General features: G+C 36.1%; 4 protein-coding genes and 1 non-coding gene across 9 annotated transcripts in view; 2 read left to right on the forward strand and 3 right to left on the reverse strand.

Moving 5' to 3' along the window:
* The window catches only part of LOC132630374 (uncharacterized mitochondrial protein AtMg00810-like), a 909-nt gene extending 791 nt beyond the window's left edge, over positions 1–118 (reverse strand). The window contains exon 1 of the mRNA XM_060345956.1: positions 14–118. Coding sequence (XP_060201939.1) covers positions 14–118 — 105 coding nt within the window. The remainder of the gene's footprint in view (positions 1–13) is intronic.
* A 10,981-nt stretch (positions 119–11,099) lies between these two features.
* On the forward strand, positions 11,100–17,159 carry LOC132630488 (uracil phosphoribosyltransferase). The gene is made up of 12 exons (XM_060346056.1): positions 11,100–11,355; positions 11,607–11,690; positions 12,315–12,393; positions 12,997–13,055; positions 13,295–13,372; positions 13,604–13,685; positions 14,029–14,077; positions 14,280–14,341; positions 16,209–16,276; positions 16,393–16,448; positions 16,547–16,594; positions 16,691–17,159. Exons 1-12 carry the CDS (start codon positions 11,248–11,250, stop codon positions 16,740–16,742), a joined length of 825 nt encoding a protein of 274 aa, XP_060202039.1. The 5' UTR covers positions 11,100–11,247; the 3' UTR covers positions 16,743–17,159.
* Positions 17,160–21,714: 4,555 nt separating this feature from the next.
* On the forward strand, positions 21,715–26,773 carry LOC132633754 (uncharacterized). The gene is made up of 2 exons (XM_060350237.1): positions 21,715–22,866; positions 26,509–26,773. The coding sequence occupies exons 1-2, from the start codon at positions 22,312–22,314 to the stop codon at positions 26,641–26,643; spliced, it is 690 nt and encodes a 229-aa protein (XP_060206220.1). The 5' UTR covers positions 21,715–22,311; the 3' UTR covers positions 26,644–26,773.
* A 13,326-nt stretch (positions 26,774–40,099) lies between these two features.
* Positions 40,100–48,073, reverse strand: LOC132630490 (PRA1 family protein A1-like). 5 transcript variants are annotated; one of them, XM_060346062.1, is made up of 8 exons: positions 47,750–48,073; positions 46,250–46,290; positions 46,069–46,147; positions 43,587–43,673; positions 43,422–43,510; positions 43,226–43,297; positions 43,008–43,133; positions 40,100–40,425 (listed from the first exon to the last, which is right to left on the reverse strand). In XM_060346062.1, the coding sequence occupies exons 1-7, from the start codon at positions 47,905–47,907 to the stop codon at positions 43,030–43,032; spliced, it is 630 nt and encodes a 209-aa protein (XP_060202045.1). In that variant the 5' UTR covers positions 47,908–48,073; the 3' UTR covers positions 40,100–40,425; positions 43,008–43,029. The 5 variants fall into 5 exon arrangements, with proteins under 5 accessions (XP_060202045.1, XP_060202046.1, XP_060202044.1 ...); XM_060346063.1 differs by having other exon boundaries at positions 40,100–40,451; XM_060346061.1 differs by having other exon boundaries at positions 42,990–43,133.
* Positions 48,074–48,132: 59 nt separating this feature from the next.
* TRNAV-CAC (transfer RNA valine (anticodon CAC)) lies at positions 48,133–48,206 on the reverse strand. The gene has a single exon. It is a non-coding gene; the product is annotated as a tRNA-Val (tRNA).
* Positions 48,207–72,089: the final 23,883 nt, after the last annotated feature.

The following is a 72,089-nucleotide window of genomic DNA, read 5'->3' on the forward strand; positions in this document are numbered from 1 at the left end:
GCTTTATGTACACCTCTTCATCTAGGTCACCATGGAGGAATGCATTATTAACATCTAATTGAAATAGGGACCACTGTTTCTTGACAGCAAAAGCTATAAGACACCTAACAGTGCACATTTTGACAACAGGTGAGAGAGTTTCATGGAAATCAATGCCCTAAATCTGTGTATCACCTCTAACAACTAATCTAGCTTTATATCTCTCTATAGACCCATCAGCCCTATGTTTGATTTTGTATACCCACTTACAACCAATATGTTTCTTCTAAAGCTTCAAACTCCTTTCTTATGGCATCCTGCTAAGCAGGGCTGGTAGCTGCCTGAGAGTAAGAGTGTGGCTCAGCTACTGAAGTAAGCAGTGTACCAGAAGCAGGAATAGTAGATGAGCAAGACAAGGAGGGAGAAAGTTGAATTATGTAATTATGAAGGTGAGGAGGATTTTGGTGTGGTCTAGTAGTTCTCCTAGGAACAGGATGTGAAGGGGAAGCTGGATGAACAGGAGCAGAACTTGGGACATGAGTAGATGCAGAAGATGGAGAGGGGTAATCAAGAGGATCTGAGGGGGCACCTGAAGAAGAAGAGGAAGAAGGGTCAGTAGGAGGTGGAATATGAGAAGGTGGATTATCAAGAGGAGAAGGTTGTAGAGAACCAAGAGGAGCAGGAGAGAAAGAGTGCTTAGAATACATGGTATAAGGGAAAATAGAGTCATGGAAAATCACATCCCTTGATATAAAAACAGACCTAGTATTTAAATTGTATAGTTTGTAACCCTTTTTACCAAATGGATATCCAATGAACACACAAGGAATAGCCCTGGGCTGAAGTTTGTCTCTATGAACCTTAGGTACAGAAGTATAACATAAGCATCCAAAAGGCTTTAAATGTATGTAAAAAGGGACAGTTCCATATAGTAGTTCATAAGGTGTTTTATTTCCTAGCACAGAAGAAGGAAATCTGTTTATTAGGTATGTAGCAGTGAGAACACAGTCCCCCCAAAATTTTGTAGGAAGTTTGGAATGAAAAAGCAAGGCCCTTGAAGTTTCTAAGAGATGCTTGTGTTTCCTCTCAACCACACCATTTTGTTGAGGTGTGTGAGGACAACTAGTTTGGTGAAGTATGCCATTGTCAGAAAAAAAATAACAGGCTATGTTGGAGGAACCAAGTTCTAGTGCATTATCACTCCTAATAGTCTTGACAGGAAGATGGAATTGAGTTTTCACCATAGTAATAAAGGTCGTAAGTAAGGAGAAAACACCACTTTTAGAGTGAAGAAGATGTTTCTAAGTAGCTCTACTATAGTCATCTACTATGGTTAAGAAATACCTAGCACCAGAGTAAGTTTGGGTGTGATAGGGTCCCCAAGTGTCAATATGTATAAGCTAAAATTGAGAGGTAGAAATAGAAGTACTATCTGGAAATGGAATCCTAGCTTGTCTAGACAAAGGGCAAATATGACACACAAAAGACTGTTTAGATGACAAATCAGAGGATATAGCAGGAATGTATTTCATTTTCGCAAAAGGAGTGTGACCCAATTAATAATGCCAAAGTACATTAGGTGTGTGAATAGTTTCCATAGAATTCATATCTGAAGGAGTAGGTAAAACAGGGGGAATAGCAACATTATAATCTAAATAATCAGGAAAAATAGAACCATGCAAATGTGAGGCAACATTATTTAAAGCAGAAATGGAAACATTATTTGCAATAGATGTTGCAGAAGTGATGTCAGGCCTGGAGGTGTGAGAATGATGGAATTGATACAGCCCTTGGTGCAATCTACCAAGAACCAGAAGCTTCTTGTTGGAAAGGTCTTGTATTAGGTAGGAAGAAGCAGTAAACAACACTACACTGTTGAATTGTTGAATTAGTCTGTAAACAGAAATGAGATTATACTTGAAAGTAGGAATGTAGAGTACCTTATGGAGTGTAAAGGTTGGAGACAGAGTGAGAGAACCTATAGAGGTCACTTTCACTCTGTATCTATTTGGTAATGTGACAAGATATGGGATAGTTAAGGGAGTTATGTCAAAAAGAATTTCCTTGTCTGAGGTCATATGGTCAGTTGCTCCTGAATCTACTAACCAAATACTTCTACCAACACTAGTTAACATACAAGCAGAGTAAGCAACACAATCAGGATTAGGCAAAGTGAAAGCATTACCAGCAAACTTAGCAGATCCCATGAAGTCTTATTGTGAACCATGATCAGCAAGATTGCATTGTCTCAAAAGCATACGAAGTTGGGACTGTTCTTGTTTGTTCAAATCAGGGATTTGATAATCTTGATCAGAATCAGTTACCTCAGAAGCAAGTGCAATACTAGACTCAACATTTGCAGTTGTACCAGATTTTCTGCCCTTAAGAGGAGGATGAGAATTGGTGAATTTGAAATTTGGAGGGTAACCATGTAGTTTGTAGCATTTGTCAATGTTGTGATTGGTTTTCTTACAATATTTACAGAAAAGAGAAGATTTGGTGGGATCATTATTCATTTTATGGTTGTTTTGATCAAAATTGACTCTTTGGTTAAACTGTCTAGGAAAAGGTGGTGGTTTAAAATTAGTATTTGCGGTAAAAGAGGCCCCGTCAGAACCAAAATGAGAGTTGGGAGTGACCTGTCTTTGTCTTTCATCTTGCAATAGTATGTTGTAAACATTGTCCAAGGAGAGCAAAGGACTCATCATAAGTATATTTCTTCGCACACCAACATAGACCTCATTCAGCCCGATGAGGAACTGATACACTTTATTTTCTTCATCATCTTGTTTTAGCCCAAACTTTGCAGCACAAGTACATTCATTAGCATGATTCTTGCACATTGTCCCCAGTTCATTCCTGTTACACCTCGGAAAAAAATAATTCGTTAATGCACAGTGAATAGGCTAACGAAGGGCAAGAAGCATACGATATTTTGATAAGTAAGAAATAACATTTGATGACCCTAATTGAGACTTTAAAGACATTCGAGGTAAGAGAAGAAAGTTTGCCAAGAGAAGGCAAGGCATACGATATGTATCGGAAAAGATTTACGAGTAACAAGTTAATGATGATTTAATGATGTTTTGGAGAAGAGTAATAACGTCCTTTAGATTGTTAATGAGGTGATAAACAAGTGTTAAGAAGGTTCCATAAGTATTGGAGATCAAACGAGTCGACGAGAATGAGTTCGGAAGAACTAGGCATTGTACGGCCCAACATATTGGCCGTATAAAATATACTGCCATATGTTTGGCCGTATAATCAGCCCAGATGGCCAGCCTCACTAGACCAAATCTACGGCCAGACATACGGTCAGTATAATTTATACGGACCATATGTTGGTCCGTAGAAATTGGTCGGGACAGATGGAGTATTATTAATAAGGGATCAAGTTCATTTCATTTTATTTCTCCTTCACTTCCCTTCTCTCTAGAACTCTCTAGAATATTTCTCCACACTTTTCCCACAAAAATTCAAGAGATATTAATGATCAACTTCATCAAACCAAGTGAATCAAGTGTAAGAAACTCATTAAAATTCATCCAAGACAAGAAATCCAAGTGGAGGTGGAACTAGGGTTTCGCTCAAGTGAAGTGTTTCCACTCAAGGTTCATTCCTACACCATCTAAGGTAAGTTTTATGGTATTTCCATGTTGTTTAAGGTATTGAGAGTTTGAAAGACTTGGATTGTAAAAGGAAATAGAAAATGGGTCATGAATGTGGGAATAGTGTCATTTTTGAGTAATAGCTTGGAAAATAGTCATGATTCTTGATATGTTATGATTATGATTACGTTATAAATGACATTAAGAACATAGGATAGACATTGTATATGAGTGAACATAATAGTGTGCTATGACCATGGATATGGATAATTTGAAGTGAATGGAGGAATATGGATGATATAGGTGAACAAAGACTATTGCTATGATGTTGTGAATGTTATTATATATGTTTGGGAGTTGATATATGATATGGAGGAAGTTGTATAAACAAAGGAGATGCTACCCAATTTTCTCTAGCTTTAGTCAAGTATGCAAAGCTATTGATTTTCTAATGTTAGTATATACTCTAATGAACGTAGAAACGTGAGCATTGAAGGAGAACGTTCAAGCGATAGAATAGTTGAACGAAAAGGTATGTAAGGCTAACCTTTCTTTCATAAGGCATGGTTCCTTGGCCAAATATCTATTCTTCTATGAGCCTATGATGTCCTCCAAATGATTCTACCTTTAAAAGCTACTAAGCTCATGATTCTCGATATGTTACGATTGTACTAAATTCCTTATATGATGAGTAACCCTCTAAGGATAGATGTAATGAACGACGATAGTAATGATGTTAAGGATGCTTATGAGCTTTTATGTATATGTGTCTATGTATGACTATTATGTAACCCCGAGCTTATATGGCTGAGTAGGATATATGTATATTACGCGCGCACCACTGCAGTTGGGTACGGATAACCCTAAGCCTTGGTAGGGCCATGTATGTGAAACACCGAACCTTCATGGTCGGGTATGCTATGTCTATGATATGAATATGAACACGAATATGCTATGAATATGTAAATGAACACGAGTATGAATGGGAATATGACTACGAATACGAATATGGATATGGAATGTAAACGAGTTCAGATACGAATATGGATATATGTACACAATCACGCATTAGAAATGGAATGTCCCCATGAAAAGCAAGTAAGTGTTTATGACGATGGTTCCTCTACCTCTCATCTTATGCTATTTCTTATGTTGTTTATTATGCTTCTATAATGATGTTGATCATGCTTTACATACTCAGTACATTCTTCGTACTGACGTCCTTTTGTTTGTGGACACTGCGTCATGCCCGCAGGTGGCCAGGGAGACAGGCTTGATCCATAGCTTTATTACTCAGGGACTATGTAGCAGAGCTCCATTTCAATCGGAGCTACAACTTTTGGTATTTATTCTTTTGTGTACATACTTATGGGCATGGCGGGGTCCTGTCCCGCCTATATGATATGACATACTCTCCTTAGAGGCTCGTAGACAAGTGTATATGGTTAGATGTATTTGGCCCTGTCGGCCCATATTTTGGATGTCATTTTGTTAGCCTCGTCGGCTTATGTACATTGATGTGGGCATAGTTATTGATAGTAGTACAAATGTATTGTTGCCCAATGGGAATAGCATGAATAATGAATGAAAGGCTCACCAGATGTAAATGTGAATATATGATAAGAGGTGCCCGGGTGGGTTAGCACCAGGTACCCGTCATGGCCCTCCGGTTGGGTCGTGACAATTCCACAATTTCTTCAGTCTATTAAAATAGGAGGCTATGTCAAGTGATCCATGACATGTAGAAGCCAATTCCTTCTTGATTTCAAAGACCTTTGTACCACTTATGGTGCCATATCTCTTGTTCAAATGCTCCCATATACTTTCTGCAGTCTCAGAGTACTGTACACTCTCAGCAATGGTGGGTGATAATGAACTATTGAGCCATGATTTCACCATATTATTACATCTATCCCAGACCCTTGCATTTGCCCAACCCTCAGTTGGTCTAGTACAGGCACCATCTAAACATAGCAACACTAAATTTGTAAAATCCAGCTAATCAGCGCATCCACATGTACACTTGTATATTTTTGTATTTTGTTGTATATCATATATATGTCATGTATATACTTGAAATATGACAGACATTGACATACGCAAGACATTCACATGGCATATACACTATTGAATGTTGTTGTATGTACTTGTGTGCCGTGTGGATGTAATTATATGTACTTTGATAAATAGAACATACAGTAAACATATGCCAAGCATATACTCAACGACATGCAATATAAATACATCAATATCTAGAAGAAGAAATCGAAGTCACTTTAGATTAAAACTTCATAAAATTAAGCTCCTCTTTATGACGTGAAATTCAAATAAGCTCAATAAGAAGTCATCTCCAGCAAACTTTCAGAAATCGAACTCTCTTCAATAAAAAAAAATCAAAGGAAATGAGGGGTGAAATGAAGATGAAGATGGGGGAGACGATGATTTAGGAGGAAATGAGACTAATGTATGGTTTGGAGGGGAAGTGAGATGAATATCAGGTATTTAAAAAATTATTTAATTTTTAAAAATTTACCCCTCATGCCGAGGGTCTCTCGGAAACAGCCATCCTACCTTGGTAGGAGTAAGGTCTGCGTACATTATACCCTCCCCAGACCCCAAGATGTGGGATTTCACTGGGTTGTTGTTGTTGTTGTTGTTGTTGTTGTTGTTGCTGCCTGTTTTACCATGTATATTTTATCGCGGACTTTGTTCAACACGTAATGCCATTGAGATGGGCCGATTTTTAGTAAGCGTTTAGCCATAGATTTCGGATATTTTTCATTTTATTTGGAATTTATGAAGCTTGATTTGAAGATGGAGTTGTGTTTGGTTATACTTTTTGATGTTCATGTTTAAATGTACTTAAATAAAACTTACAAAAGTGAAAAGTGAGTTGGAAAACAATTTCTAAGTTGTTTTCCACGTCTGTATATAATATAAAGTTAGGCATAGACAAGGTGATGTGACACCTCTCTATGGCTAGCATTTGCGTTTATCTTTTTTCTCCTTTTTTTTGGCATTTTTTATTGCATTTTTTGGTTAATTTCTGCTGCTAATGTATGGATTAATAACAGTCATTTATTGGCATTTAAGCCCATGTCTGAATCAGCCCAAACAAATCTTTTGTTGAATTAGCCCACGATCAAAAAGCAACTAAATAACCCATAAATGGGTACATTTAAAATTTCAGTTTTTTTAGCTTTGATTACATATAATCATAACTTAATTCTTATCAACCATATAATATGTAGCACAACTTTAATTTTTACCTCCGTAATCCAGCCGATTTTGCCATTCTCTGACGCCAGTGACTCAGTGAGTTCTTTTGGTTCTGTTTCTATTTTATTATTTTAAATTCTTAAAATATTATATTGTTATACTTTTTAAAAAAAAAATGGAACATTACATTGTTATAGTTTATGCATGACTGTGATTTTTTTTTCAAATTGGAAATAGGTGAGAAATGAGTTTATATGTGGATGCAACATTCCCCCTTTTTGTTTTTGGTGATTTTGTGATACTAATGTTTTGGGCAAATTATTATGTTTTGTTGTGTTCTTTTCTTCTTCTTTCTTTTTTGATCTCTAATGGGTATGAACTTTCTTGAATCGAAAGTGGATTTTCCAGGCAATAATTTTTTTTTTATACCAATTATTTTCTGTTGTTTTTTAAATAATGTGTACTTCTTATTCCTCTATCCTGTGTTTTTATAGATGGTTTAAGCATGCCTTTGTTGCTTAGCTATTAACTGCTAAGGTTGAAAACTATATCACTAAGTAAAAATGTTATTTTACAATTAGTTTTATATATAATTTTATATCTCTTAAATGAAACGAAATTAGTAAATAATCAAGTTTTCAAGTGTCAAAAGCATTCTCAATGAATTTGAAGCTTGAAATTATGTTCTATTTGACTTCTCTGTCCTTCTTCGATGATGTCGTGTGTTGAATTCATAGGAAAATGTTTTAAATGAAATAAGCAATTTCTTAGTTTTTATGAAATTTTTGTATGGTTTCGAGAATTTTGAAAATGAAAAAGAGTAGCTTTAGAGTGAAGTTGTTAGTTATAAATAATGTGATGTTTTGGTAAAAAGAAGAAAGAGAAAAAGTAAATAGTGATTGAGCGACGAAGCAAGAAAAAAAGAATAAGAGAAAGAAAATAGAAGGGAAAAGGGTAAACGGAAGGAAAAAAATAAGACAAAAATTGATTGAAGAGATTTCGCTCGTATACTTTTCTTCGCCTTCCTTATTCTTTTTGTAGTAGACATTGTTTTTGACGCATTTCCTTTTTAAAGATTTTTTTTTAAAAAAAAAACATTAAAATGTAACTCTTGAAAGATAGGGACGAGAAGTTAGATAGATACTTAATATATTAAATGAACAAAGGAAAACTGTATTTAAAATTTATAAGCATATCAACATTAGGAGATTAAAACCCATAAAATAAAATAATAAAGTAAACAATGTTCCATCTATATTATTATATAAAGAACAAAAATGGTAATTGTTAAAAAATAATTAAAGAAAAAGAATAAAACTAAGTGACAATAATCTAATCCATTTCAATTTGAAGACTAAAAAAGATTTAAATATTTTAAATATTCAGATATTTAAAAATATATTCCATATCTTCAATAAAAGTTTCAGAATCGCGCGAACCAATTCACAAGTTTCGAATATAACTCCAAGTTGAATTTTGAATTTTAATGATCAAACATTGGTTTTTAAATAAAGTGAAAAAAATTATTCCAGAAAAAAGTAAATAATTCTTTGTCACACCCCACCGAGGGGTATGACCGGCTCCGACCCATAGGCCAGGACCACCTAACTTAATAGTTACTTTGAGCATCATATATCCTAATTCAAAGAACACCTGCACGCAGAAAAGGCCCAACATAGAAATATCTAATAACCCAACATATATATCCATATGCCAACCGACAAGGTCGTTACAATATCACGAGTATCACAAAGCCGGCAAGACTATCAGAAAAGTATCAAGAGCTCAAAATAAGGCCGATAAGGCCATACATAATATTTTCATACCCCACTATTTTTATGAGCCTCTGAGAGTTTATAAGAACATGTATTACACCAGCAGAAAAGTATCAGAAGATAGCAAGTCCGGAGTAGTGGCACTTGCTGACACCACTGAAGCTGAGAGTCCTAATGCGGTTGCTCTCCAATAACTTTGTCAGGGACTGCAACACGAAATGCAGCGTCCCGTGCAAGCGGATGTCAGTACGGATAAAAGTACTGAGTATGTAAGGCTGGAGTCAATAACATAAGTAGGACGGAGATATAAAGAGAATAGAGGTAACCTGCCATCTGAGTACGTACAATATATAATGCATGAGCTTAAAAATCATATGCAAGTAAGGACACACACACATGTGTGTGTGTGTGTGTGTGTGTATGTATGTATATATATGTGTGTGTGTGTGTGTTAGTGCTGCGAAACATGCATCCCGATCCATATATGTTAGTGTCGAGGAACGTACGGCCTGATCCATAAATATCATATATATAAATGCATAATATAATGCATGAGAGCCCATTAGAAGCCATTACTCAGTCGGAGTGACATAAGGTCGGTGACCTCCGAATAAATTATGAAAATTCATATCGAATCCAAAGAAATAACTTAACGATGATAAACATGATAATATGCCAAGAATCAATCAAATAACTAAGACATTAAGGTTTGGAAATACAAAGTATAGGAGTGGAGCGAACTTGCTATGGAACACTCATGTTCATATTCTAGTTGGATTCGTGCCAAAGAAAAAGAGAAACGTACACCTTACATACCTTATTCGTCAAGCTCCCACTCCGGGAATCCTTTACTCCAATGCTCGCCCTTCACCCGAACCTATATATCGGGAAATAAATTTTTAATCATGCTTTCATCATATTTCCTATCAACTTATATGTACTAGTTATCGAAGATTAATTTGAATTACGAAAATTTGGGTAGCATCTCCCCTATATTATCTACTTCCTCCAAATACCAAAGCAACTCCCAAATAATACCAACAACATCAACAACAATATTATCAAGATTCTACGAGATAAATATGTACAACTACATCCAAACTATCTTCAAATCTCAATCCATATGCCAACAATGCCAACACAACAATCTATAACCCTTATTCTCATAATTATTCCTAAATCAATATTAAGAAAGAGAGATTCATACCTTATCCTTGCTAGAATAAAAGGATCTTCAATATTTACTTTGTTTCCAAGCCAACTCCAACATAAAACGAAACTATAATCGCGACTACCCATTGTTCGGACCTCGATTAATACTATGTAACTTGAAATTACTCAAAATCCTCACTTTTATGTGATATATAAACTCTCATATGCTTGTTGAGCTTTCTAGAACTTTTTAGGGAATTATTATGGAGAAAAATGGGGGGTTTAACCCTTATATAGTGGGTTGAAGTCGATGGCACTATAGCACTGTAGCAGCGCGCGACACTGTGCATCCGTGCAGTGCAGTCCCCTGCTCTGCCCGCCGAACTTGTAACGTTCATAATTCTCTACTCCGACGTCGTATTGACGAGCGGTTTGTTGCATTGGAAACTATACTTCATGAACTTCAATTTAGGCATTTGCTTTGCTTCAAAACTCCTCATATACTAAAATATATTCTTCCTCCAAATTGAGCCAAAATTGCCCATCATATTTTTTTCAAAGTTCTAACAAATTTAAGTTTGTTAATTCACTTGCCCTTCAACCCTTCGATAGCTTATTATATGAACTTAAACCCTCATAACCATAAGATTGACGCATATAATCTCATATATTCTTGAAGGTAACTCCAGTGTCCATACTTAAAAGTATCAACACTTATGAATCTGAACGTACAAAATTACAGGGTGTAACATTCTTATGGCCAAACGAGTCCTTATTTTACAAATGACTAATTAGTCATTAGAAAAATAAAGTGTTTGATCGTTATAGATAATTAAAGTAAATTTCTTTTTCAAACTTGTTCTGAAAATTGTTTTCTTGAACCGAAGGTTTATCGAAAAAATAATTTTTCTACCCGATAAAGATAGGAATAAGGAGCCCGTTTGGATTGGCTTATAAGCTGGTCAAACTAGCTTATAAGCCATTTTTAACTTATTTGGGTGTTTGGTCAAATAGAAAACAACTTAAATTAAGTTAAAAAGTGCTTAAATAAGCTGAAATCAAGAAGTTGCTCAATCATTTTTTTTTAGCTTAAAAGTCATTTTAATTTGACCAATAACTTTATCCTTTTATCTCTTATATTTTCTGTTAATTTTAATATTACCCTTACTTCTAAAAATCCTTTAAGCACTTTTATCCAAACACGTAATTATTTATTTATTAAATAACTTTCATACTTAAAAAAATACTTTAAATATTTATATTTAAAAGTCATTTTTTTTCAACTAATCCAAGCAGTCTCAACCCTCCCCGTACCGCACTGACTCTGTTGTTGTTGTTGTTTGGTAAATCTATCTTGTTTGGTTGTTAGACTAAAGAAAAAAGGGGGTAAAACTCATAATGGAAGGGGTTAGCTTTGTTGTAGAAAGAAGCCTTGCTCACCAGTCCCGAAGAATCAGGCATTTGATACCCAATCCACCCACAATTCTTCTGCTCTTAGCTTTACCTTTTTACCAATGGCGTGCCACTCTCTTATTTATATCCCCCCTTACCCCCACCCTCCTATTTCTTTCTCCGCCTATCGGCAAAATAATCTGCCCACACTCAATTTTCACTCTAAAAAGGTATACTTTACTCAACCCCCACAACTTAACAACCCCATTATCTCCCCTTTTACATATATGCACTATGTTTAATTAATTTGTTATTTTGGGGGGGGGGGGGGGGGTATACACCCTTTACTAGCTTTCTTGCTATTTTTTAGTGTTTTCAAGAATTTGCGGGATTCATGTAATCTTGGGAATATATAGGCTATATATGTGTGGTTAATTTATAGCATAAAGTAGAGTTTCTGTTTTGTTATTTTTGGCTACAGGTTTGTAATTCTCGTAGTAGAAGGATGAGTTTGGTTTGTGCTATGGCGGCGGAGAATAAAGTGGTATCTGGTGATAGAATGCTGGTAATTAAAGTTCACTCTTTTAAGGCTTTGTTTGGTTGTTTAAAATATGGGTAATGTGATGGAATCTTTTGTTTTAACTCTTTCTCATGATGGGACAAAATTGTTTTTTAGCAGACTAATGTAGAAGCTATTTAGTTTAATTGGTTGTGTTAAAATGTTGCTTAATTAATATTTTTGGTAAAGTTGAAGGGGAGCCTTGGAGTAACCGGTAAAGTTGCCTCCATGTGACCAGGAGGTCACGGGTTCAAGCCGTGAAAATAGCCTCTTGCAGAAATGCAAGGTAAGGTTGCGTACAATAGACCCTTGTGGTCCGGCCCTTCCCCAGACCCCGTGCATAGCGGGAGCTTAGTGCACTGGGCTGTCTCTTTATTTAAGATTTTGCACAAAATGCGGGATTCATTTCTGGTGATAGAATGCTGGTATAAAGTTCACTCCTTTAACGCTTTGTTTGGCTGTTATGAATATTGGTTTGATAAGGAATGTAATGGAATCTTTTGTTTTGGGTTTTCTTTTTAACTCTTTCTGATGATGGGACAAATTGGGTTTCTAGTAAACAAATAGGGAAGGTATTTAATTGAACTGGTTATGTTGGAATGTTAATTATTTATTTTGGTTGTTATATAGGTGTTTGTTCCGCCACATCCTCTGATTAAGCACTGGGTTTCCGTTCTTCGAAATGAACAGACGCCTTGCCCAGTTTTCAGTATGTGAAGATCTTCTAATTGATGTAATTGTTTTTCGTTCAAGTAATTTTACTGGTTGAATTAACTTTATTTCGAAATTATACTGAACTGGATGTGAAGAAAGATAATCTGCCCCTTTATGTGTGTTACTTGCACCTTTTGCCAGTATGCAACCATTTCTAATATTGTCTCATATTGTGTGATTGTACATCCATCTTAATATCTGCATTTGTATGTCACTCGTCTTGCGGCTATGTTGGACCTTAAACACCGAACGTTCGCTCTTATATTCCATTGTTGGTCTCACAACAATTGCATAGAACTTGATTTTCACTTTGTTAGCTATCTTTTCATCGAGTAATTATATGGAACTAGAGAAGCACCTACCAATATGACTTTAGGCAAGAAACCAAAGCATGTTTAGGACCTGAGATTTTCTAGGCATTGTCAAGTCACGTTAATGCTGTACTATGTCCATATCGACAGACTCAGATTATTCTCTTTGCTGTTTAAAATGTCTGATTAGACTAATAATCATCTTCAATCTATTATGCATGTATGATATACATTTGGCTGTCTTCTTTGATAAAAGTATACATATCAATTGGCTGTTTTGTTTGTAGAGAATGCCATGGCTGAGCTTGGTAGATTGCTTATGTATGAAGCTTCAAGAGATTGGTTGGTGAGTTATGATAGTGTCTGTTTTTCGTTATTATGTGTGAAAAACTCTTTTACTGTAAAAGTATAAATTCATTAAATGTAGGATGTTCAAAATGAAAATAACTTCATTTTTTTCTGATCTTTATGCAATTGAAGTAAAACAAAACCACCCTTATCTGTAAACTATAATGATGCCAATGGTTTTGATGAACAATCTTCCTTGTCAAAGTCGGCTTAAAATACTTATGATCATTATTGCAGCCAACTGTAGCAGGAGAGATCCAGTCACCAATGGGTGTTGCATCTGTGGAATTCGTTGATCCAAGGGAGCCTGTTGCGGTAAGTTTTCAATTTTCTGCATCTTTGTAGTACAAAAATTCGGCTATTCCTTTCTATTTGACTCTATCTTCTACAGCCTCCCGATTGGTTCATGAAATGGTTATTAATTTTGGTGACTAACAACTCCGGTGGTTGTGGTTTTTATCATATATTTGTGTGAAGCAATATTTCATAAAAGATAATTTGAAGATATTCCATGGTGATTCATGCACCTGATTCCTTGCTCTACAGATTGTTCCCATTTTGAGAGCTGGTCTGGCTCTTGCAGAGCATGCGGCATCAATTTTGCCAGCAACAAAAACATATCATTTGGGTAAGGACAATTTTATATCATCTCTTAGCATCGGAAACTAGAATCTCTTATTTTCCTAACCTGTAGGTGTGGGTATCCATTGAAGTACAAATTATAGTAGATAAGTTGGTGATTGAATCTTAAGGCGATTGCACTTATCTACTGCTTTATACGAGTGTCACACACATGATATGCTCATGTATTTGCAGAGAATCCTTGCCATGCAAAACAGAGTTTCATTTCCAATCATGTTTAAAACTATGTCACTTTAAGCTCCAAATGCTTTCCTTTACTTTGTTTGTTTGTGTTTTTTCCGTTTATTTATTTTCTTGATTTTAATTCTTCTTTTCATTCTCAAATTAAGGTGTAAGTAGAAATGAAGAAACACTTCAGCCCTCTGTATACTTGAACAAGTAAGTATCTTTGTTGAAGCTGGACTGTTGCTTGTTATTGTATCACGCACTAGGTTTCTGTATGAAATATGGGGTGCTATTGTACAATAAGTACACATTGTTGCGCCGTTTCTTCTTTTATTTGAGCTGGGACTATACTTGTGTCTCTTGGCCAACAAACTTTGGGGTAAATTCTCTAACTACTTTTCCATCCATTTCATAGGTTGCCTGATAAATTTCCTGAAGGTTCTCGTGTGATTGTTGTTGATCCAATGCTGGCAACTGGTATCAACACTTTCCCCCTTATAATTCTGTAATTTTCATATTTAAGGAACTCGTGGATTTCCACATATCGGTTCTCTATTTTCACTCTATGGAAATGGGTTGAGTATTGCAGAATATTGACCAATAGGATAGATGCTCCTCTTATTGTACGTGTTGCTCTCTATCTCACAACATAAATATGTCCCCTTGACTCTATGTAGGGATGTAAAATCAGCTAATCACTTTTTTAACCTAACAAATGCAACTGTTAGGTTAGGCATAGATTATCCAGTTCATGTAGAATCATAAGACACGGGTCATAACTTTATTCAATGCTTCTTGTCCTGAACTATTCTTGCCCTACCCCAATTATATTGTTATCGCATTCTCTAAATGGTTTTCTGTCTTGCACTGCCAAATTGCTGAAGTACGATTAAGCTGAATTTAAGCCCAAGTATAGGCTCAATCCTCTACTTGTTGAAGTGGCCGAGATGAGAATGTTGAGATGGATGTGTGGGCACACCAGGAGTGACAGGATTAGGAATGAGGCTATCTGGGACAAGGTGGGAGTGGCCTCGGTGGAATACAAGATGCGGGAAGCGAGACTGAGATGGTTTGGGCATGTGAATAGGAGAGACACAGATGCTCCCGTGCGGAGGTGTGAGAGGTTAGCTATGGATGGTTTCAGAAGAGGTAGGGGTAGGTCGAAGAAGTATTGGGGAGAGGTGATTAGACAGGACATGGCGCAGTTACAGCTTACCGAGGACATGACCTTAGATAGGAGGGTATGGAGGACCCAGATTAGGGTAGAAGGCTAGTAGATAGTATCGTTTGTCCTTTCATATTAGTAGTCGCATTATCGCGATATAAGATCTTGTGCTTTGATTTTTGCTACTATCTGGTATGTCCTGTACTTTGATTATCTTATTTTATCCGTGATAGTTACTGCCCCTTTGCAAACTGCTTCATCATGGCTTAGTCGCTTTCATTATTTTCATTTCCATATCGCTTTGAATTTCTTGGCCTTATCTGAACTCTTTTTATGCTTTCTATTGAGCCAAGGGTCTTTCGGAAACAGCCGTCCTACCTTGGTAGGAGTAAGGTCTGTGTACACTCTACCCTCCCCAGACCCCACGTTATGGGATTTCACTGGGTTGTTGTTGTTGTTGTTGTTATAGGCTCAATCCTCGTAGGCTTTTTAGTTTGTGTAGTATTTGTTGGAGTAGAACCACTTAATTTCTTATAACAGACACGCTTAAATTATTCAAATGGATGAAGTATTCAGCAATTCTGCTGAAGGTAATACACCATTACCATTTCCCTCCCCTTCCGTAGTTATTAGTTGGAGCTCTAGGTTCTCTAATATGAGCTAGTAATTGCATAGGGGGTGTAACAAGCTTTGCCCTTGTAAGTATTCGAGGCTATGTGCCTTCTCTTGTGAAGGAAGTACTTCCCTGGAAATCCAAATCAAGGAGTCCAGATTAATTGCTACCAGACTTGGTCTGTCTTTTTGTGGCAAACATTTGTCTTCTCCTTCATTTCAGTTTGTGTAGTCAAATAAGTGTTATCTCATAGAATGTATGGACAGACAGAGGCGGGTCAGGATTTGAAATGCGTGGGTTCTGAACTGCCACCAGACTCATAGCTTGTCTTAATTACTGGGTTTGCAATTAAATATTTATACATATTTAGTGAATTTTCTCTAATACAAGTACAAGATCTAAGAAAGCTACTGGGTTCATCCGAACACATATGAAATACTCTGCCTCCGCCCCTATGGACAGCCACATGTATAATCTTGTGGTAGTATATCCTTCAGTCTTATGCTTTGAAAGGTAATTGTCACCTGATTTGTTTTCTAATCTGACTGTTTTTTGCTTATTCATAGGTGGTACAATAGTTGCAGCTATTGACCTAATAAAGGAACGTGGAGTTGACAATAGTCAGATTAAAGTGGTGGGTTCCCAACATAATCATATATGTTTATTTGCTAAATATTTGTTTGAATTTTTTATATCTCAAGTTACATTTTATGTTTTCAACTCGCTGACAACACAAATTGCATCTTTCAGATATGTGCTGTGGCTGCTCCTCCTGCTCTCACAAAGCTCAGTGAGAAGTTTCCACGGTAACTAGTTTATCAACTCGAAAGCCTATCTATCTTCTATATTTGAATCGTTTCAGTAGATTTCTTTAATTCTTGTTTCTTGTTTTTCTGTTTTCCAGATTACACGTATACGCTGGAATACTTGATCCAACTGTTAATGAGAAAGGGTAACCTATCGTTGAACAGCCTTTTACCTTGATCACTTCTCTAAATAGCACACCTTTGCATCATGCCTTTGCTGTATTTTGCTCTATAATTTTCAGGTTTATTATCCCCGGATTGGGAGATGCTGGAGACCGTAGCTTTGGCACATGAAGTAATGCGTTCACCTGATGAAATTTCTTGCCATATCATTCTTTATAGAAGTGAAACACGCCTTGTGATGGGGGGAGATGGGCGCCGACCCCCCTTTTGTTGCTCATCTTGTTTTCCACCATATAATTGTTTCCCAATTTTGGAACCACGAGGTACTATAAATACCTATATGGCAAAAGACCTGCTAAAGTTCTCTCCCTGTGTCTGTTTAAATTCTTAGAGTACGAATTTTGAAGAAGTGAAACGAGTTCGAAATAGCTTCAAATGAAATTGAAAACAGGATGCCAAGTTACTAGCCAAAGTTGTAGCAATCTCATCATTTCTCAAAAGTACTGTTGTGTCTATGTATTTTTAGGAACGATTAATCGACTGAATTAATTACTGAAATGCAAGATTGATTTGGTAGGATTTGCACAAGCTAAGCCTATTTTACATGTATTTACCTTTGGCTTGGCAGTACCTAGCTTCAAAATCGAATTTTTCAACTGCAATCTCGCAGGTCTAAATTTGATTCTGTTGGCTAAACATTAAATATTATGTAATTTTTTTTTCGACAATCTTGTGCTCCAAGCGACTATTTCATTTGCTTGTTATCGTGGTTATTCAGTTGGATGTTTAATTGATTCTCATGGAGCTTGAGTTTTGATGGAATATAACATAAGTTGATTTTTAATGAATATTGAGCTTGACGAAATGTGAGAAAAGTGAAAATTAATGAAAGAGATATCATTTCGAATATGGATAATATAAGGCTGAATTCATCGGGAGACATCTAAAGTTGGCACGGTCTTTCACTTAAACAACTCAATTAAGCCTTGTTCTATATAGATGCATGTGATAGGGCTTGACTGTGTCATTTAGACATTTTTCGTTGACTTCACAATTTGCGTGAGTTTTGCATCAAATAGGTGCGTGAAAAGGCTAGTCTGAAGTGGGAAAAATAATTTTCTTAATTTTTAACTATTCTTTTTTTGGTTCTTTTCTTTATTTAATTTTGGGGGTTCCTACTCACCCTCTTCCCCACACTTCTTCTCCAAATCTCTGAAAAAATGGCAGCTTGTTAGTGTTCCAATCTCTTAAAAATATGGAATTAAAAGTTGGTGGACCTTATTCAATTACTAAGAAATAGGAGCAATTAATATCATCAAAAGCCATACATTTTCCTTTCGTTTCTCCGTAATCTCTTACGCACAGATGCTGACATTCGTTCCCTTTTTTTGATCAAAGAAGCTGCTAAATCAGATAACAATGGCAGCTTACACAGTGATAATGGAAAAATGGCAGCTTGCTGAGGTGGGAATTTATCTCGGAAGAAAAAGACGAGCGTGGGTAGGTGGGTGAGAGGAAGGGGGTGGGGGTTAGAAAATAGGTTTTTTCTTTTCTTTTGTTTTTTGACTGCATTTTTTAATTAAGTAAGTAGCTTTAAAATAATTTTTCTACTCATGTTTTATTTTTTAATAATTATTTTGATATATATGCTACATGTCTTCATTTAATTCACCTCTTTGGCACGTCAAAATGTGTTTGGATGATTGTACAAAAAGTGTTTAATTGGAACAAATTTAGAACAACATAAGTGCTCAATAGGAACACGCTTAAATTTAAGTGTCTAAGTGAAAAATAGTATCAACTTTAACAGCTAGATGTACGCTTTTATATTGTTTATTTTTTTCTATTGTGTACTATTGTATACAAATCCACTGGTTTTTTAAAGAAAAGCTGATAACTTTTGAAACATCAATAAACAAAACTCTTGCGTAAACACTACTTCCTTCGGTTAAAAAAGAGCGTCTACTTAGCCATTTGCACACCCCTTAAGAATATACAAACTCCTAAACAAAATTAAGTGATTTGACTAAACTATCTCTAATTAAATATGTATTGAGATTTAGTCTCTTAACACTAAATAAGGGCAAATCTGAAAAAATCAAGTTAATTTCTTCTTGATTTGATAAGTTGATATTCTTTTTTAATAAAAAAATAAAGGATAAGTGGACATTCTCTTTTAACCGAGAGTATCATATATTTGCTGCTATAGTCTTCACATCTCTTATAAAATTTAGTCATCAGTAACGTTACGTTTAGTTCAAAGAAAGACAGCGAATAAGTACTAATGGATTATTCTGCTCATCCCTGTCGTTTAATAAAAGCTAGAAGAGAATTCTAAATTCTGTCTGTCCAACTAAACAGACAACTAATAGGTATCCATTTTGGTTGTTCTTAAAATTTATTCGCATTAGATGTTCATATTAAATCAATGAATGCACGATGACCTTTATCTTTACCTTGACTGCTTGTTTTATGCCTAACCAATTCAGGATTAATATTTGTCTTTACCCTGATTGTGGTGGCAGAGCCACCTTTGTCCGAGGAGGGTCAATTGACAACCCTTTTCGCCAAATTACACTGCATGAATAGGCCGGTCCTTTTATATGTATATAATAGGTGCTTATGTAATAGTACTATATTAAATATGCTTGTTTTCTTCGTACATTTATTTGTTTATATTTTATATTTCTTTAGTGAAAATCTTGGCTCGGCAACTGCTTGGCCGCTTATGACTTTGCTCTTTGTGCAACCGTAAGAAAATAGATATCAAAGCAGTAAAGCACAAAACAGATGACAATATACAATTGACACACACATATTCATGGAAAGGACAAGAAAGCCAGATGAAGTGATGATAAGAACCAATGGAAGTATGTTAATTACCTGTACTAAAATGAACACAATAAATCAAGAACTAATTCACTATACATTGTACTTCTGATTCCTTACGTACTCACATTCACCAACCAACCAAAAGCTAATTGAAGATTAAGGTAAGTATGTGAAAAGATACGAAACTTCCCTTAAGATAAAAGTAAACCATCAGATTGATGGAGCAGTGATCACTCTTCACTATTCACTAGTCACACGCCATAGCCACCATCACAAGTGCAGGCACCAGTGCCACTGCTTTTATCACCTTGAGAACGTGGTTTGCTACTAAGGCAACAACAAATGAGACCTAGTGCTAACATAAAAAGCCATGCAGAAGCTAAAGCTTGTACATATTTCATGTAATATCCCATAACTAATCAATCTTCCTTCAATATTTATTCCTCCTGAACTTTGAGACAATTGAAGAGAACTAACTTCATTAGGAAAAAATGAGATCGTTAGCATCAGGGTCTATGTTTATTGGAACTGTGACACCAATTATATTAGTGGCTTTCATGGGAAAAAAAAGATGAGGAAAAGAATGTTGGAATATAAAAAAGGAATAATGGGATCTTCTTTCTTTAAGTAGGAAAAGAGTGAAGGAGAAAGTTTGGTTGATAGAAATAGTGATGCGCATATGATGGTTTGAAAGAAGCCAAGAAAACATGGACCAGCCTGTTTTGTTCAATCCCACAGTGGTATAAAGATTGGTACATTTCCTATAAATATAGAAATCCAACATTAATTATCCGCTTTAACGGGATTTTGGATATTCAATAAGTAGCGAGAGTTTTTTTACAAACATAAAATTGGCATACAGATTTTTTTTATACAATCCGGTCTAAACATACAACTTACATACAATTATATTGTTATATGTTATTCGTATGTTCTTTATATATTTTGTATGTCGTATCAAGTGTGTATGTCACTTTATGTCCAGTGTTACAATGGACATACAAATAACATGCACTCGAAATACAAATTGCATACAACCTATTTATATATATTGGGATTTGGAGAGAAAAAAACATTGTTCTTCTTTCTAGCTCTTCGAGTTTCAATATGAAATTAACCAAAACCAATTTTAATCTTCGACGAACTCTCTCAAAATTGAAATATAAACTCCAAAGGGTAACACCCAATTCAAACAAATAACAATTCCGCAAAACCTCATTTTTTAAATCAAAGCTTTGAAGTTTTTTAATGGCTAATTGATGGAACTTCTAATGGAGTTTGCTGCTTTAATTTGTAATCATTTCTTACAGACTTTTTTCCAAAAATGGGAAAATTGTGATAACAATCAGATAAAAATCTCTCTGAGTTTATTGTAATAGTTCAATTATACATATGTTCCTGTATGGCCAGCTCTTTTAGTCTTACTTTCAAATTCAAAGGCTTAGGATTGAATTGTTTTTCTTCTCAAGTTATAATTTTGAGTATCAAAAGTCATCACCAATACATATTCATTCCCGGCTTGGGTGTGTTTGGCGTGAGACAGAAAGAGGGGAAGAGAAAAGGGGAAAGATTGAATCATAAAATGGGAAACATTGGAGTTCAATCTTACTTTTTAGTTTTTATGCAATTGGTAAATACCATTATATTAGGTAATTAAATGGGAATCTTTCTAATGGTGGTGATTAAGTTTATTATTTTGCATATATATAGGTAAAAAAAAAAAGGAATAATATTATCCGATCTGTATTTAGCCCGCCCAATTTTTTCAAAATGTCTGATAACATTAAGAGTATCATTACACAACATTAAAAGTATCACAGTCCATATTGTGTCAGTCCAGAATCATACTTTAATCAGGTAGACTTTAATTTGAAGACATAAAAGAGTATTAGTGACCGACTACATATACAATGTTAATTAACAGCCTCGCAAGTTCCAACAATGAGGCCCTTTTACCTTAATAATGAGGTAAGCTCTAAAACAGTGAATTCCGCACTTCGAATTGAATGGAGTACTAGGAAAAAAAAGGTACACTCATTATAGGAACAATTAAGTTCACCTTTAGCCACTAGCTAAGGGGCAGTAGAAAGGAAACGTTTCAACAAAAAAGTCGAGAATAGTTGAATTCCCACATATGCAAGTTAAACATCACCTATTTATAGTTCTTACTCGAAAATCAAAACAGAACCAATTAACCAAATACTCTACTTTTATCAAATTTGAACAATCACCACCGACCAACAATTTTGTGCATAAATATATATAGATTCACAGTTGAATTTCCCACACATGATCAGTAAGCATGCTTAGATTGGTTACATATATTATATGTAGTAGTACGTTTGTGCAAAGTTCGCAACATTAAAAGTGATCGTCCGTCCGATATTATTCTGGACGGGCACAATATCTGTTAAAGGAAAATCATATAGTGGAAATAATTGTGAGGAAAAGCTAGAGAGCATCTTCCCTTTTGCATGGTTAGCCAGCCAAATGCATGGACACTTTCAAAGTTCACTTTCGCAAGTGACTTCCCTACACATGTTGCACACTTATTTGAAAGGAATTTCAACCTGTACTTGTAGTAGTACTTTCCTTCGACACAAATATTTTCCACTTATAATTTATTTATTAAGTTAAACATGTCATTGGAGATTAGGAAATACAAAGCTGTCTTAGATAGTGTTCTTCATGTCCAGCAGACTTCAAGGTGAATATATCTAACTTTCTACATTTGAAAAAATGAAACTATATCATATGCACTTGAAAATTTGGGCAGCCAAGTTCCAGTTCAATAACAGTTTCAAAATGGCAAGTCCAATGAAGAGATTTTCGCCCGAAGCTGCAAGGACCTAATTATGGGGCAACTTGTCTTTACATTGTGGTCAGGTCACCGTTGCCACGAATCAGAATGCGAGTGATACCAACTTCTCAAGGTAAATTTAATCCTAAAGCTGTTAATATTGTTGCTAGTGACGAAACTGCTCTTGTTAGTGAGAGATCTGGTGTTGTGAATGAGAAATCTGGTAATATTGTTGCTAGTGACGAAACTGCTCTTGTTAGTGAGGGATCTGGTGTTATGAGTGAGAAATTTGGTGTTGTGCGTGAGAAATTTGGTGTTGTGAGTAAGAAATCTGGTAATATTGTTGCTAGTGACGAAACTGCACTTGTTAGTGAGAGATCTGGTGTTGTGAGTGATAAATCTGGTAATATTGTTGCTAGTGACAAAACTGCTCTTGTTAGTGAGAAATCTGGTGTTGTGGGGAAGAAATCTGGTGTTGTGGAGGAGAAATCTGGTGGTGTGGGGGAGAAATATGGTAATATGGGGGAGAAATCTGGTGTTGCGGGAAGAAATCTGGTACTGCTGATTTTTCTGACACTGATTTTGATTATGGTGATCACTTCGATCATGACTTTGGCCATGAACTCGACCATGACCACGAGGCAGGGGTGGCTCAAGGGTGAGGTAAAGCCATTGCTTTAGGTCCCCAATTTTTTGAGGCTTCAAAATTTTACGATGTATTTTATGATTTTTTATTTTTTATCTTAGACAATGTTGAAAATTGTGAAAAGAAGTTCTATAATAAAAGAAAGAAAGAAAGAAAAATTATCTACTTTTTAAGAGAAATATTTTTAAAACTTTAAAGTAAACAAATAAAGTTTTTACAATAACATTCAAGGTAATGTATTTAAAACATATGGCGAATATCTTATTAACTTGAATCAGTCCTCACTATTGTAAATATTAATGTTCCTATTTGAAGTAAAAGGCAACAAGTACGAAAAACTAAAAAAGCAACACTAAATTTTCTTATATATGTGTATATACTTATATACTTAAGGCTTCGCATTAAAATCTGGCTTTAGGTCATTAATTTTATTGAGACACCCTTGCCACGAGGATGTGCAACAACCACTAAACTTGAATGAGCTTGATGAAGAGCCCCAATTAATCCCACCACTAAACTTGAATGAGTTTGATGAAGAGCCCAAATCCCACCACTCAACTTGAATTAATTTGACGAAGAGCCCCAAAACGTGGAGGATTCCACTGTTTGGTATGTCACAATAGCCGATCCCCGTCTCTTTTTCCCTCTAGGCATTGCTGGCTCACCATACTTTGATTTTTAAACAGGTGTTGGGTCATTATTCCACTGCAATTTTTTGAAGTTATAATGAGTTTTTTTTTTTTTTTTTTAATTTTTTATGAACGTGGAATGTAAAGGGGAAACTACTCATGTTTGTCATGAATTAAAAATTTTGTGTGTTTTTTCTAATTTTGATAGTGAATGAGAGGAGCTTCCGTAGATGGGAATTGACCAACTCACCCTCTGCTTATATATCTTGCTTACATTTGTGGACTTTTAGAAATCATTTTACAAAAATTTTGGACTATGTTTTATTCACGAAAAGGCCACGCCGATTTTTGTGAAAAGTGAGACCATTTCATTTTTCATTTACACTTTAATGTGTATTTGCATCACCATTTTCGGATATGCACAAGGTTTTATCCTCTGGTCCGCTCACAGCTTGATGAGTAATGTATACAAATTTAAAAAAAATGTGAAAAATTTTTGTTAAAGCAAAAACATTTGAACTTAAATTTGAATATATGAAATAATATAACTGATTTACTTTAATATTTATCGAATAAAGGAAATACATATGTTTTGGGTTCGACTTACATACACTGATATATGTAACAAGAATGCCTGTAAATACAACTAGAAGATATATTATTAGATTTAACTCATTGAAATTAGAAGTACATTAATACTAAAAAATATTGCAAGTGTTATTCATGTGTGGTGTATGTAACAACATTACATAGAGTGTAAATGGAGGGAAATTGAAACTTTTGATTTGACTACGTTGTGAGTAATGAGTGTATTATAGGTGATCCGTTTGGTCGTTATTGCGTTTCCAGCCCTTTTGACCCTTTGCCGAGCATGGTTAGCTCATTTTTTACCCGAGGGGACCATTGACACGCTTCCTGAGGTGTCTAGATTTGATTCACGTGACTTTTTCCGGAAATCTATTGATTTCGAGAGGTCCGGATGGTCATTTAGAACTTGTGTGTATATCTGGTTCGGTTCCCAATGCACTCGGATGCATTTTGGGACTTGGGTTGGGAAATTGGAATTAAAGTATCGGGGGTTGACTCGGTCAACGAGACCTCCGTTGGGAATTTCGAGGCCACGAGCGCTTTCATAGCGTGTTTTTATATGTGTCTATGTATATGGTATGTGAGCAGGTGGCCTCAGGAATTAGTCAGAAAATTGGATTGAAATGTGAAACTTGGTGTAATTCCTGGTGTCTGGTGCCCGCTTTGGAGGCACCAAAACCGCGGCAGCGGTACCGTTGGAGCGGTTCAGGCCATTTGGGCTTGACCGCTGTAGCGGTCATGGCACCGCCAGAGCAGCGCCGCTGAAGCGGTCTGAGTGACCACGGAAGCGGTGAGACTGGAGTGTTTAAATGATATAAAACCCCAAGTCTTTTCATTCACTTTTATTCTGAAAGTGGTTCATATTGGGAGCAATTCTAGAGGATTCTTAGAGGAGATTCTTAGTGGTAAGTCCTCCTAACTTTCTTGCTAATTCCTTGCTCCTAATCATCTTAGAATTCATCTCTCCTTATTAGTTTTTTAGTAGTGGAAGATAAAAAGTGGACTTAATGGATATTCTACTTAGGCTTTTAAATGATGAAATTGATTCGGTTTATGCTAGATTATGATGTATCTAGGGTTGTTAATCATATATCTTTCATTATTAGTGTTGAATCCTTGAATCAAATAGTTAGGGTTTATACCCAAAATTGGGGGTTTTACTTGAATTTCAAAATTGGGGAAATCTTTGAGTTAATTTAGCAATTAGTTGATGGGTTTTGATAACTAATTTGATATTTTACACCTGAGTTTCCCGTTTTGCCCTTGTGGCCCATTTTTTCCCAAATTCTATGTTTGATTTTGACCTAGTTTGAATGATAGCAATATTAGTATCGATCTTCTTGATTTCTAATCTATATTTCGAATATTTCTAGACCTTCTTTGATCTTGAGGCTCAGCGGAAATTAGTCAAGGCAAAGAAGTGAGTTGTCGGTGTTTGCTGTTCGGCCATCCAGATAGGTTATGGCTCACCCTTGGTGAGATTTCGTATAGCGAAGCATATATTTAGATTATATTGTCGGAGAAACCATGTAAACATTCGGGTATGAAGTTGGGCTGGATATTGTCTTAGATTGGGCCCTGTTGCGTGATTGGGGCTAGCTACCCCGTTGTGTTGTGATTTGATTGTTCTATTGTGTTGGCTTGATGCCATGTGCTGTTAGTAAATATTGGAATCTGTTGTTCCATCTTGATTGTGATATTGTGATATCTTACTGGTTGATGATGATACGAGGATAGCGTTCTATATGACTTGTGTAGTCTTTCATGATATTGTTAGCGTACCCATTGTTGGTACTTGTGATATTGAGTATGATTATTGATATTGATACATGCATTGCACGCACTCTCAGTCTTGATGATATAATGTTGAGACACTGTTGGTACTTGATGAAACACTGTGATGAGCTGGGCTCGGTTTTAAAATGAGAGTGACGTGAGAGTCCGATATCCGATGTTAGTTCCGGAATCATGGATTGAGTGAGTGCATGGACTCCGCGGGTCTCTCAGGGTGGTGCCGGTAAGAACCCCCTGTGGGCAAAGATCCGGGATCTCATCTGTCTGTTGGGAAAAGATTCGGGACGAGTGGCACTTAGACTTCACGAGTCACCTTGGGTTGTGCTACCGAGACGTCGATATTTCCATCCGGAGTACATATGTACACAACATTTGCATGGCATTGCATTGTATCCATACATTATTCCATTGCATCACAACTTACATTCAGATGATTTGGTGTTGTACTTGTGATGTTGGATTCAGATTTGATATATTGAGGCTTGACACACTTGGGTTTAGATGCTTCAAGCTAGGTGATGATGGATACTTGTTTCTGATTGTTGTGACTTATGCTTGTTGATTTTCTATGCTTAGTCGGCCGATGATACCTACCGGTACCGTTATTTTGTACTGACCTGCACTTGCTGCATTCCTTTATGAATGCAGGGTATCATGTTGGGTCTGCTTCTATCTCTCGTGGTTGATAGTCGTCATCAGCATAGTATCGAGTTTCCAGGGTTAGCACGAGACGTTTGTTGCCTTGAAGACTTCCTATTTTATGTCTTACTATTCCTATTCTGAGACATAGATAGATTTATGTATTATTATCCCAGACTTGTATATTTTCATTAGATGCTTTTGTATAACTTAGACTAGACCCTAGGGATATTTTTCTTATTCCGCACTATTTTATTATATATTATTGTGAGACTTACGTATTTATTCTCTTCCGCTTGCTTGATTTATTTATTCACGTTTTTATTTATCACTGGGTTGAGGGTTCGCTTACCAAGGTGGGAAGGGTAAGTGCCCGCACGACTTAGTCCAAGTGGGTCGTGACAAATGAGTGTATTGTAGGTGACTCTTGGTAGAAATTATATTAAACTTGTCTAAACTAAACTAAGATAATATAATAAGAAACACAATATAATTGTTAGAGGTTTATAATAAATATTGCTTTATTTGTTAAAAGGGAAAATAGCTACAATGCACCCTAAGTTGGCCGAATTATTTATAACACACTCAACCTTTATGTGGGGGGGGGGGGGGGGGGGGGGGGGGCTATCACCCCCTGGTCATATTTTTTGTGTATTTTAGACACCATTATCAGGTGATTACTAGTGGAACGTGAGAACACGACTGAGGAGCGCGTGTGAACTGACCTCAACCTCTAATTTTTTTTGCCACGTGGCGCAAATAACGGTAAAAAAATAAATTCCTTTTCATATACCCTTTTAGTGACCTGATTTGGACTCCATTTTTGCTTTGAACTTCAATAAAAAACCTGCAAATTAGCTAATGGATTCAAGTGGTAAGCTAATCTTTATGTAAATTGTTTCTCCTGTTTTATTTATATCTTATGTTTCGCTGAAATTTCTTCTAATTTCACTGAAATTTCTGTCTAGGGTTTATCATGAAAGAGGTGAAATCAGAGTTGAATAAGCTCTGTACTGATAATGAAGATCCAAAGACGAAGCTTAAGGCGCGATGCCATCACGGGTTATTACTAAAAATGCAGATTTCTTGATCTCTTAACAATCACGGAAGAGGATTTTGGTCATGCCCCTTCTATGGTGTACGGATTTTTTATTTTTATGTTTCGTTATTTTCAAAATGTATTTCAGTGAATTTGATTGGTTGAACTTTTGTTTAGATGAAGAAATGTAATTTCTTTGAGTTGAGAGATGATCCTATTGATCAAAGATCTAAGTTCATTATTCATAAATTGGTGAAGAAAATGGAAGAAAAAGTTGTTTTGAAGAAGAAAATGGAAGAAGAAGTTGCATTGAAGAAAGAAATGGAAGAAGAATTTAGTATTGAAGGAGGGTCTTCCTGCATTGAAGGAGAGAATGGTTGTATCGATAGTGAAATGGTCATCGATAATGAGAGTAAACAACTTGAGAATGCCATTAACAATGAAGAGATGAAGGTGATGGAGATTAAAAAGTTTGAGAATAAGCTTCAAGAACAGAAGAAGGGCATATGCTTTAATATTAAGAGTGTTTTCATTTTGTGTATGTTGTTATTTGGTTTAGTAGGTTGTGGCAACTTGAAAACTTGAAGTATTATCAATGGCAATTGTCATATTAGGACTTAGTGTATGTTCCTTTTTCCCTTAATGTTTGTATGTTGAAGCACTTTAATGTCATGGAGGTTCAATTGAAAAGTTGTTGTCATTCACTTTAGGAACAAGAAGCATACTTGATCATACATTCGGAAAGAAATTTCTACTTAGATCATACATAAATTACTTAAAAAGAAAAGTCACAAGGAGACCTAATCTATATCTATGATCTCCTGCTTCATATGAACAATGAAGGTTATGCGGTTCTCAACTTCACAAGCCTTAAAATACAACACATTTTCTTCCCTCAATCCGTTAGCAGCGACAAAGTGTTTCCAGCCTTGAGTGAGACGCGCTTTTGCACCAATTTTGTATTTCATATGGTATGCATGATGGTCATAAAGAACAATAATTTATTTGTCAGAGTTTGGAAGAAAATCCAGAAGGTTAGTAGGAAAGACCTGCAAAAATACATGTTATTAGATGCAATAAAAAAAATGAAAACAAAAAATAAATTTGACGCTAAAATTAGTACTTACGAAATCATCATTTTCAACATATGATCGAGTCAATTTTTTCTCAAAGCATGCGAGCATATTATCCTAAAGCATTAGCATTATGTTAGTGGTAGAATGAATATGAGTAAAGTGGGCTTGAGTAATGTCAAGTGCATTTTCATCCTCTTGCCTTTTTATAGTGTCAACTACCATTCAATGCATTTCAATTCAACTGCCATTCAATTCAACTTTTAAAACATACAAAAAAATAATTAAAAAAAGACGGTATCAGAGCTAAGTATTACATAAAATAAGCTTCGATACAACTTTTAAAATAACATTTTTAAAAGGCTTATGTCATAGACAGACCCTCAAGCTTGTCCATAAGGCTTAAGTCATAGACAGACCCTCAAATTTGTCCATAACATTATGGGAAGTTCTTAATGCTTTTGGTCTATATACTGAATGTTATTTTTATTAGTTAAAGTAGTCGTTTATGTCAGTTTTAATATCCATTTTGGGCAGTTTTAATGTGTTACGTCCCGTATTTTTATACATTGGGACAACCCGGATTAACTATGATAATGTAAGGCCAAGACTATTTCGGGATTTGAAGTCGGGACTTTTGACCTTTGATTTTATTTTGAGACATAAGTTATATATGAAATTGTTGGCATTGAACACTTAGAAAAAATTGGGACCACAATTCATAAATTTGGAATTTAAAATTTTGCCCAAAAATGGCCTTGTGGCCGTGTAGGTGGGAATTGGTCCCACACATTGTGTGGCCAATTTTAATTGGTCCAACACATAATGTGGGCCAAGGACATAGAGATATTTTGTGGAGCCTTAAAAGAAGACCTCTAAGTCATATTGTATCATTGTACACTTAAAATAAAAATCAAGAAAGTTGAAGAACTTCAACTTGAAGCTCTCGGCCAAGGAGGGAGAAAAATCAACCCCATTTCTAGCTTCTCAAAAATTTATTCTTTGGTACAAACCCACTATATTGAGGTCCCTAAGTAGCGTGGAAGTGTCGTTGGAGCGATTGGGTCATCCGTTTTGTGAATCGTAAACCCTAGCCTTCTTGTGGATTGAAGAAGAAAGGTGAGTTCTAATCTTGTTTATGTGTTATAAATGTTGTATGCATATTATAGTATGTCAATATGGATGAAAAATCATGAAATGTAGTATGTTGGAAGTTGGGTCGTGTATGGTGTGTGAAGTTGTGTAAATGGGTGTTGTGACTAAGTGATGAATTAACTCTATTTAGTATGTTGATTGTTGTAGGGTGAAGAAATGAATGAGAACTATCGATGTATGTATATAGGTGGGTATGTAGCCGTGTATATAGCCTCCAATTTGTAGCAAAGAATGAATTAATATCGCTTAGCGTCGAAATGGTTGTTGTGATGACTTTTATGTTGGAAATGAGAGTTTAATGTCCCAAAATTTATATGGTAAATGTGCGGACTGATTTGGAGAATTTGGTGCACTTAATGTAATCTTTATTTATGAGGACCATCAACATATGTATATGTGTAGTGTGGACGAATGTGGGTCATATAATATGCCGAAGACCGCATTAATATCGCTTAGCGTTTTAGTTGTCGTCGTTATGAATTCTAGTCGGAAATGAGCATTTTAATGACTCAAGATTGATGTTGAGATTGTGTGGGTTGATTTGATGCTTGTTGCGCGCTTGACGTAATTTTTATATTTATGAAAATAATATCGTTATGTTGTGAATTGTCAATACAAATCATAAATTGAAAATGAGAAATGTGAAAAAAAAAGGGGCTGCTCTCGGCTAGGGGACTGTTTTCGGTCCAATTTGGAGAAAATTATTGGATTGTTGAAAAAAAAAATTGTGAATTGTTTAGAATGCTCTTGAATATTGTTGGTAAGGATTCGGGTTAATAATTGAATGTATGAGCGATATTGTGGCTTGAATGTAAGCCGCTGAATTGAATATTATGAATGTTGTGAAAGAAAGTTATTAATGTAATATTGCCCTTCGGATTGGTTATTGGAGTTGCTAGGTTGGTTGTTGTGGTTGTTGTTGTTGATTTTTAGCGAGTTAAATTCTCGGGTTGACCTATTTTCAGGGGAAATGCTGCCGAATTTTCTGTAGAATTTAGAGTTAGTTGGAATAAATAATTGCTTAAGTGCCTATGGTTAATATTGGATATTCGTTGGCATATTTGTAGACCTTGGGGAGCCCGAGGCATAGTTTGGGATTAACTTTAGATTGGCTAGCTTGGAGTGCGTACGAGGTATGTAAAGCAACCTTCCTTCTTTTGGCATGCCTTAGTTTTACATAGGCTAGATTAGAGCCTTAAGGGAATTCCAAATTCGAAATCCGAGCATGATATGATCCTTATATAATTCTTGGCACTCTTATGTATGGTTTGATGAAATATGAACTTTCATGTATTTGAAATAATCGCCTTCCAAACTTTGTATGGAAATGTTTCACTTTAAAGAATTTCGTAAATTTTGAATGACATATCTTTCACATAAAGACTCGGATTGCTTTGATATTTTCGTATGAGTTTGCATGGCTCATGATGAGTATGTTTTCCATAGGCGGGCTCGACTCGGGTCAATACCCTTCCGTGGGTCCCGCGACTTTCCCTTATGTAATTTGGAGAACTTTTGAAAGAAATTGTTATGTCTATTATTTCGATTTTCAATTATGATCACTTTACTTATGTTTGAATTCATGATAATGATTTTATGCATATGACTACTCACGACTCTACTCGTGCATTCTGTTATCCCTTCGCCGAGTCCCGGGCCGGTTCTGTTGTCGTGCGCACTTTGATATACTCCGGAGTTATGCTGTGTTTATGGTTCACCGAGCTACTCGCCAAAGAGGGTCGGGTTCCACTTATATTTGGTGTTATGCTGTGTATGGTGTTGTGGTGTGTACGGCGTTATGCTTTGTTATGATATGCGACGGGGATTCAGAGATTTGAAACCTTTCTGGTGTTATGCTGTGTTATGGCGCCATCGACAGGCGGGCGACCATATTCTTCTGTACCCTATGCATGACTTACATATTTTGAAACTAAACATTTTGATATGATTGGATTTGTACTTATATTCGGTACTTCTATTTTGTTTCTGTCTCAGATTTGTTTTCTGTATCTTCTGCTTTGCATATTCAGTACATATTTCGTACTGACCCCCTCTCTTCGGGGGCTGCGTTTCATGCCCGCATGTACAGACGCACAGTTTGGTAATCCACCCGTCTAGGACACCCTCTTCTGCTATTTGGAGTTCTCTTCTCATTTCAGAGCATATATTTTGGTATACATTTTGTTCGTTGTGTATGTATATATTTGCTCAGGGGTACGGCGGGGCCCTGTCCCGCCATATGTTTCTGTTGGTCTGTTTAGAGGTTTGTAGATGTATTTGTGGGTGTGTGTGCCTACTTCTGTACAGGTGTGTTTGTATGATCCCACTCGTTATGGCAGCCTTGTCGGCGTGCATTCTGTATATGTTTTGGGCCGTTGTGCCATTTGATAGCCTTGTCGGCTTTTGATACATTTGATAGCCTTGCCGGCTTTTTGACATATATATATATATATATATATATATATATATATATATATATATATATATATATATATATATATATATATATATATATATATATCCGCATACGGTTGCGTTGAGGTGTGTTTGAACAGTTTGATATAGTTTGAGACGGCATATAGTATTTATGGCCGTATATGCTATTTGTGTGTGATTCGATTGAATAAGTACGTCAGGGTGCCCAACTAGGGCGCCAGTCACGGCCTACGGGGTTGGGTCGTGACATAATGTCTTCTACTTGAATGGTACATGATTGTATATTTGTGGTAGTTGGGTGGGGAAGGAGAATGGTTGAATGAATTAAGTAGAGTGGTTGAATGGTTGTATGAATTAAATAGATGAGTTGAATGGTTGTATGAATTAAAGAGATGAGTTGAATGAATTAAATAGAGTGGTTGGATGGCTGTATTATCACCTATATAAATCCCTATAGTCTTCCATTTTATTCCATCACATAGTCACAAACGAATTCACTCCATCACAAAGGAATTCAACTCATTGTTTCTTAAACAAAATGCCACCTATCCAAGATTACACTATTGCTTGGTTTGAGAAAACATTGACCAAATCCTATATAGAAAACAATGATTTCGTAAGTCTTTATTTCTTATTTTTGGTTTTCTATTGTTTTGTTATTTCTTCTAATACTAATTGTTTGTACAGATTCTTCCAACTATGAATGTTCTTTCACAAGTTGACAAAGAAATCGTTGTTTTATACGGCAATGGCGCTTTCTTCATGAATTACAAGATCAGCCGAAAGGCGCGCCTCAACAACGATGGAAAGAGTTTGTTGATGCAAAAGGCCTAAGGGAAAGGATTGAGTTGCGTTTTCAAGTTTATGATCTTGAGGATCGCCTCCACTTCATTGTTACTAAAGTGGAGAAGATGGAGATCATAGATATTGATTAGGTCGTCTATTTCTATTTATGAAAAATGATGTTTGGTTTGGTTTGTTTTATTTCCGTTTATTAATGAAGTATGGTTTTGATTTGTGTTAGTATCCAAATTTTAGTACTTTATACTTTGCCCACAATATTGAACCAAAAAATACACATAACAATGTCAAATACAATGCATTTTAACCAATATATATTCATTCGATTCATAAAAGTGTGGCCATATACAATTACACAAAACCACAAAAATTGGCCAACTTTGTGAGATTAACCTATAACATAATATACTACCTAAAACAATCAAATACACTACCTAAAACAGTAAAATGCAGTGCAATTTAACCTACTAGAATTACTAAAACTAAACTTCATCAAGTACAATTTGAAAATTGGAACCAAATTGCAAACAACAACGCTAGACCAAACACCAACATCTTCCTATTTCGTCTTGCACGAGCCTTTTTTCCTCAAAAGCTTTAACCCTCTTCAACAACCCATAAACGACTTTATTTGCTTGTTCGGGATGCCTTGGTTCGTACCAATTGAAGTAATTACATCCACCTCTAGCCTTTAAAGAATAAAAAGAAGAAGCTTTTTGAATCAATTACGAGGAAGAATTAAGTAATGAAATAACCCAGAAGTAGTATACGCTTACCTCATCAATTGGGCACGAAAAAAATCTCCTTATGGAATTATTTGGACTCCATGAAATTTTCAATTCACAAATACGCCCACATCGGCAAAACTCGATTCTTAAAGTGTTAGCCATTGTTGAAGCAAGATTAAAAGTAAACGAGAGAGATAGAGTAGAAAAACATTAGTGACAAAGCAATTAATTTGACTGAAAATTAATAATTTTGGAGCAATAATGATTTTGGTGTAATTAGGGTTCAATATAATGAATTGGGGAAGAGGAAGATATATATAAAATGGGTGGGGCAAATATTACTGTTGGAAGGGTCCGTTTGACCGTTAGTTTTAGTTCAGGTCAGCATTTTTAACTAGCTCACGCGTCCATAAATCATGAAGTCCACGTGTTGTGCCAAGCTGGCCCGACGTGTCCAAGTGACATTAAAAGATGTCTTGAAGGGTTCATATGGTACGACCCTCAGTTGAGGGGTTTAAGTGAAATTTATGGACAAGTTTGAAGGTCTGTCTATGACTTAAGCCTTTTTAAAAGGAAAATAGGGTTTCAAAAATATCAATGGCACCACAAGTTTAAAAAACCCAAGCTCATTTTCATTAAAAGACAAAAACCCTAAATTTCAGGCTCCTTATACATAGTATTAATATTAACTCTCAACTGACTAAAATATCTACGGAGTAATATTTCTCTATCACCATGGGAGCAGTAGGAGAACCAAGCATGTGGAATGTGTCTTTAACATACGTGGAGGAACTCACTGGAAAAACTCGACATGTCCTACTCAACATTGAAGGGTTCTATAACCAAGATGAACTAAGGCAATACGTAGGCTCACACGGTAGAATATGGTGATCATAATGCTGATGTTTATGATCGATTCACTCGGCTGCTGGATCCTCCCATTTCTCCCATCGCTAGTGGTCCCGTCGTTCCCATAGCTCCCGTTGTTGTTTCGTTCTTTCCCGTCGCTGGTCCTTTCGGTCCGGTTGCTTGTCCCATTGGTCCCTTTGCCATTCCTTTTGCTTTTCCCTTAGCTGTTCCTTTCACTCCCGGCGTTAGCGGTAACGGCAGCGTTAATGATATTACTAGTGGCGGTAATTTAGCGAATATCGACGAGTTAGAACGTGACCTTGGACCCGACCTTGAAGACTCCGAGATTGAGCAACTACTTGCGGCCAATTATGAGGAGTTAGTTATGATGGAGGGTGCTGCTGATCATACATTATTTGGGGAAAATGTTCGGGAGGATTTTGGAAACTTGAATGAGTTTGATGAAAAGCCCCAATTAATCCCACCACGAGTTTGAGGAAGAGCCCCAAAACTTGCAGGATTCCACTATTTGGTACGTTACAATAGCCGATCCCATCTCTTTTCCCTCTAGGCATTGCTGGCTCACCATACTTTGATTTTCAAATAGGTGTTGGGCATTATTCCACCTCAATTTTTTGGAGTTAGGATGAGTTGGGGCATTATTCCACTGTTTGAGCAGTTGGTTGTTTGACTCTTTATTTTTTTATTTTTATGAACATGGAATGTAAAGGGAACTACTCATGTTTGTCATGAATTAAACTTGTTGCGTGTTTTTCTAATTTTGATGGATAATTCTTTCTCTATTTTTGGAAACAAAAAGGAAAGAGAAGACAGCAGGAAAAATATTAAAATGAAAATGTGTAATGATGATAAATAAATAAAAAACAGGACTGTGTAATATTTTATTACTACTCAAAAGCATGTAGCATATGACGCCGAAATAAAAAATAAAAAAACATGTGGGAATAGAGAGAAAGCTGTCCGGAAATGCCAAAATTATGGTAAAGATGTTTTTGTCATGCCTCGAATCATGGCCTGAGCGTAACACGGTGCCTTGTTGCATGTGACCGAGAGAATCACATGACTTGCTGAATCAACATGGGCCATGAACTGATGCGGAATATAAGTTAAAACATGAATAGTCTGAATAAAACATGGGAAATACTGAAAATACTATTTATATCATGATGCAGAAATAGTCTGAAAATATAATAAATGCTGAGCCAATATTGGCTATACGACTCTGAACATCTGACATGACATAACTGATCTAGTCTAGTCTATGAAACCTTTGACATGAGTCTAACTGCTAAACTGTTTACCAGGACAAGGCTCCCGGCATACCTTAATTGCCTAACTGACAATAAATAAATAAAGATAAAACCAAATACGCTAAATTTTATCGAATTCGACCGAAAAGTAATTTCGGTACATATAACTTAAATTATATATTTCTATATCTAATAAGTGCCAAGGAGGGACGAACACACCAGTCCCTCCTTGTACCCACTACTTTTCAAATTGTACCCGCAGTGAATATTTGTATCAAAAGTTATATAACTTGTACATTTTATTCAATTATTTTTATATCCCATATAGACATATGTCATAATACTTCATATTTATTCCCTTCTCATGTATAGACATATGCACTTCAAATTTAATTCTCCGACATATTTATTTCCTCCGTGCACTTTTTTTACTTGTTCACTTTTGACTTTTCGTGTTTTAACTGAATATTTATTCTCTTCTCATGTATAGACATATGTAGTTCAATTTTAATTTTCCTACACAAATTTATTTCCTCCATGCACTTTTACTTGTTCACTTTTGGCTTTTTACATTCTTATAGAAAAAGTACCAAAAGCTATATAACTTGTACACTTTATTCAATTATTTTTATATTCCACGTACACATATGTCATAATACTTAATATTTATTCCATTCTCATATATAGACGTATGCACTTCAAATTTAATTCTCTGATATATTTATTTCCTCCGTGCACTTTTACTTGTTCACTTTAAACTTTTCATGTTCTAGCTGAATATTTATTCTCTTCTCATGTATAGACATATGCAGTTCAATTTTAATTCGCCTGCATAAATTTATTTCCTCCATGCACTTTTACTTGTTCACTTTTGACTTTTTACATTCTTAACATATTTATTTCTTCCGTGCACTTTGCTTGTTAGTTCACTTTTGACTTTTCGTGTTCTAGCTGAATATTTATTCTCTTTTCATGTATAGACATATGCAGTTCAATTTTAATTCTCCTACACAAATTTATTTCCTCCATGCACTTTAATTTGTTCACGTTTGACTTTTCACATTATTTGAGAATTAATAAATCCCACGTGGATATATGTCATAGTACTGAATATTTATTCTTTTCTCATATATACACGTGTGCACTTCTATTTTAATTCTCCAACACATATTTATTTCTTCTGTGCACTTTTACTTGTTCATTTTGACTTTTCACGCTATTTAAGAATTAATAAATGAGGTACTCCTTCCGTCTCATATTACTTGGCCACGTTACTATACTTGACTTTTCACGTTCTTTAAAAATTAATAAAAATGAAGTACTCCCTTCGTCCATACTAACGTAGACATGTGTCATAGTACTTAATATTTAATAAGCGACTTGGAGGGGATGAACACGGCTCATAAGTGGCTTGGGGGTACGAACACAACTGCCCAAACTTGTACCAAAAGTTAACAAATTGTACACGCAATGAATGCTTGTACCATAAGCTATATAACTTGTACACTTTATCCAACTATTTTTTAATCCCACGTGGACATTTCTAATATGTCATAGTACTTAATATTTATTCCATAGACGAATGCATTTCAATTTTAATTCTCCGACACATTTATTTCCTCCGTGCACTTTTACTTGTTCACTCTTGACTTTTCGCGTTCTTGAAAAATATAATATGTGTGTGTCCAAATTACTTGTTCATTTATAAAACCAAAATAAAATTAATCCTTTTTAATCAATATTCTTGAAAATAGTCTATTGGAGAGAGACTATGACAAATGTCTAAGTGAATAAAAAAGTAGTTGGTTAAAGTGTGCAATTTGTATAACTTTTGGTACAAATTTGCATTGCTATTGTTCGTTCTCTTTTCACGTTTAAAGTATTAAGAAAGAAGGAAAACTCTTTGTCAATACTTTACTTATCTTACTTTCTTTTGCATTCTCTGATTATAGTTTATTTACATTTATAAAATGTATTAGTTTATATTTTCATTTCGGAATTAAAATTTGGTGATTTGCGATATAACATATTGCATTTCTAATATGTCATAATACTTAATATTTATTCCATAGACGTATGCATTTCAATTTTAATTATCCGACACATTTATTTCCTCATATTTTTAATTAATTTAATAAAAATATTGTATTAGTTTTGCTTTTAAAAAAACCAATATATACAACAATGGTTCTTATGTTTGGATCTGAACAGTTAATTGATTAAGATGGATATCAACTTGTCAGTATACATATAAGATATTAAACAATTTAAAAGAAAAAATCTAAAATCAAAATATTAATTTTCCCTCACCTTCTTACTAATTTTCCTTTTCACATTGATGAACAACTTTCATTGTCATGATTATGATAAATTTTTAAAAATTATTTACAAAATACAAACCTTAAAGACAGGCTAATTAAAATGAATAAACATGTTCGGCCCGTGCATCGCACGAGCATATATGGCTCGGTACATAAAACTTAAATTCTCTCTCTCTCTCTCTCTCTCTCTCTCTCTCTATATATATATATATATATATATATATATATATATATATATGCCTCAACCAAAATAGATGGAATTGGCCCTAAAAAAGCCATTCAGGTTCGTTATCGATTAGGTATCTCTCAAGCGCCCTAGTATACTCTACTTGTTCACCTGAGTCGGTTTGGGGTACGGTCAGTTCACCGGGAGGATCGCCCTCCCAATTCGAAGTTTTTTCCTGGAAGTTTCAACCTTGTTGACTATGACAACAATCGCGACTATTAACAGACACATGATTATTCCCTGAGACAGGACTTCGACCGCTCTTAGTTCTTGGACCGAATGGAAAAGATGCAAAGCTAAGAGAGAGGTGGAAGGCTTACACAACTGAAAGGGGAAGAGGAGCTCAAACAAGGTTCAAAGATCCCCTCCCCAAAGTATGGTTTAAAGAAAGCCTTATATTAAACTTCCCACATGATTAGTAAGCATGCTAGAGAGGTTACAACTTACATGTGATTATTTAATACTCTGTGCATAGTTCGCAAGATTAAGAGTGATTGTGTGTTCGATATTATTCTGGATGGACACAATCTGTTAACAGCAAAGTCATATAGTGGAAATAATTGGTAAGAAGATAGTAAGGAAAAGCTAGAGAGCATCTCCCTTTTGCATGGTTAGCCAGCCAAATGCATGGACACTTTTCAAAGTTCACGTTAGCGAGTGAATTCTCTGCACATGGTGTGCACCTACTTGGAAAGAATTTCAACCTGTACTTTAGTACTACTTTCTTCTGCCTCAATATTCTTCTCTTATAATTTATTTATTAATTTAAACATGACAAAGTACATAGGAGATTTGGAAATACAAAGCTGTCTTTCATATTGTTCTTCATGTCGAGCTGACTTCTGCAAGGTTATTAAATCTAATTTTCTACATTCGAAAAAATGAACCTATTTCATATGCAATTGAAAGTTCAGGCAGCTGAATTCGAGGTCAGTAGATCTTTCTACATTTGCAAAAATGAACCTATATCATATTCATATGCACTTGAAAGTTTAGCCAGCCAATTCCAGTTTTGACAGTTCCAAAATGGCAAGCCAAATGAAGAGAAGTTCGCCTGAAGGCTTCACGAAACTGTGGGAAATCCAACTTGTCTTTAATTTGTGTCACCGTTGCCACGAATCAAAGTCCGAGTAATACCAACTTTTCTGGAAAACCATTTGATGCCCACATGCTAAATAAGTGGAATGCACTCTATAATCTATACATTAATTTGGAACATGGAAACAAAAAATAAAAAAGAACTTTCTTCTCTTAAACCAAAGGTTCTTTATTAAGGCCCATGTCTGAACAGACAACTCCTCGAATACGTTTTTCAACTTTTCTAAGCAAGTACATGGGTAGTTTCTTGCAGCTTGCTGCAACACAAAGAGAATCAATGTCCTAATTAATTGAAGCCAGCTATTCAACATAATAGAATATTTTTGTGCTTATCACCAGAATCCTCCTTGGAAAATCGAATAGGATTGTGCAAGTTGAAGAGAACGATACCACAAAAAAGGAGCAAACCCGGGAGAGAATTTCCTCTCAAGTCAACAAAATAACAATTAATCTTATCTCATATACATGTGTCTTTTTCAACTTTAATACGGAAAGGCGAGAGCGGATTCATTCACAAAAGAAGCCTCGTTAATCCACAAGGCAATTTGAAAAGGATCCTTCAGAATAGGGACACTCCCGGGAATATTTATAGTAGATTAGACAAAAACTTTAAACTGAACACAGCTTTACTGCAGTCTTGAACAGTAAGAGTAGCAAGGAGTTTCTAAAAGAACATTAAGAATGGACTTCTAATACAGACCCCAACTTTCTAGGAAATACCTACTGTGCACCTAAATCCAAATGTTATTTTAAACGTACATGAATTGTAGAAGTCAGTACCATACAATACGGTAAGAATTCAAGGAAATTTACAACCCGTGGCTGATCTGCAGATATAGTACAGAAAGCTGCCACGTCAAAGAAACCTATAAATTGCACCATCCACACTATATTAAAGCTCAGCGCAATATAGCAAGCTTCCACAACTGCTGCTCCTATACAAATAGCAAAGAGGCTGTCACCACAAGTCCAACATAGCAGTCAACAAAAATACAAGTCCACAAAAAATTAGTACAAAGCTATCTGGGAGCTATTAGCTTTTATGCTTCTAAGCTTAGAAGACAACTGCAGTATATAATGAGAGTTTTATAAAGCTAAACTGCATAAGATTACTGGTAAAATTATAGAATGAGAAAGGTAAATCTGGAGCTAATAGTTTCATGCTTCTCTGCTTTGACCTAGCCCTGATTTAATAACTGTTTTTTCATAAGACTGCTTGGTAAATGAACGAGAGACACCAGAAACTATCCAATGACCGGGAATTGTTATCACCACTAAAAGGGAAAAATAAAAATTAAAAGATGCTGAAGACCATATTAATTAATCTTTGGAGGAACTGAAGTAGACTGAGAACATATATGATGCTGTTTCCACAATAGAAAGAGGAACACTTAACAGAAAGGTCCAGGAAACAAAATGTTATGTGATACACTTTCCTTTTTAGTCTGTCCCAAAAAGAATGCTACATTTCTATATTTAGAAATAATCTAACTTAAAACTTCCCCTTTTACCCTTAATGAATGATGTACAGCCTCACAAATATCTATGTCTTGTTTTAGATCACAAGTTTCAAAAGTCTTCCTTTATTTCTTTTTTAAACTCCGTGCCTAGTCAAACTATATCACATAAATTGGGACGGAGGGAGTACCTGCTTAGGGATAGCACAGCCATAACGACGACATGAAGCCAATAAATATATATTAGAGCCGACTGATAAAATACCATGACGATAAAATAAAAGATATATCAGTCTACATAAACTGATATAGTGACTCATCATGCTTGAAACATAAGGCTTCATACATAGTTTACCCCCGAAGCTTGTAACCAAATTCCTTTCACCCCTCTCCTTCACGGAGAACCTTTTACACACTAAACGTTTCACAAAGTGTGTCTAATACACACCACTTTTGCACAAATCTACTAAAACAATATGCGGTGTAAACACGCGCATGTCAAGTACGATTTCACGTAGATTTTTTGCAGCTCGACACTCGTACTGTATTCTAATTAAATCTCCTCTCCTTTTGACAATTCACACCAATTTACTTCTTCTCCCTTTCTCTACTATGAAGCACCAAGCTGAACTTATTCACTTTACCCCTAACAGATTCCACTGCAATCCCAATGCAAAACCTCATGATTACTACAACAAGAACCTTGTAAAATTAAGCTCGAACTTCTCTTTTGTTTGAAATCACAAATTCAGCAAATGGGTGCTTATTTCCTCCCACTTTCTTTCCTCTGTTTCTTGCATTTTCTTCTATCAACCCCGTTTGTGGAAGGTTTTTTTTCCCCTCTATTTCTTGCATTTCAGTGCCATTTTTCATACAACCGGCGAGCTCTTCTCATCTTACTATATTTTTTGTGTTAGGATATATAAATTTAATGTTTTGAAGAGGTGTTGGAAAACTTGCTCCATGGTCAGCAATGGCAATGAAGATGGGTTTAAGCAAAGGAGTAAAATGGGTATTTTAACCCTTGTGGAGTCAAAATAGGTTTGGCCTTTGTTAACTCCAGATATCGACCATTGATATGAGCAAGTAAAGACTTAATTAAGCCTTTCACGTGCTCTTTTGTTGGTGTTTGCCGCACATGCCAGTTGAGCAAAAGTGGTTTGTATTAGACACACTCTGTGAAACATTTGGTGTGCAAAAGATTTCCGTCGAGGAAAGGTGTGTAAAGGGATTTGGCTATTAGCTCAAGTGGTAAACTATGTATTAAGCCAAAATTTAATGAAGAGAAGTTTTCATTTTGTTCATATTTTCTGTGATTCAGAACAACTAACCAAGCATATTCAACTTTGTTTGCTTTAGCTCCTAGCATCTCTTGGACAAGCTTCTCTTAAAATATGTTACAACATTTTTGCCAGAGACAAACTTAGCGTGTAGTTTCTCACGATAACTTTCATCTGAATATTTTCTTCATAATACAATTTCAATACCACAGATGCAGTCAGTCTTTAAAAAAAAATAAAAAAAATACAACTTTCCTCAAAGTGCACTTTCTATAGCCTGTAGATCCAGCCTCTAAAAACTTTTACACGATCCTCACCTTTTCTAATGCCCCAGTTGAGCCGACCGCACATCAAGGTTTGACAAGAACAAGGGCAGGTTTGACAACATAGTTTCTTTGATACTTATCCAACCAAGGATATGCAAGTGCATGAGAGAAGTGAACAGTGAGGCATAGCATTTCCTTGCCAGAAGTAATGAGTGATCCGATCAACCCTCATCTGGCCATCAGATTAAATATTTTCTTGTTTCAAATTGGAGAGAGGTTTTGGAAACTAACAACTCGACAAGAATTGTTCTTTAGTTTAGCAAAGGGAAATACAAACTTAATAACTCATTGAAGGACAGAAAATTGTACTAGTAAGGAACAGTAAAAATATTTCAGGCATGAATAGACCATGTTAATTTACAGACACTAGGAAAACAAAACAAACAGCCCATACACGCATAAAGAAGAATGAATAAACATAATGGAAGACCTCAGGATAGTAACTGACACGAAATGAAATTCCGCGGAAGCTACAGCTCACTATAGTTGCGCCAGACAGCTCGAAATTCCTCACGGAATGTGTTAAGGCGAGCCTTCAGATTAGGCGTCCTAAAGCTTGCATGAAGAATAGTAGCTGAGAGAGAGAAGACAAAGAGAAAGTCATTATTCATGCTGAAACATAGAATTTGGAATAACACATTTCACAAGAAGGAAGACAGCACTTACAAAGAAGCCCTATAAGCAATGCCCACGAGACAGTTAAGAGGCCACAGGAAACAAACCAAAGGAAGAAACTCGCTGCAAAACATAGAAAGGGACACAACACCATTTCATCTCAAAACTACTGGAGTTTCAATAGGAAAGAAAAAGCACAGAGAGAAAGAAATAATGAATTGATAAAAGTGCTTAACGCTTCCAATACCTAGAGAGAATACCAAGACAAACACCCAACGAGGCCTTCCACAAATGAAAATTGCTCGTTTAGCAGATGGACGCCCTCGAATGACTGGCCTGAAAATGGTCAACATATTTCAGCATCAGTACTGCATCTGGCTTACTTTTAAATTCAAAATTCATGCAGACTCACGTGAGTGGAGGCCTCATTTTTGCAGCTAAATGAGGAGAAAACTGCCTGACAGTTCTTGTCACCTTTTCACTAAAAGTGCCTGCGAAACTGGTGGAACAAATATTAACAACAAGAAAAAGATGCAGTAATAAGATGTAAATGAGGATAGGGGGCCTTTGATTCACATGTAAGTTATGTGGAGATTATAATGCACAGGATTGTTTATGCCATGATTAATAATGAAGGGAGTATTATGCGCTGATATAAATAATGAAGACAGGGTTATACAAGGATTAAATGGGAAACACCGTAAGTGATGATCCCTATAGCCGACATCAACTTGTTTGGAACTAAGGGGTAGTTGTCATTATTCTTGTTGTAATATTGCTATACATGAATTACTTAGTTAAAAGGGCACTTTTGCCTTTAAATTGTTTAATCTGCCCTTGTTGTAGTTGTTATTATTCTTGTTGTAATATTGCTATACATGAATTACTTACTTAAAAGGGCACTTTTGACTTTAAAATGTTTAATCTGCGCTTGTTAATATACATATTCTTATACCACATTCTATCCCACATAAAAAGTACATAGATTCACACATAACTTAATGTTGGTATAGTTTAACACTGCCAATCAAACATTGCATTACTTGTGCGACTATTATTTTTCCTTATGCGGCCAACCAAACATTGTATTATCTTATGTGGGATTTTATGCAGGGATTAATTGTCCCAATAGAATGAACCAACCAACCCCTTATGTTTCTCATGCTTTTCTACGCTAACAGATAAGCTGTATCCAACATAAATAAGTGAACCGCTTGATGCTGAAAACAGTTATTCTTTAGAAGTATTGACCCATCACCAGAAAGTTAACATCACTCTACATTAAGGACATTCATTCTGGTTGAAGCTAAAAGGAAACCTATTCAAAAATTATCAAACAGAAACAGAAAAAGGAAAAATACTTTCCTATAAAGCATCCAGGTAAAAGCAGATGGTTCCAAGAAAATCCAAATGGTTACTCACTTTTCTTTCCATCTGAAGGGTAGGTTTCTCAAGGGTAAGGGACATGTTAGTTCCTTATCCTTGAAGCTCATATATTTTTTAAGCATCTCTGCATTTGAGTTTCAGTGCTCATAAGTCCCCAAGAAATAACTCTATGCTAAAAACATTATGCCCAACCCTTCAAGGAATTGAAGAAAAACTCAAAAAGGTTATAGAGAATCCCAAAGTATAAACTCTGGAAAAGCATCAGGTTTAGATCAAGCAAATCATATTATTTTTTTAATAAGTTAGTTCAAGTCAATCTTAAAAGACATGACTGCAGAAATATAAACAAAAGGAAGAAAGAAAGAGAAGAACAGGGTCTTATCCCACCCAAGATGACACATCCCATTTTTTTCTTTTGCATGAGCAAAAAGACTTATAACTTCTAAACTGCATATTCACTTAACCACCATAAATGTTGAGGGACTTGGACCAAGCACTTCTCTTTACACAGACAATAATTTATATAGACCTGGTAACCTAGTCGTTGCAAAGGAAAAGGGGAACCTAAATGGGAGTCCAAGCAAGGCATCTACAACTACAACCAGAGTGTAGACAATTTTTTTATTTTTTTTTTGTGATGGGTTAGAGTGTAGACAAATATCCTCTTTTTCTTTTTTTGTCTTAATGAGTAACTTTATCCAGAAAAAAAGACGCCTAGACAACTATCTCTAAAAATCCCCAACTAAGAATTAAATGTTCCTTATATACCAATTTCATAGAAACTGATTTAGTACCAGAAAATAGATGTGGACCATACAATTGAAAATAATTCTCTCAACTGTTGAAAAAGTTAAATAGTGCTTAATGTATACACAGATTACTACGATATAATAGTGCGGTTTTGATAGACAAATTCCTCCATCTTACTATGTGAGATCTTCTCTCACGTTCTACTTGTACAGATTGAAACATTGAGGAACCATCAGTTTTCTAATATATTTCATTAACCCAACCAATTATTTTGTTTTTGAAGCTGATAATGCAAAGACTTATCCCAAAAAAAGAAGAAGTACAGTTAACCTAATTATCATGTAATTTTTTGTCTATAAGCAAAATCTCAAGACTAAGAGAAAATCTAATAGCAGTCAAAACTCAAAAGTATTTCGAATAAGAATCCAAGGCGAAGGAAAAACACATTAGTTCACATCAAGCAGAACACCGTGTCATCTAATAGGCTACGCAATTCTATGCATCAATCAAAAACATATCCAAGTGAACAAAAAAAGTTACTCTCAATGTCTTCAACTATTATACAACGTAAGCGAGCATGATATTGTTTATAAAATATTTAGCCGAAGACCTTAGCATAGTATGCAGAAGCAGAAATGGAATATCTAATCAAATCTTGATATGATAAGAAACATTTTCTGCTGGGAAAATGTCAAACATCTAGTCAGATTATGCAACAAGCTTTTAAGCATGGATATAACAGTCAATTAGTAAAATACCTGTCGTTCAGAAAAGCAATACTAAGAGTTGTCAAAAGAGCAGCAACAATAGCAAGTGGCCTCCTAAGAAACCCCAGTGCTACAATACAAAATGCACATGAAGATATCCGTAAGTCCAAAGAGAATGCCTGATGTAAACATCATATCTCTACCGAGTAATAAATGATTATTTGCTTCTTACCAAGAATAGCCACAATCATAATGAAGTAATTTGTCCGGTAGCTGCAACCATTTAAAAAACAGAAGTCCAAAGAACCAGAATTAGTAAAATTTCTCCACAAGTTTGAAACCATATAACACCATTAAGTACTTAATAATTTTTATAATTCATCTAGTTTTCAATTCCAGGTTTTGTTCTTTACCAAATTATACCACCTCTTAAAAAGAACTTTCATCAAGTAAAATTGCCGATTCTGATGTCAACACACATGAAATTGTAGCTTCTTAAAAGTACTTCTCCATCTACAAATCCTAGCAATCAGAATACTTATCCAACACTGATTCGTGCATTCAATTTAATTAAAAAATTAAAAAACCTGGGAGTATTTTACCAGCAACTAATCTACTGAACAAACATTAATCCATGCGTTCAATTGCTTAAAAACTTCGAACCTCTAGGAAAACTTAATTTAGAAGTAATTTACATATCAGAACAATGTTCACTTCGTCTGAAAACACTAACTATTAATAGTGTATCAAGCACAAATTCGTAAATTCAATTGATAAACAAATTATAAGAGCTCGTTCAATTGATTGAAAACTTAAACATCTCCAAATATTTTTAGCAAGGAAGTAATCTATTTATGAAAAGCTAATCCGTGAACACAACTCATTTTCAGCCAAAAGAAAAGCGAGCTCCCAATACACTAATTCAGGCATTCAATTGGTATAAAAATTCGAAGATTGGAAAAAATTAGCAGTTAATCTACTCATTAAACGCTAATCAGTGAATTCGATTGATTAAGAAATCAAAACACCTCGGAAAATTTTAGCTAGAAATTAATTGAAACACTGATCCGCTCATTCAATTGACTGAAAAAGTAACGGTTTTGAGTGCACGAACGAATTAGGAGAGAGAAAGGGAGAAGCTTACTAGTAAAAATTTAGCAATTAATCTACTTATCAATCGCTGATTAATGCACCTCGATTGATCTAAGAAATCAAATCACCTCGGAAAATTTTAGCTGCATCATAGTCGAAACGCTAATTTGCTCATTCAATTGACTCGAAAATTAAACGTTTAAAGAGTGCATGAACGAATCCACACAGAGAGAGAGAAAGTAGAAGCTTACTAGTAAAGCTAGCTCCCAATAATTTACCAAACCCTAATCCGTGAATTCATTAGCAATTAATCTACTTATCAACTGCAAATTAGTGCAAAAACCATAACACTAACACGTCGGAAGTTTTAGCGAGAAACAACTGAAATGCTAATCCGCTCATACAATAGCCTGAAAAGTACAGGCAATTGTAAAACTTGAAAATTGATTGATAGAGCGTTTCTTAATCGTTTGTGAATTCAATTGATAGAATAACGTGAAGCTAGGGAAAAATTAGCAAGCAATTAATCTACTTATCAAACACTAATTAGCGTATTCAATTGATGGAAAAAAAAAAAACTGCAAGCAAATAATGCACTCATGAAACGCTAATCAGTGAATTCAATTGATTAAAAACTTACTAGTAAAGATTGCATTTTAATCGACTGTTCCATTTTGAGGAAGATCTGGGGAAAGTGAATCGAGAGAAGAATTCAGATAGAGGACGTGGCGGAGATGACCAGTCTACTTCCCGTAGAGCCTCCATCAGATCCTCTGTCGTCACCGTCCCCCAATCCATTTTTTGCCTTTTGATTTGATTGATTCACCACAAATCCTGTCAAGAGACTTTTTGATCAATTTCGAGGAGGATCTGTGTGATTTTTGGAATGTGTAATGGCCAAATGAAATGGATTCGGATGACAAAGCCAGTAAACGACTACTTGAAGGAGAGGCCAATAAAAAGAGACGTGTGTGTTTAATTATTAGGGGAGTATATGGAAAACATAAAAAAAAATGATGTGTGTGTCTGAGCCCGGGTTCGAACCGGGGACCTCTAGTGTGTGAGACTAGCGTGATAACCGACTACACCACCCAGACCTTGACGTTTAAGTTTGGCCAATTCATTATGAAAGTGGAATGCAAACAAGACTATTGATAAACTTGTGGTGTGTTTTTTCTAATTTTGATGGATAATTCTTTCTCCATTTTAGGAAACCAAAAGGAAAGAGAAGACAGCAGGAAAAATATTAAAATGGAAATACATGGTGTGTAAATGCAGGGAAATTGAAACTTTTGATTTGACTACGTCGTGTGTAATGAGTGCATTGTAGGTGACTCTTGGTAGAAATTATATTAAACTTGTCCAAACTAAGATAATATAATAAGAAACACAATATAATTGTTAGAGGTTTATAATAAATATAGATTTATTTATTAAAACATACAAAAAAAAAAGAAGAAGATAAATACGATGTATGTTAATTATGGTAACAATGCTACAAAAATTAATATATATATGTTTAAATCTTACAAAAAATGACCCCCCCCCCCCCCCCCCTCTCTCTCTCTCACGTAAAACCTAAAACCACTTCTTATCATTCCATATGTATTACTTTCATATATCATAACTAATAACTATTTTAGAGGCCCCCCAAAAGTGCTGCAAAAGGGAAAACAAGGATGATTTTGCCCTTTAACTCTGCAGCAACAGTCTGAAAAAGATGAAGGCAGATCCATTTTTTCATCATTTTCTCAAAACAGAAGAAAGGAAATAGCAAGCAGGGGAAAAAAGATGAAAGCGTATTTTAATTGACTGATAAAAGAATATGTATCTAAAGGTTAAAACCTTAATTGAAAAATAAATAACAATTGTCCTATATTTTAGGTTTCATCAACTGCATAACAAATAAAATAAAAATCAACTCCTAAATACTAGGTCTAACTAATTGACTGCATACAACTTAATACACTATTATACATTTTTATACACATATATACATAATGTATTTTGTCTTGTAAAGTCCAATTTTATTCAAAAACAGCCTAGATCCATGTTTATACCCACTTATACAATATTGTATGATTATGTATAAATGCATATTTTCGTGTATAATCTTGTATAAGCATATTTTAGTGTATATATCTACACATGATACAATATTGTATAATTGTGTATAAGTGCATATTTCGTGCATAATATTGTATAAATATATTTTTAGTGTATATATCTACACATTATATAATATTGTATAATTGTGTATAAGTGGGTATTTTCGTGTATAGTATTGTCTAAGTATAATGTATATACCTACACATTATACAATATTGTATAATTGTGTATAAGTGCGTATTTTCGTGCATAGTATTGTCTTATTATATTTTTAGTGTATATAACTACACATTATATACTTTCAAACACCAATATACATAATGTACCTGTCTTTTATATGTAAGGTTATAAGACTGTATAAAAGTGTTTTTGGGCTAAAGTTTTGCAATGTAAGCTTTGGGCTATTTTTTTGCAATGTAAGTGACCAAATTGTATATTTCTGAAATTTTTCCCAAAAAAGGTGGTATCAGAGCTCAATATGACGTAAAATAAGCTCTGATATAACTTTTAAAATAATATTTTTAAAAAGAAAATAGGGTTTCAAAAATATCAATGGTACCACAAGTTTTAAAAGCCCAAGCTCATTTCCATTAAAGGACAGCAACCCTAAATTTCTAACTCCTTATATATTACTACCGTATATAAGAGAGTATCTCAAATTTTCTAGTCCTCACATGAATTTTTTGTCTCTATTTACCCCCTAATATAAGTTTTATTTACTTGGCAAATCCTCACACATTTTTGTAAATTTTAAGAATTTTAAAGACTTTTATCAATGCTAAAAGTGATGATATCATGGAAAAGGTTGTGGCCCCCACAAAGCACACTCATGCATATTGAGTCTTTTATGTGGAAATATTACTATATTAAATTTGCTTTTAAACTATATTTTTCTTTAAGAATTTACTATACATATCTAATAATTTATTATGTCATTCAAATTCTATCATAAAACAGGCTTAATTATTGAGTTAAAATATTATTCTTATAATGTTATTTATTATTTATTGATATTTTGTACCATTTATCATTTGCTATTTTAAATTTTATTCATCAGATTAAAAATATTTTTTTAATTTCTCATTTAATTTTGTGTCGTACATGCTGACAAATATAAGTAATTAACAAAGATTTCACTTAAGGTAGGATTAAGTTTTAAATTAAGAAATAAACACAAATAGTTTATATCATTATTGAATACTTTAAAAAGTATAAAAACTGTAAATTATAGTCCCTCTGTCTCAATAAAAAATGTTCCAAATTATTGTATAAAAAAGGTTTTGTCCCCGAGTCCACTGCACTGCTTGATGAGTAATGTATAAAAATGAAAAATAAAGTGACAAAGCAAATTTTGTTAAAGCAAAAACCTTTGAACTTAAATTTGAATATATGAAATAATATAACTGATTTACTTTAATATTTATCGAATAAAGGGAATACATATGATTTGGGTTCGACTTACATATACTGATATATGTAATCATTAACGCTTCGTCTAAAGCAATTTTCAAAGTACTGAATAATCATATAAATAGTGCAAGTAAGATAACATAAGCAAAAACTAAATTTCTAATGGAATAACTCGTTAATGCAACTTCAAATAAAGACAGATAAATTTTACAATAATTGGCCCGGGCTCAGCCCGAGCTTATACAAACGAGTACTTAAAATGGACTCGATATTATGTAGTTTTCTTTTGTATCTTTCATTCTTTTGAAATAAAACCATATTTCTTTAGGTAGAGGGACGAAATAGTTTTAAAATCAAAATTAATAAAATTCGTTCTATATTTAATTTGATTTATTTTACATGTTTGCCAATTTGAATTTGAATAGAAAGCGGATTTGCAGAATACCTAAATAACCCTTCTAAACTTAATAGTTAATACGAGTTATTAATTGCACACGTAAATTAAGTTTTAATTACCTCTAAATTTGACTATTTAATAGTATGACAAATGAGTTTGATGATCGAAATTATACTACAAGTGGAACATTGGTGATAAATATAATGTAAAATGACTACCTCTATTGCAATTTATTTGCATAATTTTGGGGTTCGAATGAGCATGGCATGCTGTTTAAAAATAATGGAGGGTTCGGGGAGGCAATTTAGCATGACCACAACCTCGAATTGGAATTGAATTACCATTACCAACAACAATGCCAGTATTATGACTGCTCAAATTAAAATAAGACGAGAGAGTACCTTTCGTGGATGTCATATGGGATGTGGCGCCGGTATCCATATACCAATTGGGGTCGGGCTGGCTCAACGTCATCGTGTGCATGGCTGATTCAATATCAGTCGGAGTCCACTGCGTTGTTGGGCCTGCTGCTGTGGTCGTGAGCCCAAAATCCCTGGTTGGGCCATCGTCCTTGGGCCAGAAGAAGGGTGCTGCCACTGCTGCTGTGGCCGAGCCCACTGTGTGGTGGGATACGGGCAAGGGGGAGCCCATTGAGGCATCCATCCCCATGGCCATGGTGAAGAAGGATGCTGCCACTGCTGCTGCACCGGGACCTGCTGCCTGTCGCCCGAGGTACGACCGCCATGGTGACGGTTGAAACTGCCGCCGCCAGAACCACGGCCACCGCCGGTATTTTTGTGGTTATTTTTGCCCCGATGATGGTGGGAACGACCCGAATTTTCCAGAGGAGTAGAGTCATCAAACTCACGTTGGGAAGCAGCCACCATAGCCGTCGGCGAGTCATCATGCATGTCAGCCAACGCCTTTTCCTCAAGGCACAGACTCGACCGAGCTTCAGAGAATGGTGGAAAGGGCTTACTTTGCCGGATATAGGTGCCCACATTATTGTACGCCTCGGTGAGGCCAGCCACCAGTTGAAGAACGAGGCGGTTGTCGGTCACCGGAGCCCCCACGCTCTTGAGTTGATCGGCCAGGGTCTTGAGTCAATGACAATACGCCGAAGCGTTTGGAAAACCGCAACTTGACATGAGAGAAGTCATGTTCCAATGCAACGTCACGGGAGTTTTTGTTGTCTTGAAAAAGATTACGGAGGCGATCCCAGGCCTCCTTTGCCGAGAGATCTTCTTCGATGATCGTATGCAATAAGTCAGTGGAGATGGTGGCATACACCCATTGAAGTATCGTGGCATCCAAGGTGGACCACAACTCCTTTTCTTCGTCGGTGGAAGGAGCCTTCTCCTTTCCGGTAGGCAGAATGTGGAAAAGGACACGGTGAGACCGGGCATGAAGCTTGAATAATTCTGCCCAAGATGAATAATGATCCGTTTCCATCTCAAGAATGATAGGAATGTGATTCTTGATGTTGGAGACAGCCAAAGCAGGGTGGAACTTGGTGTCTGCCATTGATGGAAGGCAAGAAAGTGGACGGAAAAACAGAAGAGGAAGAAGGAAACTAGGGCAGCGGAAGATGAAGAAGAGAAACCCTAGTATCTGATACCATGAAAGAGATTAATTCCGTGATTAATCTCATTGATGGAGTTGGTAAATATACCATAGTTACAACGATATATTAGGCTACAAAATATACTAACCTAAAATATAAGATTTACAAAATATTCCTTGACTACATATTTACATTATTTATCAGTCACGTTCGAATTTAAAGAGTCAAACAGTTTAATTTGACTGAGATTATGTGCAATTCTTTTTACTAAGTGACAATTGTGATGGTTCGCGTTTTCGCGGGCGGGGTTAGCACTTGGAAAAACTACTTCGAAATCGTTGGTGCTCTTTCGGACTTTGTTTTAAAAGAGTCGCAACCTAATTTTTAGGAAATTAGGAAAATCAGTTTTGAAGGGTTTATTCTGTAACACCTCGTAATATCCGTACTAAACCATATCCATGACTCAGGAGGTTAGAAACCCAAGAAAGAGAGTGTTGGAATCGAAAATATGTTTTAGTTTAGAAAATCATGTGTTTCGCTCCAAGGGACGGCCCGTAACATGTGTTACGGCCCGTCTCTCATACCGTAACAGACATGCTTAGAAAATTACCTTCTCGTAACTTTTGGACCAAAGGACGGTTCATCGTTACGGACCGTAACACGTGTTACGACCCGTAACAGGTGACTGTAACCTGACCTCCAAACTAAGTTGTTCACTGGAATTTTAGCCCATGTTGCAGTCCAGTGTTACGGACCGTAATAAGGGTTACGGTCCGTAACGGTGCCGCGACTGAAACATTAAAAGAACGGGAATTCAGTTTTATTTCATTATTTCCATTCCTCTCAAGCCCTAACACGAAAACCCTCTCCTCTCAACTTCTCCAAGCATCAAGGTAAGCCTCTTAACACTATCCTAAGTGAATTCCATTAATTTCCCTTGAACCTTAAGTAAAATCTCATGCTCTTAACATAGGGTTAGGATTCTCCTTCCAAGATCAGATTTTTGTTGCAAATTGGAACATTACCAGGTATATAGACGCTATCCACGTGTGGGAACATACTTGTTCTTCCCCATGTTTCAGTATTCCATTTTTATACACACTAGGTTTAGGATTCTAGGTATACTCATGATAAACCCTAGACACTTGAACTATGATATATTATATTGTCAGTTATAATTCCATTGATTAGTCTTAAATTACTGTTTTTGTGATTGAGACTCAGTCCGTAATCTATGAAAAACCCATAATTTGCATCCCATGGGTTCTATAACACAAGATGTGAGATATTATGCTTATTTCCATGAAAATCTTATATGTATGTATGTATGTATGTATTTGTTGTCATGTTTTCATGTATCCATGTTCATGTTAAGAATAAAAAATCATGTCTTTAGTTACCTTTCATGTTCGGGAGTTGTATTAATATCGAGAAGGCTCAAATAGCACGAAACTACGTATGGCAACATAGGATAAGGATCGTTTCGCCCAGTTAGGACGATTCCTTCATGTTTTCCCCATTGAGGGATTTTGGATCCATTCATGTCATGTTCACGTCTTATTCATCGGCAAGGTACAAGATGGCTTAGCTGATCGGGCAGAGATCAGACTCCACGTTCCTGCCCGTAGTGGTTTGTGTCGGTATTACAGTTATTATCATGTTTTCATCTCAGTTACAGATTATTTCATGTTTTCAGTATTCATGTTCATGATCAGTTTCAGTATTCAGTTTCAACATTCATATTCAGTTTCAGTTTCATATCTATATATTATGTGCCTGCTTATTTCTCTCATGTGTTCACATGCCAATACATTCAAAGTACTGACGTCCCCTTTTATTGCCTTGGGGGCCTGCATTTCACGATACAGGTACTAATTTACAGGACGACACCTCTGCTCATTAGGATCTGCACGTACCACCTTATTGGTAAGCCCCATCTCATCCGGGGTTTAGATATTGTCCTTTTTTATTTGATTTTGAATCTAAAGGTATGCTGGGGATTTGTCCCACCAAGTATTTTTTTATGTTCAGACTCATGTTAGAGGTTTCATAGACTAGACAAGCCAGTACGTCACGTCAGACTTTCAGAGTCGGTTAGCCATTTTGACTCAGTTATGATATTATCCGCGTTTATGTTTTAAACTAGTATTTTACAGATTATTATGACTTCATGTATTTTCTTCAAGCCCATCATATTTCATGTTATACTTCCGCTCATGTGTGCTTCATGATGATTCAGCAAGCCATGTGGTTCATTCGGTCACATGCAGTCAGGCACCGAGTGTCGTGTTACGCCAGGCCATGGTTCGGGGCGTGACAAAACTTGGTATAAGAGCCTAGGTTCAGTTGTCTCTAGGAAGTCTATGAAACCGTGTCCAACAGGATCACTTTTATAGGTGTGAAGGCCCCACACGTATAAACAGTTGACTACCAAGACATTTAGGATTGTCTCACTTCTTTCATACTCTAGATCGTGCAGTTAGAGCAGTCCTCTTAGGATGTCTTTCTAATTCGTGCGTGTACGCATTTTCAGAAAATTCCAGCGAAAAGGAAATACATCCGAAAGGCCACAACTACCAGCCAGAGGGCTACCGCGGAAGTAGCTCACAAAGAAACCGTTCCGACTCAGACAATAGCTACAACTGCCCCTACAGTTACACCTCCTAACGCTTCAGATAGGGATGTTAGGAGTGCTATCAACATGCTCGCACAACTGGTAGCAACTCAGGCCCAACGTCAGGAATCTGGGTCTAGTTCAGGGAATAATAGAGAGTTTTCTAAGACCAAAGAATTTCTCATAATGAATCCCCCAATCTTCACGGGGACAAAGAAGGATGAAGACCCTCAGGACTATATTGATTCTCTTCAGAAATGTTTTAGGATTATTTCAGTTATGGGAACTGAAGAAGCTACTTTTGGAGCTCATCAGCTGCAGAGCATTGCTAACACTTGGTATGAATCTTGGGAATTATCCTGAGGTGAGGGTACACCTGATGCTAATAGAAGTTAGAGAGGTCAAGGCTAAATAGTTCTTGAAGCTTAAGCAGAATGGCAGGTCAGTTCAGGACTACTACTTGGAGTTTGTTAGTCTGGCTAAACATGCTCCGCATATGCTACCCGACATGAGGGCAAGGGTGAGAAGGTTTGTTGGAGGTCTTGATTCCAAGGTTTGTTGGAGGTCTTGATTCCCATTTGTATGATGAGGCCAATATTACTACACAGAACGGGGGAATGATATCTCCAAGATGGTTGTTTTCGTATAAGGGAATGAGGCAAGGCTGAAGGAGGAGGAAGCCTTGCAGAAAGAGAAAGACAAGGAGTTCAACAAGAGGGTCAAGTCTACGGGGCAGTTCAGCAGTAATGGAAACAGAAAGTTCTTTAAGAATAGGTCAGCAGGACCTGCCCCATGCACAGCAACTGCCCTAGTTCCCAAGTTCCGTAACGACAAAAAGTAAACTTTCAGGCTATCAAGTTCTTACTCTCAGGCAAGTGTGGGTCAGTCGAATTATACCAACCTACTATGCAACAAGTGTAATAAGAGACACCCAGGTGAGTGTCGTATGGGTTTGGATATATGCTATAGTTGTGGCCAGAGAGGTCATTTTTTGAGAGATTGTCTGTTAGCTAGGCAAGGTACCGGAGGTAACATGGCGCAGTCCACGAATTCGGCAGTCCCTCGAAATAGTCAGGCCTAGCAGGGGAACAATGCAGCTAAGTCCAGAAACGCAAGCGGTGGGTGAAATCGTTTGTATGCATTGACAGGTCGTCAGGATATAGAAGCTCGTGCAGATATTGTCACATGTACACTCACGATCTTCACTTTTGACGTATATGCCCTTATTGACCCAGGATCCACCTTATCATATGTAACCCCTTTTGTTGCTATGAAATTTGGGTTTGAACCAGAAAAGCTGCATAAACCCTTTGAGGTGTCCACCCCAGTGGGTGAGTCAGTAATAGCTAGGCGTATTTATAGAGGTTGCACAGTGTTAGTCCATCACTGTAAGACCATAGCTAACTTAGGAGAGTTAGAGATGTAGATTTTTATGTTATCGTGGGTATGGACTGGTTAGCTTCATGTTACACCACAGTATGTTATAGAACCAAGGTTGTAAGATTCAAGTTTCCTAATGAGCCAGTCATAGAATGGGAGGGAAATTCAGTAGAACCCAAGGGTAGATTTATCGCCTATCTTAAAGCCAGAATAGTTCGAGTTAGGGATTCAGATGGCCGAACTCCAACTCTTCAGTCCGTCCCAATTGTAAATGAATTTCGCAAGGTCTTTCCCGAAGATCTTTTGCGAATCCCTCCTGACAGGGAAATTGAATTTGGAATTGATCTACTTCCCGACACTCAGCCAATATCTATTCTGTCGTACAGAATGGCTCCAGTAGAGTTAAAACAATTAAAATCCCAGTTGAAAGACCTTCTTGACAAGGGGTTTATTAGGCCAGTGTTTCACCTTGGGGTGCACCAGTTTTGTTTGTCCAAAAAAGGGATGGTACTTTACGTATGTGTATCGACTACCGCCAGTTAAACAAAGTCACCATTAAGAACAAATATGCTCTTCCCAGAATAGATGACTTATTTTATCAACTTCAGGGTGCCCAATGTTATTCTAAGATTGACCTCAGATCAGGGTACTATCAGTTAAAGGTTGAGGAAGTCGACATTCCGAAGATCGCTTTCAGAACCCGTTACGGTCACTTTGAATTTCTTGTTATGTCATTTGGGTTGACAAATGCGCCAGCTGCTTTCATGGATCTTATGAACATAGTATTCAAGCCTTATCTCGATCTATTCATCATTGTCTTCATTGTCTTCATTGATGACATTTTGGTGTATTCCCGTAGTGAGGCTTAACATGCAGAGCATCTCAAAATAGTGTTGCAGACTCTTCAAGATCGCGAACTTTTTGCAAAATTCTCAAAGTGTGAGTTTTGGCTTAAGTTAGTGGCATTCTTAGGCCATGTGATCTCAGGTGAAGGCGTTAAGGTTGATTCTCAAAAGATTGATGCCGTAAGGAGTTGGCCCAGACCCACTTCAGTTTCTGATATACGAAGTTTTTTTTGGGTCTAGCAGGCTATTATAGGCGTTTCGTAGAAGGATTTTCCTCTATTTCTGCTCCGTTGACTAAGTTGACTCGCAAAAACGTTAAGTTTCAATGGTCGGATGCTTGTGAGCGACGCTTTGAACAGTTGGAAAATAGACTAACTTCTACTCCAGTTTTGACGCTACCCGAAGGAACCAAAGGGTTCATAGTTTATTGTGATTCTTTGGGAGTTGGTCTCAGATGTGTCTTAATGCAGCATGGCAAGGTTGTAGCTTATGCATCTCGTCAGCTCAAGGTTCACGAAAAGAATTACCCGACTCATGATTTAGAGTTGGCAGCCGTGATTTTTACACTTAAGATATGGCGTCATTATTTGTATGGAGTGCTTGTTGAGATTTTCATAGACCACAAAAGCCTGCAGTATATCTTCAAGCAAAGGGAGCTGAATCTTAGGCAGAGGAGATGACTCAAATTGCTTAAGGATTATGATGTGGAAATTCTTTACCATCCGGGGAAAGCAAATGTCGAGGCTGATGCTCTTAGTCGGCGTTCTATAGGGAGTTTGGCCCACGTTGTCGAAGATAAGAAATTTATGACCAAGGAAGTTCACCGTTTGGCCAGTCTTGGAGTTCGGCTTTTGGACTACGAGAATGGTCACGTGGTTGTTCAGACTAGAGCTCTTTCCTCTTTAGTCGTTGAAGTCAAAGAGAAACAGTTTAGTAATCCCTATTTGTTGCAGCTAAAGGAAGGGATTCACAAGCATAAGGCGACGACTTTTGAACAAGGGGGAGATGATGGTACCTTGAGGTACCGAGGCAGGTTATGTGTTCAAAATGTGGATGGACTCAGAGAGCGAATCATATCAGAAGCTCACAACTCAAGGTATTCCATTCACCCAGGTTCCACTAAGATGTATCATGATCTTAAGGAGATTTATTGGTGGAATGATATGAAGAAAAATGTGGCAGATTTTGAAGCTAAGTGTCCAAATTGTCAGCAAGTGAAAGCCGAACACCAGAGGCCTAGTATCTTGGCTCAGAATATTGATGTTCCTGTATGGAAATGGGAAATTATCAACATGGACTTTGTACCAGGTCTACCTCGTTCAGCTAGGAGGCATGACTCTATATGGGTAATCATTGACCGGCTTACTAAGTCGGCGCACTTTCTGCCATTCAAGACCAAAGAGTCAACAGAGGATTATGCCAAATTATATGTTAAGGAAATTGTCATACTACATGGGACCCCAATGTCTATTATTTCAGATCGTGGTGCTCAGTTCACAGCGAACTTCTGGAAATCCTTTCAGAAAGGATTGGGTACCAAGGTAAATCTCATCACAACTTTCCATCTGCAGACAGATGGCCGGGTAAATCATACTATTCAGACTCTTGAGGACATGTTGAGAGCATGTGTCCTAGATTTCAAAGGTAATTGGGACGATCACTTACCTCTCATTGAGTTCTCCTATAATAACAGTTATCATTCTAGCATTGGGATGGCACTATTCGAAGCTCTATATGGGCGACGGTGTAGGTCACCAATTGGTTGGTTTGAAGTTAGTGAAGCAGAATTGTTAGGACCCGATTTGGTTTATCAGGCTATGGAAAAAGTCAAGTTGATTCAATAGCATTTGAAACGGCTCAAAGTTGCCAGAAGTCTAACACAGATGTGAGGCGAAGGGATTTGAAATTTCAATTTAATGATTGGGTATTTCTTAAAGTTTCACCTATGAAGGGTGTTATGAGATTTGGCTAGAAAGGGAAGCTCAGCCCCAGATATATTAGACCTTACCGAATCCTGCGAAAGGTCGGTCTGGTAGCTTATGAACTTGAGTTGCCACAAGAGTTGGCTGTTGTACATCTAGTGTTTCATGTGTCCATGTTGAGGAAGTATGTAGGAGACCCGTCGTTGGTTGTTCTTGCTGATACTATAACGGTTAAGGACGGTTTGACTTATGAGAAGATTCTCATAGCCATTCTTAACTATCAGGTTCACAAGTTGAGAACTAAGGAAGTAGCCTCAGTGAAAGTCCTGTGGAGCAGTCAGAAAGTTGAAGAGGCTACATGTGAAGCAGAAGAGGATATAAAATCCAGATACCCTTATTTGTTCGAAGAGCAAGCAGAGGACGCTTAAGGTAAATTCCCATAGTCCATGTTATGCCATGTCTCATGTTTCATGCTCATGTCATGTATCCAGCACTCATATTTCATATCTCATGCTTCGGTATCCATGTTTTCATGTAATTATGTCATTTCGTGTCTCATGTTTCACGTCATATTCCTTCATATTCATGTATTCAAGCCATGTCCAGTCCCAATCTTAACCACAACCAATCATTCGAGGATGAATGATCCCAAGGGGGAGATATTGTAACACCTCATAAAATTCGTACTAAACCATATCCATGACTCAGGAGGTTAGAAACCCAAGAAGGAGAGTGTTGGAATCAAAAATATGTTTCAATTCAGAAAATCATGTGTTACGCTCCAAGGGACGACCCGTAACATGTGTTACGGCCCGTCTCTCACACTGTAACAGGCACGATAGGAAAATCACCGTCTCGTAACTTTTGGACCAAAGGATGGTTCATCGTTACGAACCGTAACACGTGTTACGGCTCGTAACAAGTGACCGTAACCTGACCTCCAAACTAATTTGTTCACTGGAATTTTGGCCCATGTTACGGTCCAGTGTTACGGACCGTAACATATGTTACGGACCTTAACGGTGCCATGAGTGAAACGTTAAAAGAACAGGAATTTAGTTTTATTTCATTATTTCCATTCCTCTCAAGCCCTAACACGAAAACCCTCTCCTCTCAACTTCTCCAAACATCAAGGTAAGCCTCTTAACACTATCCTAAGTGGATTCCATTAATTTCCCTTGAACCCTAATGTTACACCTCGGGAAAATTTTTTCGTTAATACACAGTGAATAGACTAACAAAGGGCACGAAGTATACGATATTGCAATAAGTAAGAAATAGCATTTGATGACCCTAATTGAGTTTTGCAAAGACATTTGAAGTAAGAGAAGAAATTTTGCCAAGGAAGGCAAGGTATACGTTATGTACCGGAAAGGATTTGCGAGTAACAAGTTAATGATGACATAATGATGTTTTGGAGAAGAGTTATAACGTCCCTTAGAATGTTAATGATGTGTTGAACAAGTGTTATGAAGGTTCCATAAGAATTGGAGATCAAACGAGTCGAGGAGAGCGAGTTCGGATGAACTGGGCATTATACGGCCCAACATACTGGCCGTATAAAATATACTGTCCGTATGTTAGGCCGTATATTCAGCCCAGATTTCTAGCCTCACTGGACCAAATCTACGGCCAGACATACGGTCAGTATAATTTATACGGACCGCATGTTGGTCCGTAGAATTTGGTCGGGACAGGTTTGTGAATTATTAATAAAGGACCAAGCTCATTTCATTTCCTTTCATTTTCACTCTCCTTCTCTCTAGAACTCTCTAGAACATTTCTCCACACCTCTCCCACAAGAATTCAAGAGATATTAATGATCAACTTCATCAAACCAAGAGAATCAAGTGTAAGAAACTCATTAAAGTTCATCCAAGACAAGGAATCCAAGTGGAAGTGGAACTAGGGTTTTGCTCAAGTGAAGTGTTTCCACTCAAGGTTCATTCCTACACCATATAAGGTACGTTTTATGGTCTTTCCATGTTGTTTAAGGTATTGGGAGGTTGAAAGACTTGGATTGTAGAAGGAGATAGAAAATGGGTCATGAATGTGAGAATAATGTCATTTTTGAGTAGTAGCTTGGATTGAGTCATGATTCTTGATATGTTGTGATTATTATTATTATTATTATTATTATTATTATTATTATTATTATTATTATTATTATTATTATTATTATTATTATTATTATTATTATTATTATAATATAAATGACATTAAGAACATGGGATAAAAATTTCATATGAGTGAACGTAATAGTGTCCTATGACCATGGATATGGATGATTTGAAGTGAATTGAGAAATATGGATAATGTAGGTGAATAAAGGCTATTGCTATGATGTTGTGAATGTTATTATAGATGTTTGGGAGTTGATATATGATATGGAGGAAGTTGGATAAACAAAGGAGATGCTGTCCAATTTTCTCTAGCTTTAGTCTAGTATGCAAAGCTATCGATTTTCTAATGTTAGTATATACTCTAATGAAGGTGGAAATGTGAGCATTGAAGGAGAACGTTCAAGCGATAGAATAGTTGAGCGAAAAGGTATGTAAGGCTAACCCTTTTTTCAATAAGACATGTTTCCTTGGCCATATATCTATTCTTTCCTGAGCCTATGATGTCCTCCAAATGATTCTATCTTTAAAAGCTACTAAAGCTCATGATTCTCGTTATGTTACGATTCTATGAAATTCCTTATATGATGAGTAATCCCCTAAGGATAGATGTAATGAAACGATGATTGTAATGATGTCAAAGATGCTTATGAGCTCTTATGTATATGTGTCTATGTATGACTACTATGTAACACCGAGCTTATATGGCCGGGTATGATATGTATCGCGCGCGCACCTCTGCAGTTGGATATGGATAACCCTGAGGCTTGGTAGGGCCAGGTATGTATAATCACCAAGCCTTGCCATGGACGAGTATGTGAAACACCGATCCTTCATGGTCGGGTATGCTATGAATATGATTATGCTATGGATATGAATATGCTATGGATGTGAATATGCTATGAATATGAATATATAAATGAATATGAATGCGAATGAGATTATGAATATGAAATGTAAATGAGTACGGATACGAATACGGATACGGTTATGGATGTATGTACACAATCACGCACTAGAAATGGAAGATCCCTATGTGGAGCAAGTAAGTGTTCATTACGATGGTTCTACTACCTCTCTTCTTATGCTATTTCTTATGTTGTCTATCGTGTTTTTATAATGATGTTGATCATGCTTTACATACGCAGTACATTCTTCGTACCGACGTCCTTTTGTTTGTGGACGCTGCGGCATGCCCGCAGGTGGCCAGGGAGATAGGCTTGATCCATAGCTTTATTACTCAAGGACTACGTAGCGGAGCTCCATTTCATTTGGAGCTACAACTTTTGGTATCTATTCTTTTGTGCACATACTTATGGGCATGGCGAGGTCCTGTCCCGCCTATATGATATGACATACTCTCCTTAGAGGCTTGTAGACATGTGTATATGGTTAGATGTATTTAGCCTTGTCGACTTATATTTTGTATATCATTTTGTTAGCCTCGTCAACTTATGTACATTGATATGGGCATAGTTATTGAAGGTGATATAAATGTATTGTTGCCCAATGACATTTGTATGAATGATGGGTAGAAAGTATGATTTAGCTATGTGGCTCACCTAGATGTAAATGTGAATGTACGTTAAGAGGTGCCCGGGTGGGTTAGCACCGGGTACCCATCATGGCCCTCCGATTGGGTCGTGACACCTAAGTAGAATCTCATGCTCTTAACATGGGTTTTCGAGAAAACCCAATTATAGGAATTTAAGACCAAGGGTTAGGATTCTTCTTCCAAGATCAGATTTTTGTTGCAAATTGGAACATTACCAGGTATGTAGATGCTATCCACGTGTGGGAACATACTTGTTCTTCCCCATGTTTCAGTATTCCATGTTTGTACACACTAGGTTTAAGATTCTAGGTGTACTTATGATAGATCCTAGACACTTGAACCATGATATATTATATTGTTAGTTATAATTCCATTGATTAGTCTTAAATTACTGTTTTGGTGATTGAGACTCAGTCCGTAATCTATGAAAAACCCTTAATTTGCATCCCATGGGGTCTATAACACAAGATGTGAGATATTATGCTTATTTCCATGAAAAGCTTATATATATATATATGTATGTATTTGTTGTCATGTCTTCATGTATCCATGTTCATGTTAAGAATCAGAAATCATGTCTTCAGTTACCTTTCATGTTCGGGAGTTGTATTAATACCGAGAAGGCTCAGATAGCTCGAAACTACATATGCCAACGTAGGATAAGGATTGTTTCGCCCAGTTAGGACGATTCCTTCATGTTTTCCCCATTGAGGGATTTTGGATCCATTCATGTCATGTTCACGTCTTGTACCCCGGCAAGGTACAAGATGGCTTAGCTGATTGGGCAGAGATCAGACTCCACGTTTCTCCCCGTGGTAGTTCGTGTCGGTATTACAGTTATTATCATTTTTTCATCTCAGTTACAGATTATTTTCATGTTTTAAGTATTCATGTTCATGATCAGTTTCAGTTTCAGTTTCATGTCTATATATTATGTGCCTGCTTATTTCTCTCATGTGTTCACATGCCAGTACATTCAAAGTACTGACGTCCCCTTTTATTGCCTTGGGGGCCTGCATTTCGCGATGCAGGTACTGATTTACAGGGCGACGCCTCTGCTCATTAGGATCTGCACGTACCAGCTTATTGGTGAGCCCTATCTCATTTAAGGTTTAGATATTATCCTTCTTTATTTGATTTTGCATCTAAAGGTATGCTGGGGGCCTTGTCCCAGCAAGTATGTTTTCATGTTCAGACTCATGTTAAAGGTTTCATAAACTAGACAAGCCAGTATGTCACGTCAGACTTTCAGAGTCGGTTAGCCATTTTGACTCAGTTATGATATTATCCGTGTTTATATTTTAAACTAGTATTTTACAGATTATTATGAATTCATGTATTTTCTTCAAGCCCATCATGTTTCATGTTATACTTTCGCTCATGTATGCCTTTTGATGATTCAGCAAGCCATGTGCTTCACTCGGTCACATGCAGTCAGGCATCGAGTGTCGTGTTACGCCCAGGCCATGGTTCGGGGCGTGACATATTCATACGCCGTGAAAAATCCTTTTAAATCCAAAGCTCTAGGTAAGGGTTCTGGTGATCCCCTAGGGAAGGTGTTAGGCACCCTAGTATTAAGAATCCATACTATACGGTTGATCTTCGAATTCCAATGTATGAGTAATTGCTAAACTATTTACTTGGTGTTTATTTCCCGCAAAAGTCTATCAGGTTGCATATCATTTTTTGAAAAGAATTGAACATATTCCCATTACATATAGGGTATTTAGGTTCGGTTATAATAACTGGATAAAATTAGTTCCTTCTACGTATAAGGATAATGTTGTTTAGCAAAGGCAAAATGTTTGGAGTAAATGAAATTCATTCATGCTTAGACTCATACATGGTCCGGGTTAGTCCGTTTAGTACGTTTTTAGAACACCTTTAGAACTTTACTCATTTAAGAAGAATAATAGGTGCGGGTTTAATAAAAGCTTAGGTTTATAATCAAATTTATTTTTTATGATCTTGGCATTTTATCTTAAAACCGGATTTGCTTGCAATAAAAACCAATTGTCATGGGCTTAGGCCCAAATCACACCCTCTTCTATAGAATGATTTAAGATTGTTTAGTTCTGGCCAAAAAATCTCTTGCTCTTCTCTTCAGTTCCTGGGCTAAGCCCAAAGTTTTACTTGTAACATGTCCGGCTTGTAACATGTCCTTCGGGTTGGGTCTTGGCCCTTAAACTCTGTAATTTGCCTTAGTTTATTTCCAGAAAAATAGTGTATGTGCCTCAGTACAAGTGAATTTATACATACATATATATATATATATGCCTAAAACTATTTATTTATTTATTTATTTGGATTTGTCTGATTTTAAAAGAAAGGCAGACTTATTTTCGTAAAACATGTCATTTATACAGTTCTAAAACATACTTTCGTCAGATTTAGTTTAAAAAAGAATAGAACTCTTTTTTTTTTTTTTGTAAAGCGTATTTATTCAAAACAGTTCCGAAGATCACTTCTTCGCCCGGACTAAAACAGGACTAAAACTTATCTGTGAGAGGAATTTTTTCTTAGTTTTTTGCAAAAATGAAGTCTGATTTGGTGAAAAGGTGATAACAATGCACTATTTCTTGTAAAGATGGGACTGATCCTTTTATTTTCTTTACTTAGCCGTTTTAATTTCTTTTTTTTTGGAAAACGGTTACGCTAATATGAGTTTTAAAATCGCGTTGGGGCCTAAGGTCTAACTAAACGTATATGCACCGTTCACCTAAGATGCCTAATTAAATGTAAAGATTCCAATAATAATGTGAGTTTATACAACATTTCAGATAAAAGAACAAATTGACGTACTGAAATTAAAAGGAGGAAAGAAGTGAGTTAGGGGTGTACCAAACCCCCTTAAAAACCCCTTTTTACCCATCGCTGGGCCTTCATGTCATTCTCACCCATGGCTGGGCCTTCATAATATTAGCTTCCATTTTAAACTCAATAATTTGAAAGAATGAAAGGCCCAATAGGCTGGCTAGACTCTGGCCCAAGTGGCCGTGCAGTAGGAGGAAAAGGAAAAGGAATTAAATTAGTACAAGTTAGAGTAGATCTAATCACTATCAGGATTATACATACATGACCCTATTTTTTAAATCTACGTTTGGTGGACCTAATTCTATCATAACCATACACGATATATTCATACATATACACACCTCTCCACTTGATTACAAGTACATAACCAAGGACTTAATCATATACCATTGCTCCACTGGAAAATTTCAAACCATCATATACCAATGGGAAAAGGTTGTCACCACTCTTTTTTCTGACACCGCACAAGTTCCAAGGGGTTTCATGAACCCCTGGCATGGCTGGACATCGGAGAGTGGCTAGACCTATCCCTCAAAATCTCTTCAAACTCCCAAACAAACCAGTGTGGCCACAGTATATAATCATAGTCTCAAAGTCGTGCACAAGTATCAACCTGTGGGAAATATTTTGAATACAAATGGCTTTTAAATGAATTCAGAATCAAGATGAAAGACTGGAACGAGCACAGTAATGTAATAATATTCATTCGATATATACAACACTTTCAGAAAAAATAAATGGCCCAAACAAGTCATATTCTTTTATTCGCACATGTATACTACCCATAACCAGCCTACTTTCTTATAGGTATACACATAATATATCCTTGCCATACACATGATATGTGTATACCAAGTGCATACCATGTGTATATTCCCCTTATTTTACAAGTCTAGGTAGAGTCTATGCTTTATTTTATTCTTACATGTCCAAATACTATGCACAAGGCAAAGTTAATCAAAATCCCAACCTTAATTTCCATGCACATTAAAGATAATGATTTGTCAATTCATATATTTATAGCAGGTCTTGGGATAGAAGATTAAAGCTTGTTTAAAATGATCACAGAAGCACAATAAAAGTGTACAAACAAAGGGGAAATTCCACAACTTGTAATCCTCAAGAGATAAGACTGTGGCATCAAGAAGCCTAAAGAACAACACCAAATGAAACTGGGTAGTCCAGTTTTATATTCTCAGAAAAGACCACAGAAAATCTTTGTATTAATACAGCAGATGAATGATCATGTTACAACAAAGTCTCATACCAATTACCACTTAAAATGGACAGGGACAAAAATCAACTGCATATGCGCGAATTGATCTAAAAAAGAAAAAGCATGAAGTTCAAGACCCAATCTTCACATATCCAACTCCTTTGGACTCCTAACATATCACACTTATTACCTATAGACTCAAACTAGTTCATTTACCTTAGACACACTAAAAACCAACTTCTTAAAATGATCTCATTCATTATTATTAGTTTCCTAGGTGCATCCTAGACCTTTGATCATACTAAATTTCCTAACCCTTTTTACCTTCAGGTCCTATTTTCTTTTTGTAAGACAGTGGGATTCAAGGAAATACTGTCTCTTTAAGACAAGAATGTACCTCATGGCATGTAGAATAGTCATGACACCCCTCATTTGGGGGTAGATACTATGAGTTAAGCTAAGCTTGAATCTTCTCTGCCCCTCTTGAGTTGTCTTGAAAAGACCAGTCTAGACTAAGTGGCCCATACAACCCTTAGGAGTACTTAACACACCTTCGTATCCAACATCAGACCAACTCCCATTTAACACCATTCATTCTTAGCATAGGCACAATACATTAGCCTTTTCATTCTCCTAATTTTATGCTTAATAGGATTTTAAAATACTAATGATGCAGGACCAATTATTGCTATGTAGATCAGAGTTCTTATATTGTAGTATCAATAAGGTCTAGATGACACTATTTAGTTAAAAAAAATGAAAAGTCTTTACTACCTTAAGATCAGTCAAGTGTTCATTTCTAAGTTTAGACTCAGTTGAGTGTCTTCACACAACCACAGTCCTCACATAAAACCATACCAACCTTTAAAACTCATTCCTCGGGAAGGCAAGCAAGCAACCAGACAAAGCAGACCTCAGGAAAAGAAGGGAAACATGGATGTAACCACCAGAAAAAGCAATTCAACCTCTCTAATCATAACAAGGACATGACAAACACCCACCTTTTGTTCCAAACTTAGTTTTAGACAACATAAATTCAAAGTCCCCAGGGCATGACAAAAATATAATAAGTGACTATCCCGCTATTCCAACTTAGTTTTAAACAACAAGGAATCACAAAAATTTCCCCTAAGGCTGGGTAAACTACCATTGGCCTATTACAAACTCTTACTGAACTTCCACAGTCATGAAAACAAGGTCCAGGGAGTTGAGTAAGCATTAGGGTCCTAAGGCAGGATAGGGTGAGGTCATCACCTCCCCATCCCTTTCCTGCACCTCACTTTCAGCAAAAAGGGATCCCAAGGTCAACTGGTCATTACCTCCAGCTCATACCTAGGCTCACCTTTTAATCTCCCAAAGCAAAACCCATCCCTTTACCTCACTCTCCTGCCAAATGCTAACCACCAAAACTCATGAACAAAGATGGTTTGCCACTGCCCACCCCTTTAAAAATAAGCCTCACCTAAATCCTAACTAATTATATGAACCAAACAGTTTCCACTCAACTTTAGTTTTAAACTCATACCATATGAAGCCTCATTGAATACCTTTAGTCATTAATACTCAAGAAAGTGGGACAATTAAGTTACTTAAGAGTTCTAAGAAAAATCAAGTTGAATATCAAACTTCAGGTTCAAGACAATTCCAACTCCAACCGTTCAATCATTTCTTTAGACAGTTAAATACACATCAAGACTTTAAATTACCTGTTAAATCTATCTTAAACTCCTTTTGATAAAATCATACATGAAATAGAGAGGAAGTGAGGTAATATGAATGCAGAGCCCAAATTCTACTCAAATGAAACCAAACATGACACTTAGTTCTGTTAATGGCACATGATGTTCCCTCTTTTATTTCAAAGCAACCTCAATAGCTTCTATAGACTTTCATTAACTCCTAATGGGCCTTTGACACCCCATCATCTTATTAGTGGTCTTAAATTTCGACTTTATTTTAGACTGTCCTGCCCTACTTTAGGATGTCATTTTCTTTAAAGTTACCCTTTAATGCACAATTTACCACTATTCAGAGTCGCTTGACTAAATTAAGTACATTCAAACAGACCTGGAGAGATCCCAGACCCACATAAATATAAGCAAACACAACTCCAAATGCCTTAACCAATTGCCATAAATTTCTCATAGACATGCTTAATTCTTCTAAGTTTGTTTTAGCCTAGTCATGATCTTTCCTAAGCTTTATACCAATCACAGACTCATATCCTTTAGTTGACAATCAAACAAGCATACAAGATCTCAGAAAAAACAGACTCAGAAAGGAAAAGAGTCACATTCTCATTCAGACAAAGAAACAATCACTTCAAAGTCTCCAAAATAAACACCACAGCACTATGAATGTTCTATTACATTTAGCAGAATTTGCATCAGCTCAAAAATTTCATCAAACTATCATAATTTATGTGATCAGTTCTTGTCAGATTCAAGCATTTGAACATCAAGAAAATGACCTTCAACATCCACAAACTACACTAAATCTACTATAGGATATTCATGAAGTCTACTCTGGGATATTTAAACATTCATTGCATTTTTTAAGAATACACATTCAACCTACTTCGAAAAGGACCACTTGATATTTAACACATAAACTTAACTAAATCATAGGAAAATTAGCAACCAAACATCATTAACAGATTATTAACATGTAGACTAATACTAAATAATACCAAAATAAACAAGCAGGATAGAGCATTACCTTTTTGTGGTACAGCCTGATCAAAAACGGATTTGGAAGCCTTAAGTGCTTCCAAAACTCACAACCCAGCCTCACAGACCCAAAAGGGAGAAAATTAAATAATTTTTTTTGACTCAGAGAGGACCTCACAATTAGTGCAACCTTAATATTCGAAATTTTGCCTCTCTTTGGATTTCTCCAAACCTTTCTAACTTCCGGAAACCTTTCAAATATTTAAACTTGAAGAAAATCAATTTTTTTTCCCCTCAAAAATCCTTTTTCTCCCCTTTCTACTTTTTCCTGACCTTTTTCAAACTTGTTTTTGCAAGGCGGTTGGGAACCCCAAAAATCACCTAAAACTTCCAAGTAGACGTTGTGGGACAAATGCAATTACCAGAAAAATGCCTTTCAAGGCTAGATCTATGCTTCACATGAATTCTCAAGCATATGGATTTCAGATCTGAACTTTATTGGTTCGATCCGACCTTTTCCAACTCAATCAATGAAATTCAAGCACAACACAAGAATAATACATGTAAATCTTAGCGTAACAAAGTAAAAATAGGCAAGAAAATCGATTCATTACCATATTCGTGATTTAGAATCACGAATTCCGGTACGACATTAAATGCTTTCACAAAAATGGACATGATAAAGTTGCATGCAACTACCATTGCTCTGTGGATTCGCCATTTTGGCATAGAGAGAGAAATAACTCACAGGCGGCGCTAGGGTTTCTAGGAAGGAAAAGGAAGAGAGAGAAAGGGGGAGGGGGCCGGGGGGGGGGGGGGTGTAGGCTTTTTCTGAAAATAGAAAATAAGGAATTGGGTTTTTCTTTTTTTTTTTTGGGGGGGGGGGGGTTATACCCCCTTAAACGCTCCTCCCTATTTTTTTAAAAGGATTTGGGCTGGGTCTCAGCTTGGTTTGGGCTAGACTCAGTCCAGATTTAAAATAAGGGGCCTGTTATATTAGTGTGTGTGTGTGTATATATATATATATATATAAAGGATTAAAATTAGTAATGTATTAATTAGACAAATTTGGGGCGCACTCATTTTATTTCATAAAAAAAAGTGTAAAATAGGCCAAATTACAGCAATGGGCCCAAAGTTACGAACATGGCCCATAATGAATCCTGACTCAGCTGATCATTTCAATTATGGCCAATTTTGGCCTTAGTTGATTTTAATTCAGTTGGTCATTTCAATTATTTACTTGGCCTAATTAGCAAGTTTGGAAATCTTTTTTTTTTAAAAAAAAATTGGTTATTTCAAGTGAATAATTTTGCAAAAACTAACTCTAATTTTTAAATCATGACCTGATTAATATAATTGTGGCCATAAAAAAATATTTATACAAAAGGATAAATTTTGCAATAATTATCACTTAATTAAATAATTAGCCAAATTAAAACATTTATGGGCAATAACGTTTATTTTTTGACAAATCATGCAAATTATATAAAAATCAGAAGTTTAAAGGGTTAAATAGTAAATTACTTAAACTATTTAAATTCCTCAAACTTGATGGATTTAAAAATGAAGTATTTGCAAAATTTTGATAATTTTAAATAATTAAATAAATGAAAACCCTTCTCTCTCTTCCCTTTTTTTCCGATTAATTAATTAAATTCAACAAAATCTCATAAAATATCATGGAAATACTCATTAATTTCTAAATAAATTTATGATGCATGAAAATCCCTTTTATCAATTTAAGGGGGTGAGATATTGACTTGGACAATTTATAGAAATCATTTAAAGCTTTCAAAATGCCCAGTTCATTTTATTTATTATCCGGGGACTCTGAGAGTTTGAAATAAATTATGAGAGGTCAAAATTAGGTGTCAACAACAATAATTAACAATTTAAGATATTTAAAAAATATAAAAAGAGAATTACGGTATTGAATCATGAAATTCAAAATGTGATAAAATATCTAAAACTTGTTTTGAACCACATATTTCAGAAAATTTCCTTTATTTCTTTGATTCCATGCCAAATCAAACTAATACAGTCAATTTCCGACGGAAGGAGTACATAAATTGAGAGTATTATTGAAATAAAAACTCAAAATAAAGCAACAAAGAATTAAGCATCATAATCAAGATTAACTCCATTAATTCCCCCTTTATAATAACACAATCATTTCCTTTTTCAAAGCTCGATCACCATAATGGCTCAATCGAAGAGTAGTAGAGGTGGAAATAGGTCAGTAGTAGGTGACTATATATATTATAGGGAAACAAATCGGTGTTGGTTCTTTCTCAACGGGGTGGCATGCTAGACACCGAGCTCATGGAACGAAAGTTGCAATCAAAGAGATCGTTACCGCTAG

Source organism: Lycium barbarum, chromosome 3 (assembly GCF_019175385.1).
Source record: "Lycium barbarum isolate Lr01 chromosome 3, ASM1917538v2, whole genome shotgun sequence".
Taxonomy (NCBI): Eukaryota; Viridiplantae; Streptophyta; class Magnoliopsida; order Solanales; family Solanaceae; genus Lycium; species Lycium barbarum.

Coding starts and splice junctions, on each gene's coding strand:
- LOC132630488 (XM_060346056.1), top strand. CDS start 11,248: ATGGCGTGCCACTCTCTTATTTATATCCCCCCTTACCCCCACCCTCCT. Junction 13,373..13,603: donor ATCCAAGGGAGCCTGTTGCG/GTAAGTTTTCAA, acceptor CTTGCTCTACAG/ATTGTTCCCATTTTGAGAGC. Junction 16,595..16,690: donor CCAACTGTTAATGAGAAAGG/GTAACCTATCGT, acceptor TATAATTTTCAG/GTTTATTATCCCCGGATTGG.
- LOC132633754 (XM_060350237.1), top strand. CDS start 22,312: ATGCGAGTGATACCAACTTCTCAAGGTAAATTTAATCCTAAAGCTGTT. Junction 22,867..26,508: donor AGGGGTGGCTCAAGGGTGAG/GTAAAGCCATTG, acceptor TTATGAATGCAG/GGTATCATGTTGGGTCTGCT.
- LOC132630490 (XM_060346062.1), bottom strand. CDS start 47,907: ATGGATTGGGGGACGGTGACGACAGAGGATCTGATGGAGGCTCTACGG. Junction 46,148..46,249: donor TATGATTGTGGCTATTCTTG/GTAAGAAGCAAA, acceptor TTTGTATTGTAG/CACTGGGGTTTCTTAGGAGG. Junction 43,511..43,586: donor AAAATGAGGCCTCCACTCAC/GTGAGTCTGCAT, acceptor GACCATTTTCAG/GCCAGTCATTCGAGGGCGTC.